The sequence below is a fragment of the Phacochoerus africanus genome, chromosome 1 (assembly GCF_016906955.1).
Source record: "Phacochoerus africanus isolate WHEZ1 chromosome 1, ROS_Pafr_v1, whole genome shotgun sequence".
Taxonomy (NCBI): domain Eukaryota; kingdom Metazoa; phylum Chordata; class Mammalia; order Artiodactyla; family Suidae; genus Phacochoerus; species Phacochoerus africanus.
The window spans coordinates 93,931,058-94,003,146 of NC_062544.1; positions in this window are offsets into that span (position 1 = coordinate 93,931,058).

The following is a 72,089-nucleotide window of genomic DNA, read 5'->3' on the forward strand; positions in this document are numbered from 1 at the left end:
CCCAAATATAGGAGCACCCAGATACATACAACAAGTATTAACAGACATGAAGGGAGATATTGATGAGAATACAATCATAGTAGCAGACCTTAATACCCCCCTCACATCAATGGACAGATCCTCTAGACAGAAAACCAATAAAGCAACAGAGATCCTAAAGGAAACAATAGAAAAGTTAGACTTAATTGATATCTTCAGGACACCTCATCCAAAAAAAGCAGAATACACATTCTTCTCAAATGCTCATGGAACATTCTCAAGAATCGACCACATATTGGGACACAAAGCTAACCTCAATATATTTAGGAGCACAGAAATTATCTCAAGTATCTTCTCTGACCACAATGCCATGAAATTAGAAATCAACCATGGGAAAAGGAAAGAGAAAAAACCTACTGCATGGAGACTAAACAACATGCTACTAAAAAGCCAATGGGTCAATGAGGATTTCAAGAAGGTAATAAAAAAATACCTTGAATCAAATGATAATGAAGACACAACCTCTCAAAATCTATGGGATGCTGCGAAAGCAGTGCTCAGAGGGAAATTTATAGCAATACAGGCCTTTCTCAAAAAAGAAGAAAGATCCCAAATGGACAACTTAACCATCCACCTAAATGAATTAGAAAAAGAAGCACAAAAAAGTCCTAAAGTCAGCAGAAGGAAGGAAATTATAAAGATCAAAGAAGAAATCAATAAAATAGAGATTCAAAAAACAATAGAAAAAATTAATAAAACCAAGAGCTGGTTCTTTGAAAAGGTAAACAAAATTGACAAACCCCTGGCCAGACTCACTAAAAAGAGGAGAGAAAGAACCCAAATAACCAAAATTATACATGAAAAAGGAGAAATCACAACGGATACTGCAGAAATACAAAAAAAAAAAACAAAACCATAAGAGAATACTATGAACAACAACAAATTTGACAATCTAGAAGAAATGGACAATTTTATAGAATCTTACAGCCTGCCAAAACTGAATCAAGAAGAAACAGACCAACTGAACAGACACATCACTAGAAATGAAATTGAAGAGGTCATAAAAACACTCCCTACAAATAAAAGTCCAGGACCAGATGGCTTCACAGGTGAATTCTATCAAACATATAAAGAGGAATTGGTGCCCATCCTCCTCAAACTCTTTCAAAAGGCTGAAGAAGGAATACTCCCAAAGGCATTCTGTGATGCCACCATCACCCTAATTCCAAAACCAGACAGAGATATCACCAAAAAAGAAAACTATTGCCCAATATCATTGATGAATATAGATGCAAAATGTCTCAACAAAATCTTAGCCAACTGAATCCAACAACATATCAAAAAAATTATACACCATGACCAGGTTGGGTTCATCCCAGGTTCACAAGGATGGTTCAACATATGCAAATCAATCAACATCATCCACCACATTAACAAAAAAAAAAGTCAAAAATCATATGATCATCTCAATAGACGCAGAAAAAGCATTTGACAAAGTCCAACATCCATTCATGATCAAGACCCTCGCCCAAGTGGGTATAGAGGGAACATTCCTGAATATAATCAAAGCCATTTATGATAAACCCACAGCAAATATAATCCTCAATGGGGAAAAACTGAAAGCCTTCTCACTCAAATCTGGAACAAGACGGGGATGCCCACTCTCACCACTGCTCTTCAACATCGTTTTGGAAGTCCTAGCCACAGCAATTAGACAAAGAAAAGAAATAAAAGGCATCCATATAGGAAGAGAAGAGATCAAACTGTCACTGTATGCAGATGACATGATACTATACATAGAAAACCCTAAGGACTCAACCCCAAAACTACTTGAACTGATTCATAAATTCAGCAAAGTAGCAGGATATAAGATTAACATTCAGAAGTCAGTTGCATTTCTGTATACCAGCAAGGAAATATTAGAAGAGGAATACAAAAATACAATGCCTTTTAAAATTGCACCTCACAAAATCAAATACCTCAGAATACACCTGACCAAGGAGGTAAAGGACCTATATGCCGAGAACTATAAAACTTTAATCAAAGAAATCAAAGAAGATGTAAAGAAATGGAAAGATATTCCATGTTCCTGGATTGGGAAAATCAATATTGTAAAAATGGCCATACTACCCAAAGCAATCTACAGATTCAATGCAATCCCTATCAATTACCCACAACATTTTTCACAGAACTAGAACAAACAATCCAAACATTTATATGAAACCACAAAAGACCCAGAATCACCAAAGCAATCCTGAGAAACAAAAACCAAGCAGGAGGCATAACTCTCCCAGACTTCAAGAAATACTACAAAGCCACAGTCATCAAAACAGTGTGGTACTGGTATCAAAACAGACAGACAGACCAATGGAACAGAATAGAGAACCCAGAAATAAACCCTGACACCTATGGTCAATTAATCTTTGACAAGGGAGGCAAGAACATCAAATGGGAAAAAGAAAGTCTATTCAGCAAGCATTGCTGGGAAACCTGGACAGCTGCATGCAAAGCAATGAGACTAGAACACACCCTCACACCATGCACAAAAATAAACTCAAAACGGCTGAAAGACTTCAATATACGACAGGACACCATCAAACTCCTAGAAGAAAACATAGGCAAAACACTCTCTGACATCAACATCATGAATATTTTCTCAGGTCAGTCTCCCAAAGCAATAGAAATTAGAGCAAAAATAAACCCATGGGACCTCATCAAACTGAAAAGCTTTTGCACAGCAAAGGAAACCCAAAAGAAAACAAAAAGACAACTGTCAGAATGGGAGAAAATGATGCAACGGACAAGGGCTTAATCTCTAGAGTATATACACAACTTATACAACCCAACAGCAAAAAAGCCAATCAATCAATGGAAAAATGGGCAAAAGACCTGAATAGACTGTTCTCCAAGGAAGATATACAGATGGCCAGCAAACACATGAAAAAATGCTCAACATCGCTGATTATAAGAGAAATGCAAATCAAAACTACCATGAGATACCACCTCACACCAGTCAGAATGGCCCTCATTAATAAGTCCACAAAAAGCAAGTGCTGGAGGCGTTGTGGAGAAAAAGGAACCCTCCTACACTCTTAGTGGGAATGTAAACTGGTACAGCCACTATGGAGAACACTTTGGAGATACCTTAGAAATCTATCCATAGAACTTCCGTATGACCCTGCAATCCCACTCTTGGGCATCTATCCGGACAAAACTCTACTTGAAAGAGACACATGCACCCGCATGTTCATTGCAGCCCTATTCACAATATCCAGGACATGGAAACAACCCCAATGTCCATCAACAGATGATTGGATTTGGAAGAAGTGGTATATATACACAATGGAATACTACTCAGCCATAGAAAAGAATGACATAATGCCATTTGCAGTAACATGGATGGAACTAGAGACTCTCATCCTGAGTGAAATGAGCCAGAAAGACAAAGACAAATACCATATGGTATCACTTAGAACTGGAATCTAATATCCAGCACAAATGAACATCTCCTCAGAAAAGAAAATCATGGACTTGGAGAAAAGACTTGTGGCTGCCCGATGGGAAAGAGAGGGAGTGGGAGGGATCGGGAGCTTGGGGTTATCAGACACAACTTAGAACAGATTGACAAGGAGATCCTGCTGAATAGCATTGAGAACTATGTCTAGATACTCATGTTGCAACAGAACAAAGGGTGGGGATAAAAAATGTAATTGTAATGTATACATGTAAGGATAACTTGATCCCCTTGCTATACAGTGGGAAAAAAAAGACAGTAATGCCAGTATCAGCATTATTATTCAAAAGGATTCTGGATATTCTAATTAATATATTAATATGATAAAATGAAATAATGCATATAAAATAATAACATAAATAAATGTACAAACACTTGATTTTCTTATTGTTTATGCTAAGACTATATCTAAATTGATAATAAATTCACAAAACTAAGTAGCTTTTCTCTATTCTGGTTAAAGCAATAAGAAAAGAAAATGAGAAAATATTATATTTGTGATATTGACAGTACAGAAGAACATTTAGGCTAATTTATTAAAAGAATGGCACAGAACTATGATGACAACTTTAACATCCTATTAAAGATATAATATTTAAACTAATGAAAACATATGTCTTGTTCTCTGTGAGAGAGCTTAATATGATCAAAATAAAATTCTTCAGAAATATAGAAGCTATAAAAAGAGATGGATATATATGCCTATAGGAATTTAAAATTCTATGAGGCAGAAGTTACCATAAGCAAAATAAACAGAAATACAGTAGATGTGGTAAACAATATTTTTGATGCAGAAGACCCCTGTTTCATATATAAACTATTAATACACAAACAGTTCTTAAATATAGAAAAGGGATGTCAAATAACCCAAAGGGAAATGGCCAGAGGGTGTGGTGACAAGTTCATCTTATTGAAGTTGAGGAATGGGACCCTGTTATCTCAACAAGTTCTCAAGTTATTCTGATGCTGCTCATACATGGACCACATTTTGAGTAGCAAGACCTGATTTGCACATATGGACAAAGAATGTCACCTGCCATTTCCATAAAAAAAGATGGTACAGCCATCAAGCCCTCAGCCACTGCAGCTGCCCCTGAAGACATGCCCTGATGGGAATTCAGGATGGAGAAGGACACTGAATGGCTTATCCTCAGTTGAAAGACCAGGAAGATTTTTATTCAGTTGAAAGGCTCTGAGTAGGATCGAACTGGATAATTAAGTAGGAAACTGGCCCTTTTCCCTTGAATTGGCTACTTTACTTTTTTTTTTTTAAGTTTCATTGAAGTATAGTTAATTTACAAGGCCATAATAATTTCTTCTGTACACTGAAATGACCCAGTCATAGCTACACACATATTCATTCTCTCTCAAATTCTTTTCCCATATAGATGATCGCAGAATACTAGGTAGAGTTCTCTGTGCTGTACAGCAGGTTCTCATTGGCCAAGGGTTCCATACACCTCAGTGTGCATATGCCAATCCCTGAACTGGCTACTTTAAATGAATTTGTCAAAATAAAAGTGAAGGTATCTCAGGAGAGCTTTCAGATTCAAAGAAGGGACATTTCCTCCTGCCAAAGTCTTTCTCAGGCAAATGGGAAACTTGCAGGAGTGGTGGATGCGAGTCCTCACACCTTCATATAGAGAAACATTCATTTCAATTAAAAAGTTGCTCTGCCAGGGACACACATAAGAGCTGGCAACTCGGTAATCCAAGCACAGGGTGGTTGTAGATGCATGAAGGAGAAACAGAAGGGAAATAATCTGCTCTAGGGTGAAATCTGGAGGAGTTAAGTTCACCCAGCATGTCAGCCACCACGCAATTGGTTATCATGAGCAGTTTTCTCTTGACAAGCCAACTTCGGAATGGTGATCAAAGCTTTCGAAACAAGAGAAAAAGGAAACAAAAGATGGCAGGCCTCCCACTAACGCCCCAGCCAGGTACATGCACCATAATATGGAATTTACACTTGAAAATACTTACTTGATTGAGGAAACTTTAGATTGAGATCTCAACCTAAAATGGCTGAATCTTTTTTTTGTGTGTGTACAAATTTTTTGGGCATACACAGCAAGAGAAAGCCAGCTGTAAGATTAAACAGACTGAATGGGATTCTTATTTTGAAAGGTATTTAGAAGCTTCTAAAAGAGGAAAGGATAAAGTAAATTCTTTGCAGGAAACCAGTGAGGAATTGCTTGAAATAATATCAGCATTTTAAAATATCACCAGTATTAACCCTGTCTCCTCCCCCTTCAATCTTCCTTTATATCCTCTTTTATTTGAACTGTCTAACCCAGATGCCATCTCTTTCTCTCCTCCCTCAACCCTCCTCCTACTGTTTCCTCTCCTCCAGTAAAGGAAGATGTAGCAAGCTTAAGTTGAATGCAAGGAATTAGCTCATAAATTACTCAGACTACCCCAGAGCTTTCTTCAAAAACAGCAGACTGGCCAAAGATTCAGCACTAAAGACAAAGACCAGATAAATGAAATCAGGATTATTATAAGAGTTTCGAGAAAACTTTTAAACAAAATTCTGGCATGACACCGGAATCATTCTCTCACCACCAAAGTGATCCTTTGCTTAACGCCACCCATTTAGAAGGCATAAGTGAGGAATTGGCTACTCGAATTAAAAGATACATTTTAGGGAGTTCTCATTGTGGCTCAGCGGGTTAAGAAACTAGTATAGTGTTTGTGAGGATGTGGGTTCAATCCCTGGCCTCACTCAGTGGGTTAAGGATCCAGTGTTGCTCCAAGCTCTGGTACAGACCTGCAGCTGTGACTCTGATTTGACCCCTAACCCAGGAACTTCCAAATGTTCCAGGTGTGGCCTTAAAAATAAAAACTATAGAATGGTCTGTATTACATACAAACACCCCTTTCATGCTGGCCAATCAACTTTCCAAAATCATCAAAAGGAAGCCTAGAAATACATCTATAAATATTATGAAAATTCACTTGTGCCAATTAAGTAATCAAGGTAAGTGGGTAGTTAACAAATTCCCTCTCTATCCATGACTGACAAAGGGAACCTAGTATTTACTTTTACTGTACAAAAAACAACAAAACAAAACAAAAACAAAACAAAAATCTCCAGGTCATCAGAGAAAGGACTATATAATAATGAAGGAAGATTTTGATGACAAAATTAATTTCAGTCCAGAATATCAAATTAAACAAGAGTAGTGCTGCTCCGAGAACACTGAGAGTCTTTCCTCTCTCCTCTCCAACACCCTGGGAGAAGTAGATATGAAAGTAAAGGGAGAAAAATTTAAGGCTGTAATAGATACAGAGGCCGCAGAAGTTTTAAACCCAATCCCAACTAAAATTGAAGGCTCCTTCTCCTGGATTAATACTTCAATGCAGATGGTAGGGGTGTGTAATGCATCTATTAGGCTCTTAAATCATACCTTTAGAATTTTACTTAAGAGAACTTAAAGGAGGTACTCTTTTTTTCACCTGATATATAGAGATTTACTAGAAACTTACAAAATCCTCCCGCCGTATACGACAGCGAACTATATCTAGTCACTTGTGATGAAACATGATGGAGGATAATGTGAGAAAAAGAATGTATATACATGTGTGACTGAGTCACTTTGCTGTACATCAGAAATTGACAGAACATTGTAAATCAAGTATAATGTAAAAAGCTAAAAATCTTAAAAAAAAAGGAAACTTATGAAGCCCACAATTTCTTTTACTCCTAAGGGAGAAATGATTCTACACCTGAAGGATCAATCAGATTTCCTTCGTCATATGATGTTTATGACCCGTGATGAAGTGATGCAGAACAAGAAAAATTGCTAGACTTAGTACCTGAAGAATTATGGGCACTTGATCCTACTGCTATAAGGAAAACACATTCCACATCACCCATTGAAACTGCAATAGACTCTGCCCAGTATTCGTCAATACCCACTGAGACAGGAAGCCATTGAAAAAATAAAACATATATCAGCTTACATTAAGATATCTTGAACAGGCCCTTGTAACACTCCCATTCTGCTGGTTAAAAAACCTAATGGCAAAGGAGTATTCACCCAGCAACACAGCAATTACTCCTGGCCAATAGGATGCTGGGGCCAACAGCTGGATTTGGTAGCCAAGGGCCTCCCTCCTTGTTTCTTAGCTGTCCCAGAAATAGCTGTGCCAAATGAGACCACAGAAGAGGTAACAATGAGTCATCCTCACACTGTCTTTGTTCCCTATTCTGTGGAAGATTTACTAAACTCTTATCAGCGCACATTATTCAGCAAGATGTTGCACTTCTCATGAGATTGTCCGGCTCTCCCCAAGCATAACGCTCCACCGGTGTCACAGACTTAATCCAGCCATCTTGCTCCCAGAAGATTTGGACATCAATAATGAAAAGGCATGATCGTATTTATTTATTTATTTATTTATTTATTTAATTTATTTGTCTTTTTGTCTTTTTAGGGTCATACCTGCGGCATAAGGATATTCCCAGGCTAAGGGTTTAAACAGAGCTGTAGTTGCTGGCCTACACCACAGCAACCCAGGGTCAGAGCGGCATTTGTGACCACAGCTTATGTCAATGCCAGATCCTTAACCCACTGAGCAAGGTCAGGGATCGAACCCATCTCCTCATGGATACTAGTTGGGTTCATTAACTGAGCTACAATGGGATCTCCCATTGTAGTAATTTAAACTGACAAATTTTTATCTCCAAGAATTGATCTTCAAGAAAGTATTATGGATAATCCTAATTTATATCATTCACTGACGGTTTATCTCTGTGAGGCCCTCATGGAGAGCACCAGACTGGCTATGCTGCTTTTTCTCTAGTCTTTTCATTTTGTTTTGTTTTTCAGGACTGCACTTGCAACATATTGATGTTCCCAGGCTAGGGGTCGACTTGGAGCTACAGCTACTGGCCATGGCCACAGCCATAACACGCCACATCCAAGCTGCATCTGCAAACTACACTGCAGCTTGTGGCAATGCTGGATCATTAACCCACTGATCAAGGCCAAGAGTTGTACCAGCATCCTTATGGATACTAGTCAGGTTCTTAACCTGCTGAGCCACAATGGGAACTCCCTGTTTCTCCAGTGTTGATCCTTGAAAATACTCCCTTGTCTGATATCTTCTCCACCCAACTGTCTGAATAAATAGCACTAACAAGAGCCTGCCAGTTGATAGCCACTATACTTTTGGGGCAGCACAGGATATACTTTTGATATACTTTGGAAGCAAAGAATGTCTTTAACAGCCTTGGGACAACCTATTAAAAATGAGACACAAGTAGCGGAATTATTAGCTGCAATTTTTCTACCTAGTATACTTGTTATTAACAAGGTCTCAGGCCATTTAAAGTCTGACACTACAGAAGAAAAAAGGAAACTCTTTAGCTGATCACCCTGCCAGTACAGCGGCTTTACAAAACAAAAATAGCCAGCTAACCAGTGCCTTTGCCTTTCAGCATCCCAGTAACCCTACTGACATACTGTTAAACTTTCAGGGAACAGGGCCAGGTAAAAAAAAAGACACCTGGACATGAAAGGAAAAGAGATTAAACTCCACCAAAGAGCTGTGGATAGGCCCAAATGTGAAGCCTAGCTCTCCATTTGGGACTCAATATTTCATTTTACAACATTTTCATGAGTTAACCCATTGGAACCCTGATAAGATGGTGTTACGGGGTAATGATATTATGGGAAGCCTTCTTTTACCATAGCACAAAGATCTCTACAATATGTACCACTGAGCAAAATAGAACCTGGCAAAGCCAATACACAGTTTCAAGGAAATTTTCCATTACCAGCAGATCCCTTTGAAATTGCCCAGGTTATACAAATGCCACCCTCTCAAAGAGTTTTTCAATATGTTCTTATTATGATTTGCATGTTGTCACATTGGGTTAAGGCATTTCCATGCAGAAAGGCCAAAGCATAATCAGTAGGAAAATCGATTTTAGAAAAGGTGATTCCCTTTGGGGAAATCCCCTCAGAACTACCTAAAAAGAGAGGAATTCATTTTACTGAAATCCGTTCTTTCTACTGAATGAACAAATGGAACAATTGAAACTCACTTGTCTCAAACTATGGATGCTTGTTCCTCACCCTGACCCAAGGCCCATCCATTGATCCTCCTCAACCTCAGAGCCACCCCTTTTGGCAACATCAGTTGTCTCCTTTTGAGATTATCACAGGGAAATCAATGACATTGGATGGAGGACTGTATGAACCTATGTTATTAAAAGGGAATAGATTACATTATTGCAAGTGTTTAATTGAATTATTAATAGGACATTCTAAGCTTGTTTCTGTAGCTTATCATTATAATCCCATCCCCTCTTTTTTTTTGGCTTTTTAGGGCTGCACCTGTGGCATATGGAGGTTCTCAGGCTAGGGGTTGAATCAAGCTGTAGCTTCTGGCCTACACCATAGCCATAGCAATGTGGTAACTGAGCCGTGTCTGCAACCTACACCACACCTCACAGCAACGCCAGATCCTTAACCCACTGAGCAAGGCCAGGGATTGAAGCCGAATCTTCATGGATATTAGTTGGGTTCGTTAGCCGCTAAACCACGATGGGAACTCCCTATAATCCCTCTTTAAATAAAGATCAGATGCCTCATCAACCAGGAGACTATGTATACTGGCAAAGACATCATTTAAAGGACTCTCTCCAACTTAGATGGAAGGGCCAGTATCAGGTTCTTTTAACTAGCTCATGCACAGAAATAACAAAGGGAAGTGATTCTTGGATTCATATTTCCATCTAAAAAGAGCCCCTGCACGGGACTGGTCTATAGAGAAAATTGCTGACCTCAAACTCACCTTAAAACAATACTCTAAGAGAAAAGAAACACTTTTACCAGAACAAGAAGACAGCTATCCCAAGATGCCAGGCTTGACTTGTTTGTTTATAACTTTTTTATTTTTTATTGGACTTTTGCACAGAAATGAAATGTTTTTTTTCTCATGGGCTTGATCCTAGGCAAATTTCAGAAATCAATCCAATTGCTGGGTTAATGGTCAATTTCTTATGGCCAATACTTCCAGTTTACCTTTTTGGGTTTCTTCTCTCCAAGGCTCTAATAGGATGGTCCTAGAAAGTTTATTTTAGAAGAAAGACATTATAGTTCTGTCTAGGCTACTACTCCTTCACTTGGACAATCAGGCATAGTTACTCTGAATCTCGTCATAAATATGAGTTTTCCTTTAAAGTTGCTCAAGCTCAATCAGAAAAATGATCTAAATTTCAACCAAAAAATGTAACTTTTGATTGTTAGGAGGGACCCTGCCTAAGTTATGGGATGAGTCTATATGACTAACACCAGGCAATGGTTGTTTAAGTGTAAAGACCTTCCCCTATGATGAGGACAATTAAGTCATACTAAAGATAATGATAACATTATAAAATTAGCCTGTGTGCCTTGTGAAAAATATTATCTCATTTCCTTTAAAGACAGTGATTGATATGGAACAGATTGGTTCAGGCAATTAGAAATATACTAAGTCGTGCCTAATGGAACTCAAAGGTTTTAAGGCACCAATCTATGGCCCTGGCTTCCACCAGGATGGATAGAAAGATATACTTTAGGATTTTCATAGACTCAAGGCCACTGGAGTGCTAATTTAAATATGAACTCAGCCAATTTGCTACTAATACAAGCTCAATGGATAAAGTGATCTTTATTCTACTAGTGTGACCATTTAGCAGTTATTTTTACGCCTTCGGTAGGACCTGAAGATCTAATTGCTCACATTGAAGTCTTAACAGAATTTACCTAAAAAGCTTTAAATGATAGTAACCAGGCTATCAGCCTACTAAATTTTGAGTTCTCTCTGATGAGGAAAGTTATGTTACAAAATCGTCTTGCCCTAGATCCCTCCACCATCTCAAAGAAGTACCTCCAACTTAATGCCACATTTTCATACCCGAAGAATCCTCTAATATTACATATTTGATGACACATGAAAAATCAGATTTCAGGCTTAAATGATTCACTTTCTAGTTTTGGTAATGGTTTAGGAAGTTGGTTTGGTTCTGGAAGCTCATAACTTAAGTCCCTGCTTATGACTTTAATAATGTTACTAGCTGTGTTATTTATATCCTCTGCGTTTTATATGATTGCTACCTCTTGCATGACCCAATGCATAGGCAGGCCTTTGATAAAATTAATGATGGCTAAATGTCTTGAGGCAGTTGATCATAGATACATCTACAGAGAATAATTCTAACAGTGCAACTCTAGATGTGGGAAGAAGCAACAAGGGAAACATTTCCTGGATCATAATAGATGAACAAAACAGACAATCTGGGAAATGTTGATGTTCAGCAATGAATTTGTACTCAAAATCCAGAGAATTTTATAGTATCAACAAAGCCTAATCCAAAAATTAGCACATTGAGTGTCCTAGCAACAGAATCCTTGCTTGACCTAGGAAATGAGCAATTTTTTCAGTTGACATATACCATAATCCAGCAGGATGAGAGTTTGAAGAATTTAGTCTGGAGCACAGAAAAGAGCCCTTGCCACTTGATTTATGGAGAAGGGAGTGAATTATCCTCACTCACTCTGTCTTCCCTACTAAGACTTTAGTTCACTTGATTGCAAGTCTTCCTCTTTCAGTTATTTCCATGGTACCTCTCACACCTATGCTTATTGTCAGATTTGACTCCCAGCCTCCTAAACTAATGCGAATTTAAAAATCTTACATTGCCTAGCCATTTCACTGAAATGTATGAATATTTACTGCCAGCATTTAATTGCCCAAGACATTAAAATAAGTACCAAAATGCCAAGCTTGGCAGACATAGCCTGTTGTCTGTAAATGACATTTTCACCAGTTACTTTAAAGGGCTCAGCACCTATCAGCCCCTGGGCAAGAGCCGGCCTATTGTTTTGGAAAATATCAACTTCTCTCATGATAGAAACACATTCTGCTGATGATCGATGTCTCTCTTTGAAAAAATAATTACAGTGCTTTACTTTTGGATGGTTCTTCACACCATAAAACCTGTGCAAATCTCTTAAAATTAATTCTTATTCCCGTTTTATATGAAGGGAAATCATGATTGTTTCAATAATTAGTCAAATATTTAAACCCTCCTTGTATATTTCCCATCTCCATTGATGTTGGGTTGGTCATGTGACTTTCTCTGGTAAATGGAATGTTTAGTGTCTGTGATGCAAGCAGAGGTCTGAATCAAGTTTGTGATGTTAGGCCTTCTTGGGCCTCTTCCATTGTCATGAAAAGAGCTTCTCCAAACAGCTCTGTACCTTCAAGTCTAAGCCCCCAAATTGACCTATGTATAGAATTTCTGAGTTTAATCCACAGTGAAGAGGCAAGTCCAGCTCATAACTTGAAGCAGAACCACTCCAAGTTAGCCAATCTGCTGTAGACCTACAGACAATGAACACGAAAATAAATACATATTGCTGTAACTGAGTTTTGCAGATACAGAACCTGAAGTTTAGAGAAAGGTTAGAAAAATTTCCCAGCCTTACACAGCTGGTAAGTATTTAGGATGAGATTCACACCCGGGTCTGTTACATTCTGAATAGTTTGCTTTCCCTACTGTACAGCTCAGTGGGGCATGCATAAGAGAAAATATCCTTTATTCACTTATTCTTTCACTGTCCTTTAGAGGCACCCCTCCATAGCCCCACCTCCAATGGAATGTTTTTTGTGGAGGCAGAGCAAAGAAATATATTTTTCTCTTCTTGTTTTGTATGTCAGGGAAGATTCTAGATGAGACAGGACCACTTTCCCTCATGTCTTGCTAATGGTAGACTTGAAACCAAAAATCCAGTAATTTAGACATTAAGGCAGGAACATATTGTGATCAAGAGCACAAACTTTGGAATCAGACAGTTAAGCTTCAATAATCCTCCAATAAACACTGTGTGTGTGTGTGTATGTGTGTGTGTGTGTGTGTGTGTGTGTAATGGATATTTTATTTAATTTCCCTAAGCTTTAGTTTCTTAATATGAGTATGATAATATGGTCCTTAATGGATTGTCCTAAAGATTAATGAGCTGATACAAAAACAGACTGTGATGCTTATTAGTATTTAGAGTATGGCTTCTAAAATTAGACTGTCTGGATTTATATATGTGACTTTTATTTAATGTATAAACTTAGATAAATTCATTAGCTTTCTGTTCATTAGATTATATTCATATAAAATGGGGACAAGATTATACTTATAGGATTTTCATAGGTTAAATATTATAATAAAGGATCTGACATACAGTATGTACTCAATATACATATTAGCTATTATTTTTCCTCCTTAATAAGTATAGGGGAAATACTAGCTTTATAAAAAATTCCGTTATGATTATTCTACACTACGGTACTGCAGAGGATTGGAAAATTCTTATAAATCCTAAAATATCTTTTCAGAGAGACACTTCTGAGTATAAATCCAGTGCTGAACATGTAAAGAAAATGTCTAAAGGACAAGTTTATAAAAGTCGAGACTTTTATAGAATGTTATAATGAAACAAAAGACCCTGTAGTCCAAGTCCACTTCTTCCCATTGCCAGGGGAAAAATGTGGTGTGTGTGCTTGTGTAGGAGATGCAAAGGCTTTTAAAGGCCAGACAGTCAACATAAATGCATATGTAATAAGAAAAGAGTGAATTGTGGGTACAGGTAAAAATGTAAAAATTAAGTCCTGCTTAAAAACTTCAATTTCCAGGCATTCCCACTGGGGCTCGGTGGATTAAGAACCTGACTAATATCCATGAGGATGCAAGTTCAATCCCTGGCCTTGCTCAGTGGGTTAAGGATCCAGTGTTGCCATGAGCTGCTGCATAGGTCACAGATACAGCTCAGATATGGCATTGCTGTGGCTGTGGTGTAGGCCAGCGGCTACTGCTCCAATTCAACACCTAGACTGGGAACTTCTATATGCCCCAAGGGCAGCCTTAAAAAGTCACACACAGAAGAAAGAAAGAAAGAAAGAGAGAGAGAGAGGGAGGGAGGGAGGAAGGAAGGAAGGAAGGAAGGAAGGAAGGAAGGAAGGAAGGAAAGAAGGAAGGAAGGAAGGAAGGAAGGAAAGATAGAGTTCCTATTGTGGTGAAGCAGAAATGAATCCAACTAGTATCCATGAGGATGCAGGTTGGATATCTGGCCTCAGTGGGTCGGAATCTGACATTGCCTGAGCTATGGTGTAGGTTGCAGACAAGGCTTGGATCCTGCATTGCTGAGGCTGTGGTGTAGGCTGGCAGCCTGTAGCTCTGATTCAACCCCTAGCCTGGAACCTCTGTAGGTGGTGCAGCCCTAAAAAGCAAAAGAAAAAAAAAGAAAAGAAAAGAAAAGAAAGGACAAAAGAACTTCAATTTCCAAATTCTTAACACATTATGTTGACAAGACAAGGCGACAAGCTACATTCAGCTGCGGTGGCCAGCCTATGTCTCTCTTCTGGTTTCAGGGCCCTGACTAGTCGTGGAGGGCAGTGAGACATTTTGGGGTCCACTGATTCACTGAGTGTGTCCCATATCCTTAAGCTTCTATTCACGTGGGCTGATTTCTTCTTAGGAGAGACCACTCTGAAGGAGGTTTGTGTACAGGCGGTGGGGGACAGATCCTGGAAAGGAGGTGAGCCTGCTGTCCACTCCCCATTCTTGAGAACCATGTGGAGCTGGGCAGGCTGATGTGTGAATGGACCTCCTAGGGCTGTGCATAAGCGTGAAATCTAAGGTATGTATGATGGCCCTGCAGCACCAGGGACCGCAGATTTATGTAGGAGACTTGTGTGGGGATGGCCGTTTTCTGAGAAGCTGTGATCCAGGCAGCACTATGTGAGGCTCTGTCTAACAGCATGTAACACAAAAGACCAAACACGTCTTCTTCTACTGCAATCAACAGATAGTGCATGATTCTAATGGCAGGCAGGGTCCTCACCTGAGGGAAGCACAGTGGATGAGGACAGTCATTTGTAAACCTATATACCACAATGATTCGATGATTTGGTTGCTTTTCACTTATTCAAGCGACTTTGTTAGGAAGTGAGGTATTATTTTTATCCATGCCTTCAAGAAAGCTTGAGCCCTGTCATTTCCCAACAGCCATGTCATCCTGAAGGCTCCAGAGTCTGGTGTGGATGGCAGGTTCCAGAAAATGCCTGGGGCTGCAGGCTTTTTGGGAGTGCATTTCTTTCCCTGAAAGACTCTGAGAAATCTGTATTTCTCAGAGCCTGTACAAAAGGAATAAGAGCTAAGAGAATTCGAACTTGAATGCCACTGCTACTTTCCTCTTCTGCACCCACAGGCTGGAAAATTTCTTGGGAAATGAGGAGATAAGGCTTAAATTTTGAATAAATACCAGTGAATGTTATACAGATTTAATACAAACTAGTTACCAATTTTAGGGAAATATACATATTGCCACCTTGTGACAGTAGCCCATGTTTTAATACTAACATGTCAAATTCTATGTTGATATAGCTATTCATCTGTATTTATATCTGTATTTTAGAAGAACCCTTTAAACTGACTACTATTATCTGCATTTTAAAGATGAGACAAGGAAGGCTTAGAAAGGTAAATAACTTGCCCAGGATAACACAGGAGGTGTCCAAACCCAAACCTGACTGACTCCAAATTCTGTAACACCTACTCTGCTTCAGAAACCTGAGGACCTGCTGTGTAGACCACACTGACTATAATGTTGACCACAAACTAGGTTCCAGAAGTGAGAGAACATGTCCCTCCTCTATAATTCACTGCTTATTCATGTGGAAAGTACCCAGAATCTATGCAGCCTTCTGGTTCACTGTCTGTGCACAGTGTTTCCTTAGCATCCCATTAAGTTCAACACAGCACTGATTTCATCAAGTCTCTTGGTCCATGGGGGACTCTGGGTCATCACTGGCCCCCTGAGGTGATCCTTGGAACTATGAGATGATCCATTCATCCCTTCATCGGATAATAGAGTTTTTACATCTGAGTCCGAATCTGAGATTATTGTAGTAGGAAGAAAACTGTCCTGACTTTTCACCTCTACAGTCTTCTGCTCTACCAGCTGAACTATCAAAGGGCACCTGCCTTGGCTTTTCAAATAAGAAACACAGATTTATGTCTATAAATATGTATCTTTGCAAGTATTTTACCCTTCACACCTAAAATAGACAAAAATATGTTACATCTTTTTTCTTTTTTCTTTTTCTTTTTGGCTGCACCCATGGGATATGGAAGTCCCTAGGCCAGGCATCAAATCCGAGCTGCAGCCATGACCTGACCACAGTTGTGGCAACACTGGGTTCTTAACTCATAGTGTCAAGCTGGGGATCAAACCTGAGCCTTAGCAGCTACCCAAACTGCTGCAGAGACAATACCAGATCCTTACCCCATTGTGCCACAGCAGGAACTCCTGTTTCATCTTTTTAATTGAAAAAAGACTGTGTTTCCTTTTAACTGTGGGTCACTTTATTCTTTTCAGATTCTTTTAAAAAATAATTTTATTAAGGCAAACTAATACATGAAAACCATAATATTAATGTATACAATTTGATGTTAATGCATCTTTGATTTAATGTACACAGTTAGAACATATGCATACACCCAGCTCTGGAACCACTACCATAATCAAGGTAACAGACAGAACTATTATCTCCAAAATTTCCTTGTGTCCCTTTGTTTTTTGATTTGTATGTGTAGGGGGGGCTAAGGAAACTTCACACAAGATCTACCCTCTTCAATGTTGAAGAGCACGATCTAGTATTAACTACAGGCTCTACTTGTACAGCATGTCTCTAGAAATTATTTATCTTCATAACTAAAATCTTATGCCCATTGAAAAAGAACTCCTCATATGGTGGCCTTTGCAAAACATGCCATTTGGCACAGATGATGTGGGAGATACTGTCTGAGTCAACTCTGGTGCTAAGGAAACATTTATTGAGAGAGAAACTCCATAGGGTATGTTTACGGTTCCCCAATGTCTCCCTAATTCCTAGAAAGAGATGGAAAACATATGGAAAGTAATCATATACACTTACTATTTAAAAATGCATTACCAGGAACTTACTATATGCAGAGAAAAAAATGTTTGGCTATAAAATCTTCCCAAGAAGAAAAAGTATGAAAGAAAAAACAGAAAGTGTCAGGGTGTGGTTGATTTTGTTGCACTGTAGGGCCCCTCTCAGCCATGTCATCAAAGGACAAAGAAGCAAGAGGAAAAGGTAGAAACTGTGATTACTCCTGTGCCTTTCAGTTCTGCCTTTCTCAGTACAATGCAGAGGCCCATGTTTCAGGAGCAAGGGCCCTGAATGATGCTTTTAGTGTCCCAGTGAGCTAGGAGAAATATTCCACCTCTTGGCAGGTGTGTGTCTAATCACAGGAAGGGATCTTTTAAAAGTTTTATTTATTTATTTTTTTTGCATCTTTCCACTCAGCTGCAGAAAGTCTTCTTGGATTGGTGCCCTCAGAGACACTCTGCTTGAGTGCCAATTTTTAGCTTGAAAATGACTCTTCCAATGAATAGTGATATTCTCCAAAGAAACCACCCAGAAAGCCAGCAAAACTGTGTTTGTGGCTTCAAGGATGATAAAATGGGCAAAGCACTAAACTGGAAGTGCATAAACTCAATTTCTAATCCCAGGTCTGCTTGGTACCAGCTCTGTGATTTCAGGCAACCGACTCTCCCTCCCTCTGGGCCTTAGCTTTCTCCTTGATAAAACAAGAAAAACTTCTGAGTCATCCAGTGCGATGGTCCCTTAATATTATGAATTAAAGTAAGGTTCACTTTCTCAGTAACAGTAGTCAAGGTTAAAGTACCACCTGTGATTAGCAGCTACAGTATTGATAGCACAGATTATAAACCATTTTCATCCTTACAGAAAGTTCTTTTGAATAGTTCTAGTAGAGATGATTTATCTGGTCTATTTTAACTCAAAAATTTTGAATCCATGCCCACAGGCCATCTGTATAAATCAGGATTATAAGGCATGGACTCCTGGCCCTAGAACAGTAGCCCATGGTAATGAGGCTGGCATTTGAAACAGGGTGGGGAGATATTGGCCGGCATCACCATTCACCCACCAAGCAGATGCAACGTGAAACACAATGGAAAACCCCACCAAAGAAGACTGAAAGAAAGAGCGCCTGGCCAGATGGAGCTCTTGGATTCCCATCCCCAAACCTCCCACGTGCCCAGAAAGGGGCAGAAATGGTAGACCCAGGCCCCAGAGAACAAGGGTTTTTTACTGTAGACTTGCCCATATCCGTGTGATAACCATATGGATAATTCACTTTTTAGAACCTGGTCAATTCTATAAGAACTGAATTCCAAAGAAACCTATGTCCAAGGAAGCCAGCATCACAGACTTGAGTTCCTAGCAAACCATGAAGAAATGCAACTCAGTGCTTTCTCTCTGGGCCTTAGAACATGGTGCTTGGAGAAACCAATCAAAATATTTCTGGCCACTCAGCTTCTATTCTTGGGCCACTTAGCTCCTATACTTTCCTTGGATTCAACTGGCCTTTTGTTGCTCTTGTGGTTGTTAGGTTTTTACTTTTTGTGTCAACAGAGCTCTCAGCATAGTAGAAAAGGGGCACAGTTGGAAGGATATGAGGATTCAGGCCAAAGGGAAATAATTCCTGCCCATTTTTCATTCTAATGGAGTGCAACTGAATTCACAGCTGACTCTCATTTAATCATGCCCTCAGGGTCCAGAGAGCTGGGCCAATGGAAAATCCAGTGCATCACTCTTTTAGCCTGAAGTTTACATTCTCTCCTCAACCTATGTCAGCCCTTGATCTAAGAAAATATGACTAATCACAAGCATTTATATAGCACTACTTATGCACTCTAGATGCTTCCAAAGGCTTTCAATAGATTTGCTTATTTAATTCTCACAGCAAACTCATGAGATGGGTATTAATTATTGTCCCTATCTGACAGTGTGAAACTAAGGCACAAAGTGTTTAAATAATTTGCATAAGGTCACACAACCAGGAAATGATGACCGTAGGTTCCACACTCAGGGACCCTAGTTTCAGAGTGTTAAGTTTAACCATGATGCTATATAGCTTTTCTAAATAAAATAGATTTTTAGCAGAAAGTCGGCTTATAAATAGCAGGACTTTTGTTAACGAGGTAACTTCAAGGTTGACATGTTAGAAAAGGAAGCAGAGCGAAGTGACTGTGACAAGAGCAGGAGTGAGCCTGGTTGATGGTGTTTAAACCAAATCGATGACCACATCAGTTGTGCAAATTAAAACCCAAACGCATTCTTACAGCAGAGACTCTCAGCTAATGCAACATTAATTAACCAGACTTTTACCTTTTTCTCTCTACTAGGGAAATGCAATAAACAGTGAAGAAGGCAGAAGGAAAGATGTTATCAAGTTGATGGGGTATAAAAAAGAGACACAGAAAAGCTAGAAGTTGAGAGTATGAATTTGAAACATATAGGAGTGCACTTGAGACTGGGCTTGAAATGATGATGTTTGTTATCTTTTAGCATTATTTGCTCTACCAAAAAGTTGCAGCAAGGGGCAAGGTACTTCTTGCAACCCAGGCAGCCACTATCCCCTGGTTAGAGAATTTCCAGTGATAGCAGTCAGTGTGAGACTGTTCCAGACACAGAAATGAGAGAAGGCTAAGAGATTAATGTGCAGTCATTAATCACAAGGTGATTTGTCAATAAAATAACCCTCTCCTTTGAAACAGTAACATCAACTAGTTTAATGTTTTCCCTAAGACATAAAGGGACATAAGAACCAGCATGATATCAGAGAGTGTTCTACACGTTTTCCTCTAAGAGTTTTATAGTGTCCGATCTTATATTTAGGTCTTTAGTCCCCAAAATGAGTTTATCTGAGTGCTATGCATCTACATTTTTCATCCTCACTTTGTATTGATTTTTGATATTAAACATTCTTAAATTTCTTTCAGAGGGAGACGTTTGCTTTAAGAAAGTTTCATCACTATGTCTGGTCCTCCCATCTCCAACATCCTCATTTCCAACACACAGGCACATCCTTACATATACTTGTGCACATGCATGCATGCACACTCACACACGCACATGCACATGTGAACGCAGGCACGCGCAGTATCAAGTTCTACAAGCATTCAGCATTCCATTTTCCTGGCTCTGTTATTTCTGTTCACTCCCTTTTGCAACTGCCACTCCCTTTCCCTAAATAATGAGTTCCTCTCTGGACTCAAGGTCGATATACTTTAGATTCAGCCTTTACTGGGTTTGTAATTGGTTTTGGCCACTCGCTAGCTGTGTCAGGATGGAAAAGGGAAATTTTTCTTATCCCCTGTGAGAATCACGTTCCTCATCTGAAAAATAAAACTGGTGTTTCTTACTTCAATGATTGTTGGGTGCAGATAAAATGTCTGGTGCACAATAGATGTTTAAAAGGTCTATTTCTTTTGCCTGTTTCTTCCTTTCTTAGCTCTAGAGGGTGGACAATGGTAGATATTAATAACCTTATTGGAGTTCCCGTCATGGCTCAGTGGGAACGAATTTGACTAGCATCCATGAGGACACAGGTTCAATCCCTGGCCTCGTTCAGTGGGTTAAGGATCTAGTGTTGCCATGAGCTGTGGTGTAGGTCACAGACACAGCTGGAATCTAGCATTGCTATGGCTGTGGTGTAGGCCAGCAGCTGCAGCTCCCATTTAACCCCTAGCCTGGGAATCTCCATATGCCACGGAGTGTCGACCTAAAAAGACACATACACACACACACACACACACACTCAAAACTTATTGAATGTTTGTATGGGTGAAAGAGGATGGATTTTCAGTGCATAGCAATGGTTTTGAGCTTAAACACAGTAAAAACATCTCCTGAGTACACAAGTTAACTAGATTTTTATCCCTCACTTTCCTAAGTTCTTTTCTGTCTTTTCACAAAGTGTACTACCTAATCCTTTTTGTTCATGTCATTATTATGGTATGTCTGACTCTAAAGATATATGGATTCACTAGGAGCTGTGTGGCCCTTATAGCTGGGAAGCTAATGAAAAGAATCAGAATAAAACTAAGCAGTTGAATCCAATCAAGGTGAAGACAGCATGGATTGCAAATTTCCTTGAATAGACAAAAAGTAAGATACTGACAAGATTCATACTCAAGATGGTAGACAATCTGCCTAGTTAAATTTTAAAGTCTTTGCCACAGTGATCATAAAAGCCTGCAAATAAATTTTATCAAGGTCCTAGACAGTACCTCTAGTTCTTATGTAACCTTCCCTAGTTGAGAAAGTAACTTCAAAATTGTCTAGATAATATAACTCTCATCTTTTAACATTTAGTAAATTTGGAAATAAATGCAGATAAGTTTATGAGAATTATGGTATTAACATTTTATATTAGATATGTGTTTAATAGTTTAAGAATTTGTAATGTTTAAAAGAACTTTGCCTTTGAGAATAACAGATCAGCTTTATGATTCCAATTATGAAATGTGTAATAGCAGTTGATTTAAATGTGTGATTTGATGTTGAAATTTTACTATGCATATCTACAATGTGAGACCATCGAATATAAATTTATTATTTGTTTATTTTAAAGTTTTATTGAAGTAGAGTTGACCAACAATGTTGTGATAATTTCTACTGTACAATAATGATTCAGTTATACATGTACACACATCCATTCTTTTTCAGATTCTTTTCCCATGTAGATTATCACAGAATATTGGGCAGAGTTCCCTGTGCTGTACAGCAGGTCCCTATTGGCCAAACATTCCATATACCACAGTATGCATATGCCAATCCCAAAACCTCAGTCCATCCCTCCCCCAACACCTGTCCCCTTTGGTAATCATCAGTTTGTTTACAAAGTCTGTGAGTCTGTTTCTGTTCTGCAAATAAGTTCATTTGTATCCTTTTTTAGATTCCACATATACATGATCACATGATATTCGTCTTTGACTTACTTCACTTCCTAAGATGGTCTCTAGGTTCACCCGTGTTGCTGCAAATGCATTCTTTCAATCTTTTTTAATGGAGGAGTAATATTCCACTGTATATATGTGCCACAACTTCTTCAATATGAATTTAAAATTTCTATTTTTATAAGGTTAATTTCTAGTTTTGAAAGAGTGATTAAGTGCTTGAGAAGCTTTTTCACATGTCACTTAAAGTTCTTGAGAAAGAAATTTAATGTATTATATATACATGAATTGAGTTTAAAATTTAAAGTTTTTGGAGTCACTCAGTGGGTAAAGGACCTGACGTCTCTGTGAAAATGCAGGTTCGATCCCAGGCCTTGTTCAGTGGATTAAGGATCTTGCATTGCTGCAAGCTATGGTATAGTCCTCAGATATGGCTCAGATCTAGTGTTGCCATGGCTGTGGTGTAGACCTGCAGTTGCCGCTCTAATTTGACCTCTAGCCCAGGAGCTTCCATAAGCCAAAGGTGGAGCCATAAAAAGAAAAAAAAAATTAAAGTTTTAAATAGGAGAGAATATTAGTTGAAATCCCTTTAAAACTGAGTGAACTGAGTGTTGTTATATTTTGTTAAATGTATAAGTAAAATAAAAGGTTTGTAAGTAGAACTTAAAACAAAAAAAACCTAAGATATCTAGTTAATTTTAAGAATTAAATATTAATACTAAATAGCATCTGGATAATCTTTTCTATTAACATCTATTAAATCTTGCCTTAAACCTTGTTCATTAAACCTGTTTTTTTCAATCCTTCTTTTGGTAAATATCCCAGCAATGAATTGAGAAGTTGGATGTCAGCCACATGAGGGGTCATGTTATGTGGCTGTAAACCAGCACTGAAATTAATCAGGAAGATGACTTTAGGCAACAGATTTCCACGCACAACATTGTCTATAATGGGCAAAGTCTAAATATGGTCTCCTCCCTCCGAAATGTCCATTGTCTTAGGGGAATGAAAGAAGATAAGCCAGGGGAAAAAAAAGAAGATAACACAAAGTAACAGACCAGGAAAATAAGTAAAAACAAAGCAGAAATCACCAACCTTGAACTGAAGTTAGCCATTTGGAAAAGCTGAGTTTGAGGTCGGTGCAGTCAAGCAGACCCTAAAGAATGACTGGGAAGTGTCATTCCAACACCACGAGGAGCAACAGATCCTAATAGCTAAATGTCAAGCCATTTCACATGCATTGCAAAAACAAAAACTGTAGTGAGGACAGGAACTGCAGAAAAGCGGCAATCATTTAATGTTCATAAAATATTTTGGAAGATATTTTGTTGCTTTATGCATGGAAGTTATGTCTGTCCATAGTGAGTGAAAAGGCCATCTGTAATCAGGAGTACCAAAATAGAGTGACATAAAAGGTAATTGCAGATAAATCACAGCCTTGTATTATATTACATATAAAAAATATATGAATATATAGAATGTGAATATATAGAATGGTGTATACAATTTTATTAATGGACACTTGTGCCTCACTAATAAATGACAAACAAATATAAACAATATCAGTTTGAATGATGTGCTAAGTTATGGCCTGTTAGGGGCCCACATGTTTCAATCTGGCCTTCTTATCTATCCAGGGGTAGAAGTTGTGCTACAGAAAAACAGGCTGCAGAAAAATATTGTGCCCACATACATATAATATAGACTATATTCTCCCCAGATGAAATGAACATTTTGTTTAGTTTGGCACCACTGTGATACTGAAAGCACCCTGCTTTATTCCCCCCGATTTTCTAGTTAATCCTTCTTTGGTGTTTGAGGTAGTGCTCAGTAATATAATGTGCTGTTTAGGATTATACTGTTTTACATTTTCTTCCAACAGATTTTTGTTTTACAGGAAGAAAGAGAAGGTTCAAAATATTTGAAGGTATTTTAATACATCTGTTTTCTGAACTTTTAACATGTATTTTTATCTGGATAGACTATAATCATTTGCAAACACAATTTAACAATCTTTGTGCCCAACCCAGTTAAAATAGAAAATCTGAGGAACAAGTAATTTATGTTTACTGAATTCTTTCCAGGTGCCAAACAAGCTTGATCCATAGCCCTTGAGAGAGGCAATTTTGTCATCTTTCTACTTTTGGTACCTGTCACTAAGTCATGCCTGGCAAGAGTTTATTGAAATATGCCAACTTACTGACCGAAAGGAGGTATCTGTTTAAAAGGTCCAACCCCTGGCCTGAGAAGTGAGGGCATTAACAGAAGTCTTCACAAAGTGCTTGGAAACAAAACAGAGAAAATGATGGCTTCTCCCAGAGATGTGAGACGTGGGGTAGCTGTAATTCTATGGACTTCAATTACACTTGGATCAAGTTTCCATAAGCTTCTACAGCACTAAGGATTTCCAATGGACATTCTTACATAAATGGTATGGTTTCATTTACAAATTCAGTGGGAAGAAGCTGAAGTGTGTGTAGGAAGGAAATGTGGAAATAGGAAGGCAAAAATCAGAAAACAGAGTAGGCATTAGATAGTAATGGGTCATGTCGGGCTACATCCACCAAAGAGACTACTCTAGAGAAAAACAATTTTAAAAATCAGCCAAGAATAACTTAGCAACACATGTATGCCAAAATATTATACTTCTACAAAGGCTAGTATTAAAAGTAATATAAGTTCCCAGATCTCTAGACTTTCAGGTTTAGTTAGAGTAGGCCTGTCCTTACTATACAATAAAATACTACCCAGCAAAGAGAAAGAACAAATTATTGAAAATAGATTAATCTCGGTATGTTGATCTAAAGAAGCTAGACCCCAAGGAATATACAATGTATTTCCATTTGTAAGAAGTTTAGGAATGGACAAAACCAATCTATGGTGTTAGAAACAATAAGAATGCTTCAGCAGGGGATAGTGAATGTAGTGATAGAAATATTCCATACTATTATGTGAGTGATAGTTCCATGGGAGTATATATTTAGAAAAATTCATTGAGCTTTACCCTTAAGAGTTGTGCAATTTCTCTAGCATTTAAATTACATTTTAATAAGATATTTTAGCATAAAACACACCCACAGAGACAATAAGAAACTACTCTATACCCACCACAGTGGAACTAAATTGAAAATGATGCAAACAACCTGGCACTGGCAAGAATGTGAAGCAGCTGGAACTGTCATACACTGCTGCTGAAATGCAAATTTTTATAATAATGTTGGGAAAATGTTTGGCAGTTTCTCTAAAACTAAATATACACTTAGGTTATGGCCCAATGAATCCAATCCTAAGTATATACCACCAGCAAAAATACTTACATTAAGTACATGCATTTTTCTATAGCTTTGCAGTAGTCCTCCCAACTAGAAACTTCATGAATATTATCAAAAGTAGAATGGAAAAAGAGATTATGAGACAGCGATATGATGGAAAACTGTACAGCAATGAGAACAAGGGATAAATTTATGCAATACCATGAGTGAATTGTGTTACTATAAAGTTTAGTGAAAGGAGCTAGACATGGAAAAATAGCTATTGGTCACATTAATATAAAGTAACATAATGGACAAAATTAATTTATGATGTTAAAAAATAAGATAGTCATTACCACTGGGGGTGGGGAAGGTTGGTTCGTGTTACAAAGAGGCAGCAGAGGGACTTCTGGGGCACTGGTCATATTCTCTTTCTTGATCTGGGTTCTGGTTACACAGATGTGTTCAGTTTATAAAAAATTATGGAGATGTACAATTATTATAGGTATATCATCCTGTATGTGGTCCATAGATGTATGTTTTGATTTTTTTTTCTTTTTTAGAGTAAGAACAAAAACAAAGCATTCAATTTTACTAATGATCCTTTGCTCTTTATGTTAATCTGCCTTGGACTTTGGATCTGCAATCAACTTTCTCTATTTTCTTAGCAGCCGCTTATTTGGTATCTTTCCACTTTTGGTTCCTTTCCTCCAACCGTCTTTGCTATTTTGGCATTATTCTGTCTCTTATAATCTCCAATGGTGCTTCAATCCAAGTTGCGGCTAAGAAATGTTCTCCATCAGCTATCTGGACATTTCAATGTCCAATCCATAATAGACACTCAATATTTGCTTAGTAAATAAATACATAGAGACAAATATCATCAGATACTCCAACAAATATCATCAGCTGTTCTCCACTGCCCTCATATAGCTATTTCTACCTTGATTCTAACAAGTCTTGGATAATAGAAGGGAAAACATTACCTTAACTGATTAAGAGCCATCAGAGGTGAAGAATTTGCACAATTATATCCAACCCCACTGTCAATTACCTCTACTGGATGAGAAAAACCAACATGGAGACTCCTTGGCAGTGCTACTGTGTCATCAACAGGGTCATAGTTAGTAGAATTGCTGTGTTACAATTGAGGAGTTTTCAATGGTGTAACTCCTGCAAATATATTAAAAGGCTCTAATGGCTATAAACTGTATCATTAACAAATTAGCATAGCCTCAAACAACAAAAAATGTAACCCCAATGCTTTAAAATAAAAGAGATCATCTATCTTCATAATATGAAGTCTGGAATTTGTTGCTTTAGAGCCAGTGCAATGGCTCAAAATTCCAAGTACTTCTATCATTCTGTTTTGCTATCCTTAGTGTATTCCTCAGTGCCTATAGCCTCAAGGTTGTAGGATGGCAGCTCTAGCCTCATCTTTGCATTACAGAGAAAACCAAACAGAACAGAAAGGGAAAGAAATGATCCCCAAAATTTCCACTTACATTTCACTAGGTCAAGTGATTACCACAGAATCCAAGCTTCAATGAATCCAAAAATAAAATCTCTGGAATAGGCACAGGTACAAGAAACAGTAGGTGGAAATGGGAGTTGGGTCCATTTTCTTCTAAGTTACTTTATCAATGTTAGGGTAACATAGGGCATTACTGTCACAAATTGTTATCTGGTTTCTCAGTGGATTCCTAAGCTGTCATTTAAAGTGGTACCAGGGGAGGCTATTTACTGGGAAAGTACTGTGAAAGAAGGTAAGTAAGCTTGCACATACAAAAACATCACAATTTTAAAAATATACTTAGGGAGTTGGAGACAAGATGGAGGAATAGATTAACTTGAGCTTAGCTCCTTTCACAACTTGAGCTCACCAAAATAACAACTAACTACTGAGAAACCATTGACAAAACGACTGGAGCCCACCAAAAATAAAAATAAAAAATAAAAAACATATTCTACAGCCAAAGACAAAGAAGTCACAATGAGATAATAAGAGGGGCACATTCATGATATAATCAAATCTCATACCAGTCAAACTGGAAAATAATTATATCACAGAGGTTCTTCTGCAGGAATGAGAATTCTGAGCCCCATGTTAGACTCCCCAGCATTGGGGTCTGGCATCAGGAGGAGGAAACCCCAGAGGATTTGGCTTTGAAAACCAGCAGGGATTGATTACAGGAGCTCCTCAGGACTGGGGGAGACAGAAATTCCACTCCCACTCTTGGAGGGGGCACATGAGGTCTCATGCACACTGGGACCCAGAGAAAAAGCAATGACTTCATAGAAGTCGGAGGCAGATATACCTGCTGGTCTTATAGGATGTTCTGGGGAAGTGGGGTTGGCTGTGGTTCAATAGGGCTACAAGGATTCTGGTGGGAGAAGGATCAGGAAATATTTATTGGTGTGAGCTCTCCTGGAGGCTGCCATTCTGACCTCAACACCTGGCCCCACACAGTAGCCTTCTGGGACACCTCAGGCCTCAAACAACCAGCAGGGTGGGAACATGGGCCCAGCCTAAAATCATCCTGAGTTGGCAGTTGTTTCTAAATACACTCCTCACAACAGCTCACCAGAGGGACAAGACCCAGCTCCACCCACCAGTGTGCAAGCACCAGGTCCTCCCACCAGGAAGCCTGCACAAGCCCCTGACCAGCCTCACCCACCATGGGCAGACACCAGAAGCAAGAGGAACTATGATCCTGTAGACTGCAGAAAGGAGACCACAAACAAAGAAAGTTAAACAAAATGAGATGGTAGAGAAATATATTCCAAAGACAAAGGAACAATAGCAAACCCCAGAAGAACAATTAAGTGAAGAGGACATAGGGAATCTACCTGAAAAAGAATTCAAGGTAATGACAGTAAAGAGGTAAAGATAGTAAAGATGTAAAGATAGTAAAAAAAAAAAGTAAAGGCATTTGAAATTAAGAGACCATCAACTTAAAACTATCTTGTATATACATAGACTACTATATCAAAACCTCATGGTAACCACAAACAAAAATCTACAATAGATACAACACAAAAGAAAAATTAGTCCAAACACAACACTGGTGATAGTCATCAAATCACATGAGAAAACCAAAGAGAAAGGGGAAAAAATGACCTACAAAAACAAATCCGAAACAATTAAGAAAATGGAAACGAGAACATACATATTTATAATTACCTTAAATGTAAATGGATTAAATTCTCCAACCAAAAGACACAGATTGCTGAATTGATACAAAAAATTATTTTTTTAAGTATTCTTTATTTGAAACTCAAATCCAAATTTAATTCAATTCACTTGGACAAGTACTCAGTAAACATTTTCTATGCTTCTAGAACTTTGTTGGCCATTTTTTAGGTACAGGAATATCCAAGGTACAAGGATTGCTGGAATAACAAGGACAAATCTTTTTTTACAGCTGTAATATTAAATTAATCCTTTGAGTTACTAAAACATTTCCCAAAAGACCCTGTGTTTTCTTGTTGACTGTCTTTTTGCTGTTTCAAAGTTAATGTGAATTATTTAGGAATAAATTTTCTTTTTCTTAATTATTCTTTAAGTTTAATGTTGGTTCTGGACTAAAGTATTCAGAAAATTACTTTCTTTACAGTGTAGGTGTGTGTGTGTGTGTGGTGTCTGTCTGAGAAATCAGTTATTGTTTTTTTTTTTTTGACAGCCTATAGCAGTAGGTTGAAGGATCCAGTGTTGCCACAGATGCTCAGTAGGTCACAGCTGTAGATTGGATTTAATCCCTGGCCAGAGGAACTTCCATATGCTTCCACAAACTGCTCTAGGCTGAGGATTGAACCCATAGCTCTTCAGCGACCTGAGGCACCATAGCTGGATTCTTAACCCACTATACCACAGTAGGAACTCCAAAAAAAATCGTAGTGTTAAAAATATGTCAGAGACCTGATGATGCAAAGAAAGCTAAATCAATGAATTTCCAGAACATTACAATTCTTTTTCAGAATGCAACATTTTTATAACTTGTAAATAAATAGAGGGAAATTTTGATAAAAGTTGATTAAAAGCAACTGAATTTTATATGCCTAATGTACTTAATACAAGTCCAAGGTTGAGGTACTTACAAGCTGTTTTGATTTTCTGGTGAGAGCTCTCATCCTGGTTTGCAATGGCCACCTTTTCACTGAGTCCTCCCAGGGGAGAGAGGAACAGAGTGGACTCTGCTCTTCCTTCCACAAGGACACAAATCCTACTGGGTCAGGGCCCATGACCTTATTTAATCTTAATTATTTCCCTAAAGGTCCTCTCTCCAAGGGCAGTCATTTGGGAATTATAGCTTCAACATATGAATGGTGAGGGGAGGATGGCAAGACAGGAACATTCAGTTCATAATGAGTACTAATAAATATTTTCTTTAAAAAAGAAAACATGAATTGATTGGAGAGGAGTTTTTATTTTATTTTGTTATGTCCTTTGTTTATTTTGAAGACACACTGCCATGGAATATGAAATTAAATGAAACAAATGAAAGAAAAAGTAGAATTCTTTACTTTGAAAAATACCCAGAATGTGCTAAAAGAGGTTATTTATTTTTTGAAGCAATTCTCCCAAAGACAGCTTCACAAATGGAAAAGTTTATGTAACAGCCCTTCAGTTATGAAGATGAGAATAATTCTAAACATTTGTTACTCTTCCAAGTATTTCATGAAATAATGTTTTAACATCCTGACTCAAAATGTAGTAGCAAAACAAGCCAAGCACCAACTAAATCAAATGATAAATTTCATTTTGAGAAATATTTTTCTAACCACATGGACATAATGAAAATAATGACTTAATCAGATATTGTCTTGAAAAGATTTCAGATAAAGAATTCTATAGGAAAAATGTTTTGGAAGAAAAATTAATCTGAAGACACACACAGGCTGCTCCTTCCTCCTAAAATAGATCTCAATTTCAAGAAGAAAATAGCTTCTTTTTTTCCAGTGTTAAATCTAAGATATTCAGGGCACACAATACACGGCTGAAAATATGAAAAAGGAACTTAGCTCCTGACCTTTCATACTTTCTCTAGGAAATGTTTTTTTTCTGCTGGTAACCAGCAAAAATAAAAGCCACTTTTATACCTAGGATGTAATCAATGACAAGAAATAAATATACGCATATATGCTGAAGAGAGTATTGTTCTCAACTAAGAACTGGATATATCTTATGTATGCATGCACCACATATGCAAACAATCCAGGTAGATTGTTTGCCTCTCAGCCTCCAAAGTAGCAAAAATTTCCAACTAATCATTCTTCTGTGTACTTTTTGGCCCAATATGTGAGCTATATTCCTTTTGTCTTCTAGTTTTATTTGGCATTTAAAACATGCTTCTATTTATAAGAATAATTTCTAAGGTTTTCATTTTCAATTCAATGTTGGGATCAACACTGTCTTTGATCTTTAATATTGTATTTCTGGAAATAATGATGGGATCCAGTTAAGAAAAAGTTTAACATCGGTTCTATAAAATACACTTTCTAAGATTCTTGGGGAATATCTCATGGGGAATAATTGAAATCAATCTTTTTTTCATGAAACTTGAGTAGATTCATTAGAATCTTTCCTTGCAAAGATTCTCTATTTGTTTAAAACACCAAACAAGACAAATAAGTCAATTGTATATTGTTATGGTCTTTATCCATATGTAGAACCAAAGACTATCATCCTCCATGCAGCAAATGTAAGGAAATCAGTAATTCACTATGTGTATTGGGGTCCCGCCTTGATTTCCTAGTACTTGTCACTCAGTGCACACTTGCTAAACCTTCAGCTCTACTCCTGCTTTACTTGAAGTCTTTCCCTACTGTTGGATCTTACTTTGCTGGCTGTGTGGCGAGTTGGAAGTGCCAGAGATTAACACTCCCTTGGAGCAGACTACCATCAATGCAAGAGTTGTTGTATGAAACCCCAGCTCCCTCACAACTTAGGAGGGATAACTCTGCAGTGTGATCCACACTGGCTCCTGTGGTCCACAGAAGGATTAAGCTTTACTTTCCCACAGTGGTAACATGATGGACATTAAACCCCTTATTGGCAGCCTTCCTCTTCCATCATGTTTCCTCACACCCCTTCCAGAATTTTCTGAGATCACCTCCCAAACAGGTATTTTGTCCTTTAATCTTAGAATTTGTTTCCAGGGGCCTCAAACAAAAACATTATATAAACATTGCTCATCTATTCTGGAATCGTTCAGAGATTTAATATTCCCAAATGGCATGAGTCATCACTTCTTGACTTCAATGATAACACCGCCACTTTTAGAAGCTGAGGCAAAAGCCTTAACCAGAGAGACTATATCGCAAAACTATGTTGCCTATACCAGAGTGGGTTTCATATAATTTCAGCCTGACATACACAGATAGCCCCTTCATTATGACATTCCAAAGATCAATATGTACAGGTCTTTATTGAGAGAAGAAAAGAATTTGATCATCTCCTTCTTGGGTTATTGTAAGTGTTGGTACTGGCATTCTGAGGACAGGGAAAAGAATAACTGAGAGTTTCACAATTTCATCTAATCTCCCTGTTTTGAGTTTGGTTTTTCATCTTCCACTTAGCCTATGTGATGTGTCTCAGAGCCTCAAGACTCTCTGTTTCCATTTCTCCTGATAATAAACCTTGGCTTTTTCCCTGGGGTGGGGATACTTGTAGAAAGTGAGAACGGTAAACACCTTATTCATTAATTTAACTAGTATCCCCTTTTCAGCCCCATGTTTTCATCCATATTCCACTGACTCTCCAGATCCTGGGACTTTCCAGGAAGGAGTAAGGGGAACTGCTTTCTCCTTAGTATCCGTCCTTGTGCTCTGGGTTTAAAGGCTTCTCTGCTGTTCTTCATCACTCTTCCAACTGAAACCATGCTTTCCTGGAAGAGAACATAGGCAAAAATGTTCTCTTCTTCAGTTCTCTCTGTCCTCATAGACTTATTCCTTTATTGCTTATTCCTTTTAGGTAATTTTAGTGAGATTTCAACATAGTACAGAGAGAAACACTTAGATTCAAACCACCAAGTTCCACAGAAGCTAGAAATTGTAATTTTTGGCAAAGGAAAAGTTGGCTAAGGTTATCAAGGCCACCATGAATTCCACAGTCCTTCCAGTTTTGCAAAGTACCTGATCTGAGTATGTACTATGAGTGCTCTCTGGCTTCTCTGCATAGAAGTTTCTTTTTTATAACAGGGAAGAACCAAGACCTGCCAGAAAGCATCTGATTTCTCTGCTGCAAAATTACGTTCAAGACATAAAAGCCCTTCACATTTCTGTGGAAGATGTTCTGTTTTTGAACCATAAACATATAGTTTCCTTTAATATTCATTAATCTAGCATATTTTGTGACAAAATGGTATTTTTTTGCCTTTAGGGAAAAAAATAAAAACATTAAGAGTCTGAATATCAACTCACACACTGGCTCTCAGAAATAGTCACACAGAGTCAGTGGACTAGAGAAACTCTATCATTCTGAAAATCAAAGATTTAAGAAACACTAAGGGCTGCTGCATGCAAATCAATGAAACTAGAACACACCTTCACACCATGCACAAAAATAAACTCAAAATGGCTTAAAGACTTAAATATAAGACAAATCTGAGTGAAATGAGCCAGAAAGACAAAGACAAATACCATATGATATCACTTATAACTGGAATCTAATATCCAGCACAAATGAACATCTCCTCAGAAAAGAAAATCATGGACTTGGAGAAGAGACTTGTGGCTGCCTGATGGGAGGGGGAGGGAGTGGGAGGGATCGGGAGCTTGGGCTTATCAGACACAACTTAGAATAGATTTACAAGGAGATCCTGCTGAATAGCATTGAGAACTTTGTCTAGATACTCATGTTGCAACAGAAGAAAGGCTGGGGGAAAAATGTAATTGTAATGTATACATGTAAGGATAACCTGACCCCCTTGCTGTACAGTGGGAAAAAAAAATAATAAATAATTTAAAAATAAATAAATAAATAAATATAAGACAAGACACCATAAAACTCCTGGAAGAGAACATAGGCAAAACATTCTCTGATATCAACCTTACAAATATTTTCTCAGGTCAGTCTCCCAAAGCGACAGAAATAAAAGCAAAAATAAACCAATGGGACCTAATCAAACTGACAAACTGCACAGCAAAGAAAACGAAAAAGAAAACAAAAAGACAACTTACAGAATGGGAGAAAGTAGTTTCAAATGATGCAACTGACAGGGCTTAATCTCTAAAATATACAAGTGACTTATACAACTCAACAGCAAAAAAGCCAACAGCACAAGTGAAAAATGGGCAAAACACCTGAATGGACATTTCTCCAAGGAAGATGTACAGATGGCCAACAAGCACATACAAAAATGCTCAACACCCCTGATTATTAGAGAAATGTAAATCAAAACTACCATGAGATATCACCTCATACCGGTTAGAATGGCCATCATTAAGAAGTCCACAAATAACCAGTGATAGAGAGGGTATGGAGAAAAGGGAACCCTCCTGTACTGTTGGTGGGAATGTAAGCTGATATCACCACTATGGAGAATAGTATGGAGATACCTTAGAAAACTGTACATATATATGACCCAGAAATCCCACTCTTGGGCATATATCCAGACAAAATTTTCCTTAAAAATGACACATGCACCCACATGTTCATTGAAGCACTATTCACAATAGCCAAGACATGGAATCAACGCAAATGTCCACTGATAGATGATTGGATTAGGAAGATGTAGTATATATACACACAATAAAATACTACTCAGGCATAAAAAAGAACAAAATAATGCCATTTACAGCAACATGGATGGAACCAGAGACTCTCATACTAAGTGAAGTAAGTCAGAAAGAGACAAATACCATATGATATCACTTATATCTAGAATCTAATAAACTACACAAAGGAACTTTTCCACAAAAAAGAAAATCATGGACTTGGAGAATAGACTTTTGTGGTTACCAAGGGGGAAGAGGAGAGAGTGCGAGGGACTGGGAGCTTGGGGTTAATAGATGCAAACTATTGCTTTTGGAATGGATTAGCAATGAGATCCTGCTGTGTAGCACTGGGAACTATGTCTAGTCACTTATGAGGGAGCATGATAATGTGTGAAAAAAGAATGTATACATGTATGTGTAACTGGGTCACCATGCTGTACAGTAGAAAAAAAATGTATTGGGGAAATAACAATAAAAATTTTTAAAAAAAGAATAAACTTTTATACCTCTAACCAAGAAAAAAAAAAGAAAACACTAAGGACTGGAGTTCCTGTTGTGGCTCAGTGGTAACAAACCCAACGATTATCCAGGAGGACATGGATTCCATCCCTGGCCTGGCTCAATTGGTTAAGAATCCAGTGTTGCTGTGGCTGTGGTGTAGACTGGCCGCTGCAGCTCTGATTTGACCCCTAGCCTGGAAACTTTCATCTACTGTGGGTTCCACCCTAAAAAAAAAAGGAAAAAGGAAAGAAACACTAAGGGCCAGAGTTCCCGTCATGGTGCAGTGGAAACGAATCCAACTAGGAACCATGAGGTTTTGGGTTTGATTCCTGGCCTCGCTCAATAGGTTAAGGATCTGGCATTGCCATGAGCTGTGGTGTAGGTCACAGTTACAGCTCAGATCTGATGCTGCTGTGTCTGTGGTTTACGTATAACTTCCATATACTGTGGGTGTGGCCCTAAAAAAAAAAAAAAGAGAGAGAGAGAGAAAAGAAAAAAGAAGCACTAAGGGAGCCAAGAAAAGGAGCCAAAACAGAGATTTATAGAAATCAATATAAGTTTATAAAAATTAAGTTAGTGGATTTCCTGCTATGGTAAAGTGTGTTAAGGATCCAGCATTGCTGTAGCTGTGGTGTAGGTCACAGCTGTGGCTGGTATTTTATCCCTGGCCTGGTAACTTCCATATACTGTAGGTATGGCAAAAAAGGAAAAGACATACCTAATGGAGAGTGAACCTGGAATGTGAAAAAGAAAAGAATGATTACCTTATAAATAGGATGACCTATATATATATATATATATATATATATATACCTAGGACAGCTTGCACCCAGTGGCAACTAACACCCAGATCAGAAGCAATGCTTTGAAGTGCCTCCTTACCAGTAAAATCAAGTCTACCATGAACCAATAATCTCAATAAATAGCATGACTTCATTTTAATCACACAAAGATTGAAGGTGCAAGTGCTGAATTTGATTCAGATTGGGCCATATCAAAAGAATAAAAAAATTGTTTCACCTCAAAGAAAAACATAACAGATTTATAAATATTATCACTGTCAAAATACAGTTAATGCTGAAATTTCAGTTGCACATCATAAGGACTGCTTGGGTTACCAAACAGTAATAGCTTCATTTTTTTTCATCACATGTGCTGCAGCTAAGCTAAAACATTAACACCCAGGGGTTTTAGGTGGTGTTTAGTCTTTCACTGTGTCATGGATGTGTTATGGATGTATTTTGGCTACCTTAATAGTAGGCCATGTGTTTACATGCCAGGGGACAGTGGTTCAGTCTTGATGTGCTTATTTTCTTTTTGATTTCTAATTTCTTTTGGTCTTTAAACTATTTGTAGCATAAAGTGGAGAAAATAATACAGGGAATTATGCCCCATGACATGCAGAAGTTCCCAGGCCAGGAACTGAACCCATAGCAATGACCGAAGCCAAAGCAGTGACAACACCTGATCCTTAACCTCCTGAGCCACCAGGGAACACCTATGAGCCTTTCTTAAAAAGTGAATTACAGTTGCCAGTTATAGATAAGGGCCATCTGGTGCTTAAGCAAGTCAGCATAAAGAGCGTATGCCCAGGGAAGATAACCACCATTACTGTGACCAGTTAGGGAATGTCCCCTCTAATAAAGCCATGTAGTGAAATCAGGAGTCAGGTAGCAAATGCATGTACACCGTGTAGAGTTAAAAGATGTCTTTCCCTCTTAAAGACTTCAAAGTTTATCCAGTAGGTATAATAATTCCTTGCCACAAAGACTAAACAATAGCTACAACCTATGGCAGGGAACAAATTTAGCCAGTCCAAATTTAGCAAATGTAGCAGATTCATGAGCTTAGATAAATAATTCATTCTTTTAAGACACTGCATTTTGGATTGATTGGTAACACAGCAATAGATAATAGAGCAGCTACTAATTATCTATCCATAATAATCAATTAGTTTAATAAGCAATGGTGTGAAATAAGACATGGAAACAGCAAATTTTTTCTCTTTCAGAATTACTGAAAACACGTCCAAAGATAACCAGAGGCTACATGTCCTCCATAAGTCATCCTTCCTCAAAACATGGGGAAAGCTAGCGAAATTCCATCTTCAAGTGTAACTCTACTGAGTTCTCGTGACCATTAAAATCCCCACAAGCATATTGCACACACATACACATGACTCTAGTGTATTGATGTTCTGCAGTTATGATACTCAGTCAATTTTTCATGAGTTTATGAATAAAGGATTAAGAATAAACAATAGAAGATTCATCATAAAAAATGGACATCAGTTCATAGATCCATAACTCATTTCATACAGGTCACAGAAAAATTGGCTCATTGTAATTACCCTGCCTTCTGGCCACCCTATGTTAATTTCCTCTCCTGAAAGGCAAGAAGAAACTTTTGCTATAATCACTCTTTTTATCTCAACCTCTCCTCCACCCTGAAGAAGGCCAGTATGTTCAATGATCATCATTGAGATGTTGTTCCTTTTCTAAAAATTCTTGCGTGGCTTTCATTTTTGAGCAGTCTCTTTTTTAAAATGGATTTTAAAGGATATATTTAAATGAAGTTTGCTTGCAGTAGCTATTAACTCAGAAAATTAGAAGTCAGAGTCATAATTTCAAGGAATTTGTAGGGTCTATAGGCTTACTTCCAAGATGAGGTCACTGCAGCCCAAAGAGTCCAAGAACATAAAATACTCACTATTTGAGGTGAAACTAGACCCCAGGCTATATAGAATGTACCAAAATTGTTAACATCTTCTTACAGGTCTTTCTACATATTAGAAGAGAAGTGAGTTGAAAAGTGGTATGATTGCTTTTTATCAACCAGTACTTTTGTCCACAGCTCTTATAAGTAATATGGCTATTAGTTATAGTGTTAGCTGAGTAGATGAAATACAAGTTGCAGATATTACCTGTGTAGCTTGCTTGTGTCCTCCAGATAGAAGATGGTTGGGGGATTTATAGCTCTCTGTCTCCCATTTTTGTACTAAAAATTTGTAAGAAACTCCTAGGACATAAACCTACAGAAAACTTCAAAGATTTCAACAATAACTAACCTGTCCATTAACTTCAACCTTATGCAAACATTTTTAACTCAACAAACCTGAGATATTTTAATTAAAGACTGGAATATACAACATTCATGGATAATTTATTTTTAAAGTACAATTAATGTAGAACCTTATATTAGTTTCAAGTGTATAATATAATGACTCCCAATTGTATATATGGTGAAATGATCACCACAGTAAGTCTAGTTAACATCTGCCGTTATACATAGTTACAAAAACAATTTTTTTCCTGTGATGAGGACTTTTACAATTTACTCTGTTAGCAACTTGCAAATGTCCAATACGGTTGTATCGATTACAGTTGCCATGCTGTACATTACATTCTCATGACTTTAATTTAATTAGAATTTGGTACTTTTTGAGCCCCCTCACACATTTTGTCCACCCCTACCCTCTGCCTAGGGCGATCACCAATCTCTTCGCACTATCGATGGTTTGTTTTTTTGCTTAGTTTACTTTTTAGATTCCACATGTAAATGAGATCAAAGAGCATTTGTCTTTTTCTGATTTATTCACTTAGCATGATGCTCTCAAGGTCCACCCATGTTGTTATGAAAAAATTTATAAACATCTACCATAATGTTTGAAAACCCAGTTCTGGTATTTCTCTCAAAAATCATAAGATGGGGAGTTCCCATCGTGGCTCAGTGGTTAAGGTACCCAACTAGTAACCATAAGGTTGAGGGTTCTATCCCTGGCCTCACTCAGTGGGTTACAGATCCAACATTGCCATGAGCTGGGATGTAGGTCAAAGAAGCAGCTCAGATCCCACACTGTTGTAGCTGTGGTGTAGGCTGGCAGCTACAGCTCCAATTCAACCCCCAGACGGGGAACCTCCATATCTTATGAACACAGCCCTAAAAAGACAAAATACAAAACATAATAAGATGTTAGAAGTAGAAGTTATCTTAGAAATCATTTGCTGCCTTATTGATACATAGAGGCCTAAAGAGAAGTGACTGGATCGTTGACTAGAATCTAGACCCTTTGATTCTCTTTTCAGGGCCTATTTATCATTAGTGGCAGAAGGGGCAGTTTTGAAGTAGCTATTCAATTTTTTGTTCTTCCACTAAACTATTTTTTTTAATGGCCACACCTGCAGCATGTGGAAGTTCCTGAGCCGGGGACTGAACCCAACCCTCCACAGAGAACTTAGCTGCTGAAGTCAAATTCTTAACCCACTGCCTCACAGTGGGAATTCCATATGTATACATATATTGCTTTTTAGTCCACACCTGTGGCATATGGAAGTTCCCAGGCTAGGGGTGGAATCAGAGCTGCAGCTGCTGACCTATGCTACAGCCATAGCAACATGGGATCTGAGCTGAGTCTGCAGCCTATGCCACAGCTCACAGCAACAGTGGATCCTTAATCCACTGAGCAAGGCTGGGGATCGAACCTGTGTCCTCACGAATACTAGTCGGGTTTGTTTCCACTGAGCCACAATGGGAACTCCTAAACTATTTTTTATCCAAATGTTTAGTCCTTCTGAAGACCAAAACACCAGCAGAAATGCTTGCAATAGAGAGATACCATTCATTTCATTCTTTGAATAAGTGGCATGTGCTGTTCCTGGTGGTGACCTAGATCTTTATGGAGCCTCTGTTTTAGTGGGAAAAGAGGGGAAGGAGACAGACAGGCAAAAGAAAATAAATAGGACATGTAAGTTCATACAGTGATCCATCCCAAGAGGAAAATAGAATGAAAAGAGAAGGGCAACTATGTTAACTAAAAGAAGGTCCTTCTGGAGCATTGAGCCTTGCACTAAACGCTGAATGACTACGAGGACGCAGCCATGCATTGCCAGGGCAGCTCACTCCAGATTATGGAGGCAAAGGGCCAGAGGCCAGAGCAAGGCTAGCAAAATAATCTAGGAGGAGAAAGGTCAAGTTGGCGAGAGTGTGATGACTGAAGGAAAGGGTGAAAGTGATGAGGTCACAGGGAGGCAGGAGCCCTAGCCTGTCTGTGATAAGAAGCTCAACTTTTATTCGTAGCATAAAGGGATTGATTAGAAGATTTTACCTGAGGAAATGAAAGAAACATAATTTCTCAATTGATTTTTGGCTTCTTAGATCATTATGACCACATATGTAGAGAAGGATTACAGCCATGCCACTGTCATCTGGTCTGTTTTGTAACATGCAACGGAAAGTAAATCAAATAAGACAAGGCAAATGTAACTGGAATTATTTGAACATTATTCTGTCCAACCACCTGGGACAAGTCTCAGAAAAGCACAGCTAAAACCCCGTATAGCTGAAGAAGTCAGGGACTTGCAAGATGTTCATTAAAACTCACCGTACAAATTACGTGGTCAAAATCAACTTTGTGAAAGTCACAGTTGTGAATCTTAGGAGAACATTGATGTGTTACAGCCTAACTCTATCTTTATTTTCACATTCTTACACATTTGGTCATCTATTCTGCCTTTTCATGACCTGTCTTCAAGGCAATGGAGATATTCCATTTGCCTCAGCTCTGGGGACCAAAATACTAACCTATTGAAGTGCCTTTTTAATATTGTATACCTGCTCATTTATCTTAACTGCAAAATTATAAAATAGGTGTTCATTTTTCTATTTTCCAAATAAGAAAATAGAGACTCAAAATGTTGGACAGTTTGTCCAGGGTCACACAGCCTGTAAATGGCAGAGTTGATATTTTAATCCAGAAGAGCAAGTCTCCAAAGACTGAAATCTTCTTGGGGTAGTCTGGAAACACTTCTTTGTGCTGTAGGAGAACCTCAGGTAGAGTTCTGTCTTGTCTTTAGTAGACCATATGGGACCTGGAAGGTGTATTAATTTTCTTTTTCATTTTTTTTAGGGCTGCACATGCAGAATATGGTAGTTTCCAGGCTAGAGGGTGAATTGGAGCTACAACTGCCAGCCCATACCACAGCCACAGCAATGGTAGACCCGAGCCTCATCTGAGACCTACACCACAGCTCATGGCAGCATGAGATCCTCAACCCACTGAGCAGGGCCAGGGATCAAACTCAAGACCTCATGGATACAAAAGGGATTCATTACCACTGAGCCATAACAGGAACTCCAATTTTCAATCACTATCAATCACCTTTTTATCACTAACAGGAATAGTCTTATACATTTTTCAAAATTTGAGTATTAATTAATTGCATTCTAATGATGACCCAGGAAATCAGGCTTAGTGCAGCATCACAATAGCTTTAAAATTGCTTTTTATATTTAAGAAAAAATCTTTTTAAAGGATTGGATGTCACATAGTAGCCTCCCCTACTGCTATTTATTGATGCATATTGTTTTCCTTTTTGTAGTAATTTAATGCTCCCCTGAACTGGCTCCTGTGATTTCAGAAGCTGGCTGCCAAACCGTCGTGCACACCGATACAGCCTCCCACTATGAGAAATTCATTTTCTGCTTGACTTTGTAAGTGAAATTACAGCCTGACACCACTCCTCTCTGCTGTCACTGAAAGGTATTAATGAAACCTGTCACCAGAAATGGATTTGCAAGGTTGTCTTCTACTCTATCCTTTGGCCTGAAAATACTTTTTTAGACCTGTGTAACAAGGGAAAGGAGAGAAAAGAAGACTCTCCTTGTGTCCTGGAAGTCAAATATTGTCCGGACTGAGCAAAAGTAAACATTTTTGTAGATATCTTAGTTTGATCCCTGGTCTGGTGCAGTGGGCTAAGGATCTGAAGTTGCCCCAGCTATGCTGTAGGTCACAGCTGCAGCTCGGATTCAATCCCTGGCCCAGGGAACTTCCATATGCCACAGGTACAGCTGTAAAAAAAAAAGAAAAAGAAAAAAAGAGCCTGTGACCCATTCACCTATTTTTCTTTTCCTCCAGAACTTATCACAGTGCTTAATACATATTAAAGTCTTAAAGTAAGTTTAGTGAAAAACAGATAAAGAAATAAAAAAATATAGATAGATACATAGATAGATAGATTGACTTTGGAGCCTTTGGGGAGAGAGAAAGGGCTCCCTTTGAACTCTGGTATAAACTCTTGACAGACTTATGTTTAAGGTGAATAAATTGATTGTGGAGTCTCCTCTAGAAACTGATGCTAGTGGTCATGGGCAGTGTGATGCTGAAAACAGGTGTCCCGAGGACGTTTTAACCAGCTTCTCATATATCAAGATACTTTTCTCTAAGACCTAAAACTTTACATGGTGTTTGTCCAAATTGTAAAGATGACAAAACATCCTGGATATCAGCAGTCCCTCTGTGTGGAATTTGAAGAAACTGATGAAACTTATAAGTTTGTCCTAGTTTTCTGAAACACCTCCTGACATGGAGATAAGTAAGTGACACTGATCAAGTTCCTCCGCATATTCTTAAATGAATCCGTCCTGTGCTAGAATAGAAAAATACAGTCGACTATTAGGTGAATAATTGCAAGATATAATAGAGAAACAACAGTTTTCTCTATCCCATGAGCCCAATCTTAGTTATCATTATTTGGGGATGATTATCATTAGTAATCCCAGACTCTGACTCTGTGAGCCTGGTGTCCATTTTTAATGAATCCAGGGCTAATCATATGCTGTGCAAGTTGGAATCATGCAAATTTAATTAGGCAAATCTGAAATCACTTACTATAAAATTGTCAATACATTCTCATTTTATTCATAAATCTTCAAACACAGCAAAGTTCTCCTAATTTTAAAAAGTCTGAAGAACTGCCTAATTTACATGACAAGCCTAGAGAATTTTAAGTGATATGTATGTTTTGGTCACATGCGGCTGTGTTACTTTTGCTAGAAAATAATAATTGTTAGAATGAAAGCAGATACTTATTAAACACTAATCAAGCACATCATAGGTATCATCCCTTTTATTTTTCACACAAAAAAATTACATAGTATGATGGTTATTATTTGCATTTTGCAGATGAAGAAAAGGTAAGTTACAGCAGAATTATATTCAGGGAGCCCTGATTCAGACTTAGTGAATGCCTGCCTCACTTTCCAGGATTAATCTCAAATTATGTTATTATTTTGAATATAACCTTTATGAACTCCTCTCTCACATAAAATGTACCTGCTTTTTTTTTTTTTTTTGCCACTCCCACAGCTTGTGAAATTCCCAGGCCAGGATCAAACCTACGCCACTGCAGCGACCTGAGCCACAGCAGTAACAATGCCAGATCCTTAACCACTAGGCCACCAGGGAACTCCAAACTGTGCCTGCCTTTTAGGCATAGTCTCATCTTTGAAACTGAAGCTTCAGACTGGTAAAGTACTTGCCCGAGGCCTCAAAGCTAATAGAAGCCAAACTCGTCTGTCAGGAACATTAGCTGTTATTTCTAGTGAAGGTCGCAAACACACCTGGAAAATCAAACTGACTCAAGTCCTCTGGTTTTGTGCTTTGTGGACTCCCTGATTTTTGCATAATGTTACGTAAGTTAAGCCCACACAATCTCTCATATTCAACTTCTTAGCCTCTTTTCCTTCCCCAAGATCACTTACTAATTTTAGGCTAAGAAAAATACACATCTCCAATTCCTGACTACCCTACCTTATTCTCCAGTCACATTCCAGGCAAAAGAACCCTCTGGGCACTTTCTCTAAGGACTCTCATTCTAACAACGTCTGTCCTGTAACTGTAACACCATCTTGTCAAACAGCAACTAGAATCAATACATGTTTGACCCAGGCAAATATCAGAGGAGACAGAGAGAGTCACTAATAACCACTGCCCCCCCACACACATATTCTTGCTATTAAATTTAGATAGAATTTTTTGCAGTGCATATATTCTTTCCAAACTGGGAATCAGAATAAACAAAACCTATGTTATAACTTATGGAAGTTGAAAATTGAGGCATGTCCTTTAACTATTCTCCAAATGTAGCTCCACAGCTGCTAAGGCAAAACTTCTGTTTGAAAACAAGTTCACAAGGATGCATTAGGCTGGGTAACACTGAGCAATTTTTGCACAGGAGATGAGGTTTTCTGCCTTTTTACTGGCAATAGATTGAACATGAGTTGACCCATGTTCTTGGGTGCACATATGTGCAACAGAATATAAGAAAGGAGCATTTTTCTTTTTTGCATTTTATGTTTTATTTATTTTTATTAAAAAAGATTTATTGACATATAGTTGATTTCACAGTGTCATGTTAGTTTCAGGTGTATAGCAAAGTGATTCAGTTATACATATTCTTTTTAAGATTATTTTCCCTTATATGTTATTATAAAATATTGAGTATAGTTCCTGTGCTAGACAGCAGGTCCCTGTTGGTTATTCTTCTTCTTCTTTTTTTTTTTTAATTTCTTCCCCCCCATAAGTTTCTTTTTATTAAAGTATAGTTGATTTACAATTTTGTGCCACTTCTGCTATACAGCTAAGTGACCCAGTCATACATGTATATATATATTCCCTTTCTTATATTATCTTCCATCATGTTCTATCCCAAGAGACTGGATGTTGTTCCCTGTGCTGTACAGCAGGATCTCATTGCTTATCCATTCTAAATGTAATAGTTTGCGTCTACTATCTCCAAACTCCCAATCCATCCCACTCCCTCCCCTCTCCCCCTCGGCAACCACAAGTCTATTTCCCATGTCTGTGAGTGTGTTTCTGTTCCATAGATAGGCTCATTTGTGCTACATTTTACGTTACACATATAAGTGATATCATATGATATTTGTCAAGAAAGGAACAGTTTTCTCAAGCAAGATGACCATAGCCTACGAATTGCAAATCCTCTTTGGCACAAAATAAATACCTTTTCTTAGAAGAACTATAAAGTAGGGATATCCATAAAATAGGAAAGTTCTTGGCAATATACAATTTTGTGTCCTGACTTTTTCCTGAATGAAAAAGAACATCGATTTGAAAAAGTGTCTTTTTCCAGGCCAGAACATTGATTTGAAAAAGTGACTCTTTCCAGGCCATATGATGTTGCTACTGGAATCAACTAAAGCTAGACAAAACAAAACAAAAATTCTTCAAATTAAGGACATAACACAGTTTCTTCTTTCTTATCATCAGCATCATTATTCAGCATTTAAGATCTTCTGGTTATCTATAAGGCGCTTCACCTACAACACTCTTATGTTTCTAGTACAATAAACTCCTGAGTTCCATTTACAGAAGTTGGAGTTGAAACCCAGAGAGGTTAAATTGCCTGTGCAAAGTCACACAGTGATGGATCTAAGGCTAGAGCCAGGAGAACCCCTGGGTGCTCAATTATCTCTGCAGCTTTCCATCCTTAACTGAATACCTAATACACTAAGAAAGTTCCTTATTTCTCCTGATCTCTGCTTCCAAGAGATCATTCTCTCACTCACTGGCCACTTTTTAAAATTATTATTATTACTCAATGAATTTATTACATTTATAGTTGTACAATGATCATCATAATCCAATTTTATAGGATTTCCATCCCATAACCCAAGCACATCCCCCCACCCCCCGAACTGTCTCCTTTTAAAACCGTAAGTTTTTCAGTCTCTGAGTCAGCAACTGTTCTACAAAGAAGTTCAGTCCGTCTTTTTTCAGATTCCACATGTCAGTGAAAGCATTTGATGTTGGTGTCTCATTGTATGATGGACTTCACTTAGCATGATAATTTCTAGGTCCATCCATGTTGCTAAAAATGCTGGTATTTTGTTCCTTTTAATGGCTGAGTAATATTCCATTGTGGATATGTACCATACCTTCCTAATCCAATCATCTCTCGATGGACATTTAGGTTGTTTCCATGTCTTGGCTATTGCAAACAGTGCTGCAGTGAACATCTGAGTACATGTGTCTTCTGCACTCTGGATAGATGCCCAGGAGTGGGATTGCTGGATCAAATGGGAGTTCTACTTTGAGTTTTCTGAGGAATCTGCATACTGCTTTCCACAGTGGTTGCACCAATTTACGATCCCACCAACAGTGTACTAGGGTTCCTTTTTCTCCACACCCTCTCCAGCACTTATTGTTTGTAGGCTTTTGGATGATGGCCATTCTGGCTGGTGTAAGGTGGTACCTCATGGGGTTTTGATTCGCATTTCTCTAATAATGAGTGATGTTGACCATCTTTTCGTGTGTTTTTTGGCCACCTGTATGTCTTCTTAGGAGAACTGTCTGTTTAGGTCTTCTGCCCATTTTTTGATGGGGTTGGTTGGTTTTTTTTTTTTTTTGTATGGAGCTGCAGAAGGTGTTTATAAATTTTGGAGATTAATCCCTGGTCAGTTGATTCACTTGCAAAGATTTTCTCCCATTCTCTGGGTTGTCTTTTTGTTTTGTTGAGGGTTTCCTTGGCTGTGCAGAAATTTTGAAGTTTGATTAGGCCCCATTTGTTTATTTTTGTTTGTATTGTCAGTACTCTAAGAGGTGGATCTGAGAAGATACTGCTGTCGTTTATGTCAGAGAGTGTTTGGCCTATGTTTTCCTCTAAGAGGTTTACAGTGTCTGGTCTTATTATATCTAGGCCTTTAATCCATTTTGAGTTTATTTTTGTGTATGGTGTTAGGGAGTGTTCTAATTTCATTCTTTTCCACGTGGTTGTCCAGTTTTCCCAGCACCACTGATTGAACAAGCTGTCTTTTCTCCATTGTATATCTTTGCCTCTTTGTCATAGATGAGTTGGCTGTAGGTGCGTGGGTTGAATTCTGGGCTTTCTATCCTGTTCCACTGATCTACATTTCTGTCTTTGTGCCAGTACCGTGCGGTTTTGATGATTGTTGCTTTGTTGTATAGTCTGAAGTCCGGGAGCCTGATTCCTCCAGCTCTGTTTTTCTTTCTCAGGATGTCTTTGGCTATTCTGGGTCTTTTGTGCTTCCAAACAAACTTTAAAATATTTTGTTCGAGTTCTGTGAAGAATGTTCTTGGTAATTTGATAGGGCTTGCATTGCATCTGTAGACTGCCTTAGGTAGTATAGTCATTTTGATAACATTAACTCTTCCAATCCACGAGCATGGTATGTCTTTCCATCTATTTGTGTCATCTTTGATTTCTTTCATCAGTGTCTTCTAGTTTTCAGAGTACAGGTCTTTTGTTTCTTTAGGTAGCTTTACTCCGAGGTATTTTATTCTTTTGGAGGCGATGGTAAATGGGATTGCTCCACTAATTTCTCTTTCTGAGCTTTCATTGTCAGTGTATAGAAATGCCATCGATTTCTGTGTGTTAATTTTGTATCCTGCGACTGTGCCAAATTCATGGATGAGCTCTAACAGTTTTCTGATAGAGAGAGTCTTTAGGATTCTCTAGGTATAGTACCATGTCATCTCCAAATAGTGATAGTTTTACTTCTTCCTTTCCAATTTGGATTCCTTTTATCTCTTTTACTTCTCTGATTGCTGTGGCTAGGACTTCCAAAACTACATTGAAGAGTAGTGGTGAGAGTGGACATCCTTGTCCTGTTCCTGATCTCAGTGGGAATTCTTTCAGCTTTTCACCATTGGGGATGATGTTCACTGCGGGTTTGTCACATATGGCCTTTATTATGTTGAGGTAGTTTCCCTCTACGCCCACTTTCTGAAGGGTTTTTATCAGAACTGGGTGTTGGATTTTGTCAGAGGTTTTTTTCCGCATCTATTGAGAGGATCATATGGTTTTTATTCTTCGATTTGTGAATGTGGTGTATCACACCGATGGATTTGCGGATATTGAAGAACCCTTCCATCCCTGGGATAAATCCCACTTGATCATGATGTACAGTCCTTTTACTGTATTGTTGGATGTGGTTTGCTAGCATTTTGTTGGGGATTTTTGCATTGATGTTCATCAGGGAAATTGGCCTGTAGTTTTCTTTTTCTGTGGAATCTTTGTCTGGTTTTGGTATCAGGGTGATGGTGGCCTCATAGAATGAGTTTGGGAGTACTCCTTCCTCTGCAATTTTTTGAAATAGTTTCAGAAGGAGAGGTATTAGCTCTTCTCTAAATGTTTGATAGGATTCACCTGTGAAGCCGTCTGGTCCTGGACTTTTGTTTGTTGGAGGTTTTTAAATCACAGTTTCAATTTCCGTTCTTGTGATGGGTCCATTCTTCTTTTCTATTTCATCTTGGTTTAGTCGTGGAAGACTGAACTTTTCTAAGCATTTGGCTTTTGCTTCTAGGTTTTCTGTTTTATTGGGGTATAGTTGCATATAGTAGCCTCTTATGATCCTTTATATTTCTGTGATGTCTGTTGTTACTTCTCCTTTTTCATTTCTAATTTTATTGATTTGAGTCTTCCCTCTTTTTCTCTTGATAAGTCTGGCTAAGGGTTTATCAACTTTGTTGACCTCTTCAAAGAACCGGCTTTTCATTTCATTGATCTTTCCTCATGGTTTTCTTTGTTTCTATTTCATTGATTTCTGCTCTGGTCTTTATGATTTCTTCCCTTCTACTAACTTTAGGTCTTGTCTGCTCTTCTCTCTTGAGATGCTTTAGATGTTTATTTGAGCTTTTTCTTGCTTCCTGAGGTGGGCTTGTATTGCTATAGACTTTCCTCTGAGAATGGCTTTTGCTGCATCCCATAGGTTTTGGAGTGTTGTATCTTCATTGTCATTTGCTTCTAGGTATTTTTTAATTTCCTCTTTGATTTCTTCAGTGATCCATTGTTTGTTTAGTAGCATGTTGTTTAGTCTCCATGTGTTTGTGTGTTTGCAGTTTTTTTCTAATTGTTGATTTCCAGTCGTATAGCAGTGTCATTGGAAAAGATGCTCGATATGATTTCAATTTTCTTAAAGTTACCGAGGTTGTATTTGTAGCCCAGGATGTGATCAATCTTAGAGAATGTTTCATGTGCACTTGAGAAGAATGTGTGTTCTGTTGCTTTTGGATGGAATGTCCTATAAATATCTAAGTCCATCTGGTTTAATGCATCATTCAGGGCCTGTGTTTCCTTATTGATTTTCTGTCTGGATGATCTGTCCATTGCTGTAAGTGGGGTGTTCAAGCCCCCCACTATTATTGTGTTATTGTTGATTTCTCCTTTTAAGGTCATTAGCGCTTGCTTTATATATTGTGGTGAACCTATGTGGGGTGCATAGATATTTAAAATTGTTACATCTTCTTCTTGAATTGATCCTTTTATCATTAGGTAGTAACCTTCCTTGTCCCTTAAAATGTTCTTCATTTTAAAGTCTATTTTGTCTGATATGAGTATTGCTAGTCCAGCTTTCTCTTGATTCACGTTTGCATGGAATGTTGTCTTCCATCCTCTCACTTTCAATACATATGTGTCCCTAAAAGTGAAGTGGGTCGCTTGAAGACAGCATATATATGGGTCTTGTTTTTTTATTCATTCAGCCAGTCTAAGTCTTTTGATTGGGGCATTTAGTCCATTAATATTTAAGGTAATTATTGATATGTATGTTTTTATTGCCATTTTATTAATTGCTTTGGATTTGTTTTTGTTGCTCTGTTTTCAATCCTTCTTCTCTTGTTCGCTCCTCTTCTGGTGTGATGACTATCTTTAGTGCTGTATTTGTGTTGATTTTTCTTATTCCTTTGTGTATCAATTGTAGATTTTTGGTTTGCAGTTATTCTGAAGTTTTGATATAAGAGTCTCATATATATATACATATATATATATGTATGTATATATATATGTATATATATATGAGATTGTTTTAAGGTGTTAGTCTCTTAATTGTAAGTTCATCTCCAGTGTCCTGCATTTGTACCCACCTCTTCTCATGATTTCTGATTTTGGTGGCATAATTGTGCATGGATGATTTCGTATCTTTACTGTATATACACTTTTACTGGTGAGCCTCGTCATTTGTGGTATTTTTGTTTCCTGTTGCGGTCTTTTCATTTCTGCCTAGAGAAATTCTTTTAGTATTTGTTGTAAAGCTGGTTTAGTGTTGCTGAATTCTCTTAGCTTTTGCTTATCTGTGAAGGTTTTTATTTCTCCTTCAATTCTGAATGAGAGCCTTGCTGGGTAAAATAATATTGGTTGGAGGTTTTTTCCCTTTCATCGCGTGAAGTATATCCCTTCTGGCCTGCAGAGTTTCTGCTGAAACATCTGCCAATTACCTTATTGGGGTTCCCTTGTATGTTTTTTGTTTCTTTTCCCTAGCTGCTTTCAAGATTTTCTCTTTGTCTTTAATTTTGGTCAGCTTGATTAATGTGTGTCTCAGGGTATTCCTCCTGGGTTTATTTTATATGGTTCTCATTGTGCTTCCTGCATTTGAGTGAGTGGGTCCTTTTCCATGTTAGGGAAGTCTTTGGCTACTATCTCTGGGAATATTTTTTCTGTCCTCCCCTTCTCTCTCTCCTCTCCTTCTGGCACCCCTATAATATGGATATTGATGCATTTAACATTGTCCCAGATTTCCCTGAGTCGCTCTACATTTGTTTTCAATCTTTTTTCTCTTTTCTGTTCTGCATCCGTAGTTTCCACTAATCTGTCCTCCACCTCGCTTATTCATTCTTCTGCTTCCTGTATTTTGCTGTTAGCTGCCTCTAGTGAATTTTTTGTTTCAGTTATTGTATTTTGCATCTCTTCTTGTTTAAGTTTTATACCTTGTATCTCTTTGGTCAGTGTTTCCTCTAAGTTATCCATCTTTGCCTCTAGTTTATTTCCAATGTCTTGCATTGATCTTCAGCATCAACAGTCTAAAGTCTTTTTCCTGGAGGCTGAGAATCTCCTCATCACTTAGCTGATTTTCTGGGGTTTTTCTTCCTCCCTCATCTGAGTTATAGTTCTCTGTCTTTTCATTTGTATAGGTTTTTGGTGTGGTGACCTTTTTACAGATAATAGATTTGTAGCCCCTCTTACTTCTGGTGTCAGCTCCCCTTGTGGCTGAAATCTGTATGGGGGCTTGCTGAAGGCTTCCTGCTGGGAGGGGCTGATGCCTGCCCACTGGCAGGTGGAGCTGATTCTAATCCCTCTGGTGGGTGGGGCTTAGTCTCTGGATGGGATTAGAGGCAGCTGTGTGCCTGAGGGGTCTTTAGGTAGCCTGTTTACTGAGGGGTGGGGCTGTGATCCCACCTTGATTGTTGTTTGCCCTGGGGCTTCTCAGTGCTGACTGATGGGTGGGGCCAGATTTTCCCAAAAATGGCCACCTCCAGAGAAAGGCATGCTTCTGAATATTCCCAAGAGCTTTACTTTCAATGTCCTTCCCTCACAAGCCCCCTTCACCCCTGCTTTCCCAGGATGTCCTCCAAGCACTGCAGTCAGGTTTGACCCAGATTCCTATGGACCCAGTGCATGTGAAAGTCTGTGTGTACCTTTTAAGAATGGGGTCTCCATTTCCCCTAGTCCCATGGAGCTCCTGCACACAAGCCCCACTGGCCGTCAATGCCAGATTCTCCAGGGACTCTTTCTCCCAGTGCCAGATCCCCACACATGAGAGTTTGGTTTGGGGCTCAGAACTCTCACTCCTGTAGGTGAGTCTCTGTGAACCAGTTAGTTTCCAGTCTGTGGGTCTTCCCATCCAGGAGGTATGGGGTTGCTTATATCATGTAATCACCCCTCCTACCTCTTGATGTGGCCTCCTCTTTGTCCTCTGAAGTAGGATATCTTTTTGAAGGTTTCCAGTCCATTTTGGTGAAGATTGCTCAGCCTTTAGTTGTGAATTTTGTTTTTTTTAGGAGAGAAGTTGAGCTCCAGTCCTTCTATACCGCCATCTTAATCCAGTGTCTCACCTGGCACTTTTAAGAAGGAAGTTTTCGGGCCACTTGCACAGAGAAGCCCATGAAAAACAAAGAATTGATGATCAATCAGTTCAGCCAGCAGGTGTGATGGGTGGTAGAGTAGCCCCCCTCCCTGTCTGTCTCAGTCAGCTTGCATTAGCAGGGAACATAGGTCTTAGAGGAAATAGCAGGGAAATGAGCTACTTGTTAAAGGTCAAGGCTGAATCATTTTCATTGGTCTAGTGGAAAGGACAGTAGATCAGTTGCATAATGACAAAAAGATGTTGGAGAAGAAAGTGAGGACATTCAGAGGTACTTGGACATCTCTGCAATCGGGGAGGGAAATCGTGAAAAGGACCTCAGGGCAGACAAATCTAATTTACACATTTGGACAGAATGGAACTCCAGCCACAGAAACTCTCTCGTTTTCTAGGAAATGACCTGAGATGGGCCTGGTTTGTGTCACTTTCGGAAGTAAGGTCTGGCTTCCTGCTTATAGTCCCAAGATGAAATAGATGAGGGGTAGATAAAAGGTACAGTTAAACACTTCAGCACATTTTTTAATACCTGAACTTCCACATCTGTTCTCCAAAAGTACATGTATTCCCTTTTCAATATTCTTTCAAAGTATTTTGAAAGCTATTACTTTGTTTGATTCTGACAAACAAACTCACACAGAAAGAACAAGTAGATATTGATATTCTCACATTTAAGGTGAGAAAAATAAGCCTCAGAAATGCTGAGATAGACATAGGGCCATGTGACAGAAGGTGGTAGTGCCTTCAGTTAAAGTTGAGTGCTTGGAGCTCAGTCTTAGATATGCTCCCTTAACTCCATTATATTATATTGATGGTAGTTGACCATATCAGGGAAATTAAAATGGGATGAGGTCACACCCAGGCCAACTAATAAGCGTCTCTGGAAGAAGAACCTAAGCATTTGTATCTTTTTAAAAAAATTTTAGGAGTTCCCATTGTGGCATAGCAGAAATGAATCTGACTAGGAACATGAGGTTTCCGGCTCGATCCCTGGCCTCGCTCAGTGGGTTGGGGATCTGGCATTGCCATGAGCTGTGGTGTAGGTCACAGACACAGCTCAGATCCCGTGTTGCTATGGCTCTGGTGTAGGCCAACGGCTACAACTCCAATTAGACCCCTAGCCTGGGAGCTTCCATGGGTGTGGCCCTAAAAAGACAAAGAGACAAAAAAATTTTTTTTAGTGTTTTTTAAATATAGTTTTCCTCTAGCTTTATTGAGCTAAAATTGATACATAACACTGTGTAAGTTTAAGGTGCAAAGTGCAAAGTGATGACCTGATACATGTATCTACTGAGAAACCATGACCACAATAATGTCAGTTAACACATCACCTCACATATTATATTTTTTTTGTAATAAGAACATTTAAGATCTACTCTCCTACCAACTTTTAAGCATATCATATAGTGTTGTCAGTCATACTCCTCATGCTACACATTAGAGCCCTAGAACTTATTCATCTTATATCTAGAAGTTTGTACCTTAACCAGCATTGCTCCATTTCCCCCATCTCTCCAGAAGCCAGTAACCACCATCCTACTCTGTTTCTATGAGTCTGGCTTTTTTTAGACCTCAGATATAAGTAAAATCATACTGTGTTTGTCTTTCTGTCTGACTTATTTCACTAAGCATAGTATCCTCAGGGTCCATTTGTATTGTCACAAATGGCAGGATTTCATTCTCTTTTATGATTGGCTAGTATTCCATTGTATACATATATACCACATTTTCTTTACCCATTCATTTATCAGTGGACACTTAGGCTGTTTTCATGTCTTGGCTATTGTGAATAATGCTGCAATGAGTGTAGGAGTGCAGAAATCTCTTTGAAATACTCATCTCATTTTCTTTGGCTGTATACCCAAAATTGGAATTGCTGAATCATACGGTTCTATTTTTAATTTTTCAAGGATCCTCCATACTGTTCTCCACAGCAGCTGCATCAATTTACATTCCCACCCACAGTGTACAAGGGTCCTCTTTTAGCCACACCCTTGACAACACTTACAATTTCTTACTTTTTTAAAAAAAACTTAATCAATGTATAGTTTTTTTTTTTTTTCCTTTTAAGGCCTCAACTGAGGCATATGTAATTTCCTGAGCTAGGGGTCAAATTGGACCTGCAGCTGAGGTCTATGCCACAGGCAAAGCAATGCCAGACCTGAGCCACTGCTCACAGCAATGCCAGATCCCTTCCCCACCAAAAGAGGGCAGGTATCAAACCTGTATCCTCATGGATAATAGTTGGGTTCTTAACCAATTTCTGATGTACAGCAAAATGACTCAGTTATACCTATCTATACATTCTTTTTTATATTCTTTGCCATAAGGGTCTCTCTCAGGTGATTGGATATAATTCCCTGTGCTATACAGTAGGGACTTGTCTATCCATTCTAAATGTAATAGTTGCATCTACTAACCCTAAACTCCCAGTCCATCCCTCTCTCCCCCCCTACCCCTTGGCAACCACAAGTCTGTTCTCTATGTCTCTGAGTCTATTTCTGTTTTGTAGATATGTTCATTTCTGCCATATTCTAGATTCCACATATAAGGGGTAATAGCCATTCTAAAAGGTGTGAGATGATATCTCATTCATTGTGGTTTTATCTTAACCACAATGAGAAGCTATTGGACAGACTTCTATAGGAGGAAGATTTACGTTTTTTAAATATTGTGTGGACTGATGTTTGGAGAATGAACTGAGGTGAAGTGAGTATAAAAGATGAAGAGCTTGTTGCTATAAATCAAACAAAGGATGATGGTGTTTTGGGTGAGACAGGTGAAGATGGAGAAAAATAGAGGACTTTGAAACCCTTTAGAGGAAGGAGCTCAAAGATTGGTTGAGGAATTGGGCATTTGGACATCAGAGGAGATGATGGATAATAGAGGACCACAGATTTGGGGCCTGATAAATTGGTTGGATGGAGGAGCTATTGACCAAAGTGGACATCAGTGGAGAAGAAGTGTTTTGATAGTAAGATTTAGAAGTATGAACTCGAGATAATCTTACTTTAAAAAAAAATTAAGACTTTTTTAAAGAGAAGTTTTAGGTTCACAGAAAAATTGAGGAGAAGGTACAGAGATTTCCCACATACCACCAGATGCCACACATACATAGACTCCCTGATTTTCACCATCCTCTGCCACAAAGGAACACTTGTGATGAATCTACAATGACATCATAATCACCCACAGCTCAGAGTTTACATTGGGGCTCACTCTTGGTGTTGTACAGTTTATGGGTTTGGACAAATGTATGATAACATGTATCCATCATTATGATACAGAGTATGTTCATTGTCCTAAAAATCCTCTGTGTTCAACGTATTCATCCCTTGCTGCCCTTTACCCCACCCCCACCTCACCACCAATCCCTGGAAACCATTCATCTTTTTTACCATGTCTATAGTTTTGCTTTTTCCAGAATGTTATGTAGTTGGAATCATACAGTGTGTAGCTCTTCAGATTGGCTTCTTTCTAATAATATGCATGTAAGGTTCCTCTCTGTTTTTTCATGACTTAGTAGTTCATTCCTTTTTAGCACTGAATGATATTTCACTGTCTATATGTACCACAGTTTATTTATCCATTCACCTTCTGAGGAACATCTTGGTTACTTCCAAGTTTTGGCAATTGTGAATAAAGCTGTTATAAACAATCACGTACATGTGTTTGTGTGGACATAAGTTTTCAGCTCATTTGGGTAAATACCAAGGAGCATAATTGCTGGATCATATGGTGAGAGTATGTCTAATTTTGTAAGAATTCACCAAACTGTCTTCCAAAGTGGCTATAGCATTTTGCATTCCTATTAGAAATATGAGAATTCCTGTTGCTCCACATGCTTGTCAGCATTTAGTGTTGTCAGTGTTCTGGATTTTGACCACTCTAATAGGATACAGTGGTTTCTCATTGTTTAAATTTGCATTTCCCTGATAACATATGATGGGGAGCATATTTTTTATGCTTATTTGCCTCTTTAATATCTTCTTTGGTGAAGTGTTGAAGTCATTGGCCTGTTTTAATTTTTTCTATTATTGAGTTTTAAGATCTCTTTGTATATTTTGGATAACAGTCTTTTATCAGATGTATATTTTGCTAGTATATTCTGCCAGTCTGTGGCTTGTCTTCTTTTTTTTTTTCAATGTTTACATATATCTATTTGAGCCTGTTTTTTTTTTTCAGCTAGTATCACTACTTAGAGGAGTATATATTTATTACAGATGGTATAAAGTCCCTTTCTGTGCATACACTTGCCTCTTTAAAAATCTAAGAATATCTCCCAGTGCTTATAGTTCAAAATTTAACCAGTGTGTTCATCCTATCCATCCTTCTTACCCTCTTTTTCTTTTCTTTATCTCCTTTTTCTTCTTTCTTTTCAGTTATAGAGTTATGTAATTTTTCTTTTTTTTTCATTTTTTTGAAGTTTTAATGAAATATAGTTGATGTACAATGTTGTGATAATTTCTACTGTACAACAAAGTGATTCAGTTATACATATACCCATATCCATTCTTTTCCATTTGTATCTTTTTATTTATTTATTTATTTATTTATTTATTTATTTATTTTGTCTTTTTGCCTTTTCTGGGGCCGCTCCTGTGCCATATGGAGGTTCCCAGGCTAGGTGTCTAATCAGAGCTGTAGCCACTGGCCTATGCCAGAGCCACAGCAACACCAGATCTGAGCCGCGTCTGTGACCTACACCACAGCTCACGGCAACACTGGATCCTTAACTCACTGAGCAAGGCCAGGGATGGAATCCACAACCTCATGGTTCCTAGTCGGATTCCTTAACCACTGAGCCACGACGGTAACTCCCTGTATCTTTTTAAAAGTGCCCCAGGAATTTAAAAATACAGAGTTAAGAAACACAGCTCTGAAAAAAATACCATTTGAATGTCAGAGGATCAGTTACAAAATATAATTCTTGAAATTTGAAATGTTAAAGGTATGCTTATAATTTTGTTGCATTTTCCACTCAAATGTCCTATTCCAATAAGAACTTGAAGTTATAACTGCCAGCCCTGCAAAAGACAACATTTTGACAAGAAGTTGAGGTAGCTAGAGTGATCCAATTTATCAAGGAATCTGGCTGAGCTGTAGAACAACATTGAGTAGAGCAGCCCACAGATAGAATGCTATCTGTAGGAGGGCACACACTCTTTGTTTCCTTAAGCAGAAATTGGAACATTATCCCTTTAGCACTGGGAAAAGAGCACTTAACTCTTTGTTGGAAAGTACATTTATATAACCAAGACCTCTGTATTCCGCCCCTGCCTCAAAGAGCAGCATGGTTTCTATAGAGAGATAGGAACTAGAAATCAGAGGTTACCCTTTAATATTTTCCCTGATATCCCTTGTCCACAAAGTGTTGCAGATATTTTTACTTAAGGAAAGGAGTATATGCTTCTGGGAATTTCTCAGGGAACTTAGCTAGTCTGAGAATCAGATAACAGATCTGCTCTCAACTCTGACAGAAGATGCCACTTCCAGTTAGATCTTGAAATAAGTAAGAGTGGAACCAATGTTCTCTCTCTTATAAGCAAAATAGATACAGGAATCAATGACAGTAGAGAGCTTATTTTTGTGATATCTGATTGTTGATTTCTTTACAATGTTACTCTAAATGTGTATCACCTTTACAATATATTTGTTCTTTCAGTGTTGCCATTTGTAGTTTAATAAATGACTATTAATAAGTCGTTTAGGAGTTCCCATTATGGCTCAATGGTAATGAACTCAACTAGTATCCATGAGGACGCGGGTTCAATCCTTGGCCTTGCTCAGTGAGTTAAGGATCCAGCATTGCCATGAGCTGTGGTATCACTCACAGATGCAGCTCAGGTCCCACAGTGTTTCTGTGGCTGTGGTGTAGGCCAGCAGCTGTAGCTCCAATTCAGCCCCTAGCCTGGGAATTTTCACATGCCAAGGGTGCAGCTCTAAAGGAAAAAAAAAAAAAGGAGTTTAAAGGAGACCTAGGAAATCTATGGTTTTGATTAAAATCTCAACTTCTAACACATGCCTCGAACCACACATCTAAGGTTCCAAATAATCCATGTTATAGTGTGCAAGAGAGGAAAAAAAAACAAAACAAAACTTCTCGAGTGACAAACTTGTGGCTCTAAGACAAGTAAAGGCTAATGTCAATTTATAAACTAACATCTCAGAAATGAGTTCGTGTCGTACAATATCTATGTAAATATCACAATTCAAGGGATTTAAGTGTGATATCTTATGATAACTCAAAAGGAGAGTTTTAGTTTATTTTATTTTTGGATGTGTACTTGCCAAAGCTATTGCTCTAGCTATGCATATAGATAAGCAATAATAACTTCCATCATGGCCATGATCAAATCTAAATCAAATTTTTGCCATTTAACTACTATCCTTCTTTCTCTGTGTCAAGACTTGGATATCATCTCAGCAACATTCCCCCCAGGCTTCCCATTGAGTTACAGACTCTGCCTCTATGCTTCATCACATCCTATGCTGACCTCTCCATGGCACTGATCACACTGTAAAGAAATGTCCACTTTGGGTGTTCCTCCATGGCTAGCAGGTAAGGATCTGGCATTGTCACTACAGTGGCCCAGGTCACTGCCATGTGTCCCTGGCCAGGGAACTTCTGCATGTCATGGGCTTGGCAAAAAAATTTTTTTCAAATAATCCTCACTGTAATATACATAGAATTCTGAACTGGTTTCAAATCTTTGGGATGGTGGAATTCCCGTGGTGGCTCAGGGGAAAAAAAAATGTGACTAGCATCCACGAGGATGCAGGTTTGATCCCTGGTTTCACATTGTGGTTTAAGGATCCAGTGTTTCTATGAACTGTGGTGTAGGTCTCAGATGCATATTGGATCTGTTGTTGCTGGCTACAGCTCCAATTCCACCACTAGCCTGGGAACATCCACATTCTGAGGATGCAGCCCTAAAAAAACAAAAAAAGAAAACTTTGGGATGATATGATCATTCAGCATGAACATTTTCTGATCTCCTTGGAAGGGAGAATTAGGGGAGTGCACTGAGGAGGGGGTTGGCTTTGTTTTAAGTATGTGTGGGGCATAACAGTTGGAAGCAAGCCAGATGCAGCTTTTACAAGTCTGAAATGTCTATCCTGACTTGTCACAAGTCATAATAGTGAAACTTGATGACAAAATTGGAAACCTGCGTCTTTATTGTAACTTCAATTTCCGAGAGAATACATATCCATTCACCAACTCCCAGTTGGCATAGTGAGGATTCCAACAATTATGAGAATATAAAAAAAATAGATGTTTTTAAAAATTATTTCATCAAGGGACCTTTACATGAACATTCCTGGCAGCACTTGTAAAAGAACTAGAGCTGTTTTCAATCATTCTGTGAATCACATGACATTTAAAGAACAGGAAAGGAAGGAAAAAGGATAAATACATTTTTAAAAAAAATTAGTATAGTTGATTTACAATGTTCTGTCAATTTCTGCTGTACTGCAAAATGACCCAGTTATATAAACCTTCTTTTTCACACATTATCCTCCATCATGTTCCATCACAAGTGACTGGATATAGTTCTCTGTGCTATACAGCAGGATCTCATTGCTTATCCACTCCAAATGCAATAGTTTGCATCTACTAACCCCAAACTCCCAATGCATCCCATTTTGTAGTTTCAGACTTTGAAGCCCTAGGCAGCAGAGATTGATTCATCCCTTTGTACCTTCCTATTGAAATATACATGAAGAAAAGCATGGGAAACTACGAATATTGGTTCATTATTAGAAAGTAGTCAGGATCAGTTTTAATCAAACCTAGATTGGGGCTGTAGTAAGTCCACACAGAATGGATAGTTTCAAAGTATCTAGAAATTAATTCAAGGTCCAGAATTTCACAGTCTGGTAAACAAAGATGGAATTCTCTCAGTCCAGGAGATCCCTCACAGACTGCTAAACATTGGAAATTCATCCAGGATGCTGACAATAGTCACCTTTCCAAGTCAAGATCCTAAAAAGGAATCTCATAAAAATAAGTTAGACAATATAGGAGTCAAGAAAATTTGACCTACTCTTTTTTTTTTTTTTTGGCAAACAATAGGCCTGAAAACATTTCATTCATTCAAGATTGAATTAATAACTTCCCAGAGGCAAAATAAGAATTCTAACTAATGCACATCCATTGCTTAGGACAGTCCTTACTCCTTGTTAGGGCCGCACCCGCAGCATATGGAGGTTCCCAGACTACAGGTCGAATCAGAGCTATAGCCATTGGCCTATGCCACGGCCACAGCAACACAGGATCCGAGCCACGTCTGTGACCTACACCACAGCTCATGGCAATGCCAGATCCTTAACCCACCAAGCGAGACCAGAGATTGAACCCGTGTCCTCATGGGTACTACTCGGGTTCCTTACTGCTGAGCCACAGTGGGAACTCATTGTTGCTTTTTAACTCTAAAGAATGCAGAGCTATTATAAATATTACATTTAGAAAATATCATCAAGATGATGATTAGTAAAGTATTCCAAACTGTGAACATGGAAAAAATAACACTGTCAGTAATTCTGTAATAAAAATAATTTTTGGAAAATAATTTGGCAATATGCATCATTAACTATCTAAAGTCTTATTTAACTTCCAGAAAGTCTCTTTAGTCAATGATTGAAAACTTATGTTTATAAATATTCACAATAGCTAAACAATTAAAAATAGATCTAATGGATACATATAAGCAAGGGGTAAATACATAACTAAAATTTAATGTATCAATTGAATGGCATACAATATATTTATTTAAATTCTGAACTTGAAAATATGTATTTGAATTGACAAAGGAAAATGCTTATAAAAGTTTAAGTAGAAATAATTGTATATAAAATGGTATAATTTCTGGATTTCATATATATATATATACATATTATGAATAGAGAGAGAGATATAAGAAAGAAATAGATGGAGAGAAAGGGAATAAGAAGACATATAAAGAAAACATACAGACACTCACCAATATGTTTGTGAGCAGTAAAGATGGTTTGAAAGGTAATATTTCTTCTTCTTTTCAGGAAAAAGATTGTCTAATGCATGTTATATTTTACAGTAGAAATTGTGTAAAATAGGAGAAAAGGAGACAGAAGAAATCTCTATCAGTGATTGATAGTTGTCCTAAAGTCCTTGGAATTTTTAAGGTATTAAAATGCAAATAGGGTAAAACAAATTATTATAGAGGTATAAAATATGAGAGCTGGAAAGTAATTTGCAAATTATTTCATCCAATCCTCTCTCTGTGCCTCATTATTCATTATGTTATTGCATTATTCAAGGAAAAAAAGTAACTAACACACTTACTGCATGCCAGCCATCACACTAGGTGCTTTTCTAATATTAATCAAATTAAATGCTCATATCAGCTCTGACATTTTTCATAATGTACAGATTAGGAATTCAAGACTCTGAGACACTATACCTATATACAAAGCCTTACAATGCTTGTCATTCTTATTGACTCTTTCCAAGGCATCCCACTGAGGCAGTAGAAACTATATGGTTCATTCTGCCTAAGTGGTCCCCATCCCAGAATCTAAATCTAAAAGCTACCCTGGTCAATCAGCATAGAATTAATCTCTTTTCCAATCACTTGCGATAGAACAATGATGTAAGATGGAATAAGAAAAAGAATGTATGTATTATGTATATATTATATATATATATATGAATGACTGTGTCAATATGCTGTACAGCAGAAATTGATACAATGCAGTAAATCAACTATACTTTAATAAAAATTTTTCACAAATGATAAAATATTTTGTTTTGAAACTATGACTGTCCAGAACAACAGAATGTGCTGATTGGCCAAATTCAAAAACCTGGCATAAAGAAGCAAGTGATGTCTTGACTTTGGTTGAGTCAGAAAGCAGAAAAGTGGGATGGAAATTGAGTCCTGTTGTGATTGTTGACCTAATGAATCAAACCATGGTTTGATTGTGAAACACAACCAGCTCTAGGACTTACATCAAAAACAGCCGATTAATCACCTTTGCTGTATAAATAACCTCAATTGAGTTTTCTGTCAGGCTAACTTGTACAGAAATTCCTTTTGGACCTTGAGCAGAGCTCTACAGCGATCTGGATCCAAAGCCTATATAACTTCCACAATAAAATCCCACCTCTAGGAGTATTTTAAATGGATAGAAATGTTCATCTTATATTCAATCCACTAGAATGCATGAAAAGTGTTTATGTGGAGTATATATCTTGGAGACTTTCAGTTGTGATGTTTCCACTATGCATCCTCTTGAACAATTCCTCTCATCCTGTTTCATCTTATCTCTTCATCTTATCTCATCTCCCAGTTCTGCCAATCTTGAATTCCAGCTTTGTGATCTGTGAATCACTTGAATTAAGGCATAGAGGAATAGGGGCTAGGATGGGAGCACATGGGCCAGGCCAATCTGAGTATCCAAGACCGAGACCTCAGTGGATACTTTGCAGAGTTGGGTATAGGTTACAAGGTGCAGCCTTACCATGGTTGTTGACCCAAGAATAACACCGTGGAAGTCATTGAGGTCCTCAAGAATGCACAATCCTTTTGGCAAGGATGTAGCTACTTCATTCAATCCTGTTGCATTATGCTCACTTGTGATTCCTATGGCCCCAAATGGTACAATGAAATTAACTGCAATGAGATTCTTGTTCTAAGCTTTTAGGGAAGGAAAGGAAGGAGTGAGAATGAAGCTATTTTTTAACTAATTAATTTATTTATTTATTTTGTCTTTTCAGGACCGCACCCAGAGCATATGGGGGTTACCAGACTAGGGGTCCAATCAGAGCTGCAGGCGTTGGCCTACACCACAGCCACAGCAACATCAGATCCAAGCTGCGTCTGCGACCTACACCACAGCTCATGACAACGCTGATCCTTAACCCACTGAGCAAAGACAGGGATCAAACCTGTCTCCTCACTGATATTAGTCACATTTGTTTCCACTGAGCCTTGATGGGAACTCTACAATGATGTTATCGTGAAGCAATAGCTGACCGTACGAAGTGCCTTGACAGATATGATTTTATTCCTGACTGAGCTAGAAGCCTTATTCTTATCACAGATGCTCTGAATTAGGTCTTGGTAACTCTGCCATCACTCACGTTTATCCTCAGGTACCAATCTTTTCTCCAATGATGGCTTTGTCTCCCATGTCACAAATTAATGTCAGGTGCAAATAACAGTTTTCTGATTCAACTCACAAAGGTACATACACTAAGTACATTTTCCTTATAGTCTCTAAGGAACAGGTGACCACTTTCCATACACCTCTTCAGAAAGTTATCATCTGCTTAACATCTGCACCTGCGCTATCTTTATTTTTGTTTGATTACTCAAATGAATTTATCACATCTGTAGTTGTATAATGATCATAACAATCTGATTTCACAGGATTTCCATCGATAGCCCAAGCACATCCCCCCACCCCCCGAACTGTCTCCTTTTAAAACCGTAAGTTTTTCAGTCTCTGAGTCAGCAACTGTTCTACAAAGAAGTTCAGTCCGTCTTTTTTCAGATTCCACATGTCAGTGAAAGCATTTGATGTTGGTGTCTCATTGTATGATGGACTTCACTTAGCATGATAATTTCTAGGTCCATCCATCTTGCTAAAAATGCCAGTATATTGTTCCTTATAATGGCTGAGTAATATTCCATTGTGGATATGTACCATACCTTCCTAATCCAATCATCTCTCGATGGACATTTAGGTTGTTTCCATGTCTTGGCTATTGCAAACAGTGCTGCAGTGAACATCTGAGTACATGTGTCTTCTGCACTCTGGATAGATGCCCAGGAGTGGGATTGCTGGATCAAATGGGAGTTCTACTTTGAGTTTTCTGAGGAATCTGCATACTGCTTTCCACAGTGGTTGCACCAATTTACGATCCCACCAACAGTGTACTAGGGTTCCTTTTTCTCCACACCCTCTCCAGCACTTATTGTTTGTAGGCTTTTGGATGATGGCCATTCTGGCTGGTGTAAGGTGGTACCTCATGGGGTTTTGATTCGCATTTCTCTAATAATGAGTGATGTTGACCATCTTTTCGTGTGTTTTTTGGCCACCTGTATGTCTTCTTAGGAGAACTGTCTGTTTAGGTCTTCTGCCCATTTTTTGATGGGGTTGGTTGGTTTTTTTTTTTTTTTGTATGGAGCTGCAGAAGGTGTTTATAAATTTTGGAGATTAATCCCTGGTCAGTTGATTCACTTGCAAAGATTTTCTCCCATTCTCTGGGTTGTCTTTTTGTTTTGTTGAGGGTTTCCTTGGCTGTGCAGAAATTTTGAAGTTTGATTAGGCCCCATTTGTTTATTTTTGTTGTATTGTCAGTACTCTAAGAGGTGGATCTGAGAAGATACTGCTGTCGTTTATGTCAGAGAGTGTTTGGCCTATGTTTTCCTCTAAGAGGTTTACAGTGTCTGGTCTTATTATATCTAGGCCTTTAATCCATTTTGAGTTTATTTTTGTGTATGGTGTTAGGGAGTGTTCTAATTTCATTCTTTTCCACGTGGTTGTCCAGTTTTCCCAGCACCACTGATTGAACAAGCTGTCTTTTCTCCATTGTATATCTTTGCCTCTTTGTCATAGATGAGTTGGCTGTAGGTGCGTGGGTTGAATTCTGGGCTTTCTATCCTGTTCCACTGATCTACATTTCTGTCTTTGTGCCAGTACCGTGCGGTTTTGATGATTGTTGCTTTGTTGTATAGTCTGAAGTCCGGGAGCCTGATTCCTCCAGCTCTGTTTTTCTTTCTCAGGATGTCTTTGGCTATTCTGGGTCTTTTGTGCTTCCAAACAAACTTTAAAATATTTTGTTCGAGTTCTGTGAAGAATGTTCTTGGTAATTTGATAGGGCTTGCATTGCATCTGTAGACTGCCTTAGGTAGTATAGTCATTTTGATAACATTAACTCTTCCAATCCACGAGCATGGTATGTCTTTCCATCTATTTGTGTCATCTTTGATTTCTTTCATCAGTGTCTTCTAGTTTTCAGAGTACAGGTCTTTTGTTTCTTTAGGTAGCTTTACTCCGAGGTATTTTATTCTTTTGGAGGCGATGGTAAATGGGATTGCTCCACTAATTTCTCTTTCTGAGCTTTCATTGTCAGTGTATAGAAATGCCATCGATTTCTGTGTGTTAATTTTGTATCCTGCGACTGTGCCAAATTCATGGATGAGCTCTAACAGTTTTCTGATAGAGAGAGTCTTTAGGATTCTCTAGGTATAGTACCATGTCATCTCCAAATAGTGATAGTTTTACTTCTTCCTTTCCAATTTGGATTCCTTTTATCTCTTTTACTTCTCTGATTGCTGTGGCTAGGACTTCCAAAACTACATTGAAGAGTAGTGGTGAGAGTGGACATCCTTGTCCTGTTCCTGATCTCAGTGGGAATTCTTTCAGCTTTTCACCATTGGGGATGATGTTCACTGCGGGTTTGTCACATATGGCCTTTATTATGTTGAGGTAGTTTCCCTCTACGCCCACTTTCTGAAGGGTTTTTATCAGAACTGGGTGTTGGATTTTGTCAGAGGTTTTTTTCCGCATCTATTGAGAGGATCATATGGTTTTTATTCTTCGATTTGTGAATGTGGTGTATCACACCGATGGATTTGCGGATATTGAAGAACCCTTCCATCCCTGGGATAAATCCCACTTGATCATGATGTACAGTCCTTTTACTGTATTGTTGGATGTGGTTTGCTAGCATTTTGTTGGGGATTTTTGCATTGATGTTCATCAGGGAAATTGGCCTGTAGTTTTCTTTTTCTGTGGAATCTTTGTCTGGTTTTGGTATCAGGGTGATGGTGGCCTCATAGAATGAGTTTGGGAGTACTCCTTCCTCTGCAATTTTTTGAAATAGTTTCAGAAGGAGAGGTATTAGCTCTTCTCTAAATGTTTGATAGGATTCACCTGTGAAGCCGTCTGGTCCTGGACTTTTGTTTGTTGGAGGTTTTTAAATCACAGTTTCAATTTCCGTTCTTGTGATGGGTCCATTCTTCTTTTCTATTTCATCTTGGTTTAGTCGTGGAAGACTGAACTTTTCTAAGCATTTGGCTTTTGCTTCTAGGTTTTCTGTTTTATTGGGGTATAGTTGCATATAGTAGCCTCTTATGATCCTTTATATTTCTGTGATGTCTGTTGTTACTTCTCCTTTTTCATTTCTAATTTTATTGATTTGAGTCTTCCCTCTTTTTCTCTTGATAAGTCTGGCTAAGGGTTTATCAACTTTGTTGACCTCTTCAAAGAACCGGCTTTTCATTTCATTGATCTTTCCTCATGGTTTTCTTTGTTTCTATTTCATTGATTTCTGCTCTGGTCTTTATGATTTCTTCCCTTCTACTAACTTTAGGTCTTGTCTGCTCTTCTCTCTTGAGATGCTTTAGATGTTTATTTGAGCTTTTTCTTGCTTCCTGAGGTGGGCTTGTATTGCTATAGACTTTCCTCTGAGAATGGCTTTTGCTGCATCCCATAGGTTTTGGAGTGTTGTATCTTCATTGTCATTTGCTTCTAGGTATTTTTTAATTTCCTCTTTGATTTCTTCAGTGATCCATTGTTTGTTTAGTAGCATGTTGTTTAGTCTCCATGTGTTTGTGTGTTTGCAGTTTTTTTCTAATTGTTGATTTCCAGTCGTATAGCAGTGTCATTGGAAAAGATGCTCGATATGATTTCAATTTTCTTAAAGTTACCGAGGTTGTATTTGTAGCCCAGGATGTGATCAATCTTAGAGAATGTTTCATGTGCACTTGAGAAGAATGTGTGTTCTGTTGCTTTTGGATGGAATGTCCTATAAATATCTAAGTCCATCTGGTTTAATGCATCATTCAGGGCCTGTGTTTCCTTATTGATTTTCTGTCTGGATGATCTGTCCATTGCTGTAAGTGGGGTGTTCAAGCCCCCCACTATTATTGTGTTATTGTTGATTTCTCCTTTTAAGGTCATTAGCGCTTGCTTTATATATTGTGGTGAACCTATGTGGGGTGCATAGATATTTAAAATTGTTACATCTTCTTCTTGAATTGATCCTTTTATCATTAGGTAGTAACCTTCCTTGTCCCTTAAAATGTTCTTCATTTTAAAGTCTATTTTGTCTGATATGAGTATTGCTAGTCCAGCTTTCTCTTGATTCACGTTTGCATGGAATGTTGTCTTCCATCCTCTCACTTTCAATACATATGTGTCCCTAAAAGTGAAGTGGGTCGCTTGAAGACAGCATATATATGGGTCTTGTTTTTTTATTCATTCAGCCAGTCTAAGTCTTTTGATTGGGGCATTTAGTCCATTAATATTTAAGGTAATTATTGATATGTATGTTTTTATTGCCATTTTATTAATTGCTTTGGATTTGTTTTTGTTGCTCTGTTTTCAATCCTTCTTCTCTTGTTCGCTCCTCTTCTGGTGTGATGACTATCTTTAGTGCTGTATTTGTGTTGATTTTTCTTATTCCTTTGTGTATCAATTGTAGATTTTTGGTTTGCAGTTATTCTGAAGTTTTGATATAAGAGTCTCATATATATATACATATATATATATGTATGTATATATATATGTATATATATATGAGATTGTTTTAAGGTGTTAGTCTCTTAATTGTAAGTTCATCTCCAGTGTCCTGCATTTGTACCCACCTCTTCTCATGATTTCTGATTTTGGTGGCATAATTGTGCATGGATGATTTCGTATCTTTACTGTATATACACTTTTACTGGTGAGCCTCGTCATTTGTGGTATTTTTGTTTCCTGTTGCGGTCTTTTCATTTCTGCCTAGAGAAATTCTTTTAGTATTTGTTGTAAAGCTGGTTTAGTGTTGCTGAATTCTCTTAGCTTTTGCTTATCTGTGAAGGTTTTTATTTCTCCTTCAATTCTGAATGAGAGCCTTGCTGGGTAAAATAATATTGGTTGGAGGTTTTTTCCCTTTCATCGCGTGAAGTATATCCCTTCTGGCCTGCAGAGTTTCTGCTGAAACATCTGCCAATTACCTTATTGGGGTTCCCTTGTATGTTTTTTGTTTCTTTTCCCTAGCTGCTTTCAAGATTTTCTCTTTGTCTTTAATTTTGGTCAGCTTGATTAATGTGTGTCTCAGGGTATTCCTCCTGGGTTTATTTTATATGGTTCTCATTGTGCTTCCTGCATTTGAGTGAGTGGGTCCTTTTCCATGTTAGGGAAGTCTTTGGCTACTATCTCTGGGAATATTTTTTCTGTCCTCCCCTTCTCTCTCTCCTCTCCTTCTGGCACCCCTATAATATGGATATTGATGCATTTAACATTGTCCCAGATTTCCCTGAGTCGCTCTACATTTGTTTTCAATCTTTTTTCTCTTTTCTGTTCTGCATCCGTAGTTTCCACTAATCTGTCCTCCACCTCGCTTATTCATTCTTCTGCTTCCTGTATTTTGCTGTTAGCTGCCTCTAGTGAATTTTTTGTTTCAGTTATTGTATTTTGCATCTCTTCTTGTTTAAGTTTTATACCTTGTATCTCTTTGGTCAGTGTTTCCTCTAAGTTATCCATCTTTGCCTCTAGTTTATTTCCAATGTCTTGCATTGATCTTCAGCATCAACAGTCTAAAGTCTTTTTCCTGGAGGCTGAGAATCTCCTCATCACTTAGCTGATTTTCTGGGGTTTTTCTTCCTCCCTCATCTGAGTTATAGTTCTCTGTCTTTTCATTTGTATAGGTTTTTGGTGTGGTGACCTTTTTACAGATAATAGATTTGTAGCCCCTCTTACTTCTGGTGTCAGCTCCCCTTGTGGCTGAAATCTGTATGGGGGCTTGCTGAAGGCTTCCTGCTGGGAGGGGCTGATGCCTGCCCACTGGCAGGTGGAGCTGATTCTAATCCCTCTGGTGGGTGGGGCTTAGTCTCTGGATGGGATTAGAGGCAGCTGTGTGCCTGAGGGGTCTTTAGGTAGCCTGTTTACTGAGGGGTGGGGCTGTGATCCCACCTTGATTGTTGTTTGCCCTGGGGCTTCTCAGTGCTGACTGATGGGTGGGGCCAGATTTTCCCAAAAATGGCCACCTCCAGAGAAAGGCATGCTTCTGAATATTCCCAAGAGCTTTACTTTCAATGTCCTTCCCTCACAAGCCCCCTTCACCCCTGCTTTCCCAGGATGTCCTCCAAGCACTGCAGTCAGGTTTGACCCAGATTCCTATGGACCCAGTGCATGTGAAAGTCTGTGTGTACCTTTTAAGAATGGGGTCTCCATTTCCCCTAGTCCCATGGAGCTCCTGCACACAAGCCCCACTGGCCGTCAATGCCAGATTCTCCAGGGACTCTTTCTCCCAGTGCCAGATCCCCACACATGAGAGTTTGGTTTGGGGCTCAGAACTCTCACTCCTGTAGGTGAGTCTCTGTGAACCAGTTAGTTTCCAGTCTGTGGGTCTTCCCATCCAGGAGGTATGGGGTTGCTTATATCATGTAATCACCCCTCCTACCTCTTGATGTGGCCTCCTCTTTGTCCTCTGAAGTAGGATATCTTTTTGAAGGTTTCCAGTCCATTTTGGTGAAGATTGCTCAGCCTTTAGTTGTGAATTTTGTTTTTTTTAGGAGAGAAGTTGAGCTCCAGTCCTTCTATTCCGCCATTTTCTTTGCAGCCTTCCACCTGCACCATCTTTAAGGAGAGTATCATTAAACTTACCTATTTCTGTTTAACTTTGTTAAGCATTAAACAAATGAGAGCATATATAGAAAAACATTCCTGGCTACTTTAGTCAATGATTTACAAAGGTAAGAGGTTACTCTTACTTCATTAAAACAGAATATGTTTATCAAAACCCAGAAAACATGTCCAGATAAAATATTCCAAAAATTCTCAAGGAATCATTTCATTTAGATATAAGTATCTTATCCTTATAATATTTTCCTCTTTTCATTGAGGACTGCTATAATTTCTTGGCCTGGAAAATATTTAAAATGGCATTATCATTATACCAATCACCTTATAGGCATTTTATTCTTCCTCTTGAGTTTTGTATGTGAGAGCTCCCAGTGGATGAGAAATAAATCATTATTTTCTGTCAGTAAAACCCACCTTCTGCATGACTCCTCTGAGAAACATATTTGTCTAATCATCATTTAGAATAATCAAGCTCTCATAGTAAGAAGAAGGACATCATTTCTAAATTTGAAGCTTATGTGCCTTATTAAGGGGAGAATAGCTTAGCTGCTCTGAAAAATTCTGTAAATGATTAGCTGTGAAAATGAGTATGTATAAATATATAAATGAATATTCATATATATATATATACTCTGGTACTATTTGCATTGACAACAAATACAGAACTTTAAGATGATCATGTTTTTTTTTTCTCTTCAGCAATTCATACACAAAATATATATGTTTAAAATGTATTAAGTTATTTGGAACATCTTCCACGGGACACCTTATTAATTAATAGGATAAAGTACAAAGTATTGCTTTTTTTTTTTTTATGATCACATCTGTGGCATATGGAAGTTCCTGGGCCAGGGATTGAATCCAAGCCACAGCTTCAAACTTCGCCACAGCTGTGGCAATGCCAGATCCTTAACCCAGTGTGCCAGGCTGGGGATTGAATCCTCACCACTGCAGAGACAATGCAGGATACTTAACCTATTGCACCATAGCAGGAACTCCAGTACTGATGTTTTAAAACTATGATGTTTAGCAAGTGGTGGCAAAATATGATGGAAGGAGTAGTGAGTGCAGTGAGCATGGTCAAAAAGTAGGGTAGTGATCTCATCTACCCCAATTTTGCTGTATGACCTTGACAAGTCATGCCCTTCTAGAAGCTTGGATGGAAGCAGTGATGAACAACCCACTGCCCCAGAGTGACCAAGCACCCCAGCACCAGAGCACCTGGCAGGAGCTTTCCAAAATGGCCCATAATTTTATCTACCATATATGGAATAAATATTTTTGAGCACCCTTTAAGTAAGGGACTTTAATATTTTTGTGTGACTTTAACATTCCGAGTTCTGTGATGCAATGAAATTATCCCCATTTCACAATTGAGGAGAATGAGGCTGAGAGTATTAAGGCACACTGGCATTGTCAGAAGAAAAAAATAAACCAAAAAATGGTTTATCTTAAGCAAATTCTTCCTCTGTTCCATCAGACATTTCCCAAGGAGAAAACTCAAAACTTAAATAGAGGATTATTATATGACAGAGTGTTAGAATAATATAAAATAGTTATTAAGTATAGACCCATTGGACCCATGTGAATGATGATATGAGTTGGGGTTTTTATGTTCTCTCATAAAGCACAGATGTTTAGTGAATGTGCACATTAGAAGGTATCAGCAGAGGGCCAGGTGCCCAATCACACGACACTAATGCTCCATTTCCTTCTGGTACCTTTCCTTCCCTCAGCAACATAACAGTAGCTTGAAAAAAAATATCTGACACTAATCTAATTAGAGGAAACTTGGGCCCTCTAACTTGGCAAGGCATTAATCCACAATGGACAATGTCTAGGAGGACACAGGTGAGATTTTTCAGAAAAGTTGTCAGCAAAGAACTCCATGAACACTCATACAATTGCTAAAAAAATCCTTCTAAAAGGCAAGTTCAGTGCCGGCAGAGAGGTGAAGGTTCTAAGCAATTTCTGGGGCCTCCAGGGCTGCCTCTGTTACAGTGGGTACTGAGCTAACTTCTCTCTGGAGAAAATGAGAAAAAGAAATAAATTCAGACTCTTGGCTGTGCAGATCTGATGCCCACCCTGCCTTGTTAGTGAGACGTCTGCCTTGGAAAGGGAAAGCCATGGATTAACTCTGCCACCAAGATAAGGGAACAGGAGTCATTTCAGTTAGATCTAGAATACGAGGAATTACTGAGTCTGATGAAGCCCTAACTGTCTGTGTGTTAGGAGGAGTGAGACAGACTGGATTAAAGCTGATCTGCCCCCCACCCATATGAAGGAGGTTTATCAGAGCCAAAACACAGTGTAGAATTAGGTGGTATGAAGTCAGTCCTTAGACAATGTGACTTAGCTTTGGGTAAGGTGGGAGATGATCAATGAATGGCACTAGTGAGGGTCAACTAGACAAATGACCCACAAGGAATCTGGAGAAATAATTGGCCGGAATCACCCACCTTCATCCTGATATGGAAGGGGTAGGGAAACTCCTGCCCCTATGCTCATGAGGGGGCTTTCGTGCAACCCTGGGAGAACTTGCTATGTGTCCTAGTTTGGGAACAACTAGACATGAAAAGGCTGGCCTACTTCAGCTGAAGGCTACACAGCAACTAGCTTTAGAACTGTCCGTCTATGGATCAAATATGTCCAGTACCTAGAGATCAGTCATGGGACTCCATGAAAGAACAGAGGGTTGTAGTTGTATCAAAAAGGGTCTTGATCTTGGGAACTCCGTATTTCCTTCTGGTGCCTGTCTTTCTCACCTTGCCATTTAGTATTTACCTTTTTGGTTTCAAGATAATTTTCCAGAGAGCTTGGTCTCATCCAAGGCTTCCCACCCAGAGCAACCGATTAGGAGTGAAAAGTCACTAGGAGGAAGAGATGGGTTATTGCCTTCCTGGAATCCAGGATCAGAGTTCTTTCCCTCATTGCTCTAGTTTATTCCCTGTCCTTCCCCTCTCATTCCCCTCCTTAGCTTCAGAAGGA